Source organism: Aegilops tauschii, chromosome 3, assembly GCF_002575655.3.
Source record: "Aegilops tauschii subsp. strangulata cultivar AL8/78 chromosome 3, Aet v6.0, whole genome shotgun sequence".
NCBI lineage: Eukaryota > Viridiplantae > Streptophyta > Magnoliopsida > Poales > Poaceae > Aegilops > Aegilops tauschii.
In genome coordinates, this window is record NC_053037.3 from 33,430,617 (window position 1) to 33,502,705 (window position 72,089).

The 72,089-nt window shown below is 46.2% G+C and overlaps 2 protein-coding genes and 1 pseudogene across 2 annotated transcripts; 2 read left to right on the forward strand and 1 right to left on the reverse strand.

Moving 5' to 3' along the window:
• Positions 1-16,127: 16,127 nt before the first annotated feature.
• LOC109777301 (WAT1-related protein At5g64700-like) lies at positions 16,128-19,043 on the forward strand. The gene is made up of 5 exons (XM_073511536.1): positions 16,128-16,345; positions 16,481-16,540; positions 16,834-16,896; positions 17,936-18,564; positions 18,832-19,043. Exons 1-5 carry the CDS (start codon positions 16,128-16,130, stop codon positions 19,041-19,043), a joined length of 1,182 nt encoding a protein of 393 aa, XP_073367637.1.
• Positions 19,044-31,872: 12,829 nt separating this feature from the next.
• On the reverse strand, positions 31,873-37,732 carry LOC109777300 (uncharacterized). The gene is made up of 16 exons (XM_040401929.3): positions 37,604-37,732; positions 37,365-37,488; positions 36,830-36,970; positions 36,610-36,737; positions 36,197-36,472; positions 35,873-36,012; positions 34,600-34,670; positions 34,231-34,308; positions 34,091-34,159; positions 33,953-34,012; positions 33,723-33,842; positions 33,509-33,636; positions 33,146-33,421; positions 32,891-33,021; positions 32,328-32,363; positions 31,873-32,240 (listed from the first exon to the last, which is right to left on the reverse strand). Exons 2-16 carry the CDS (start codon positions 37,429-37,431, stop codon positions 32,132-32,134), a joined length of 1,830 nt encoding a protein of 609 aa, XP_040257863.2. The 5' UTR covers positions 37,432-37,488; positions 37,604-37,732; the 3' UTR covers positions 31,873-32,131.
• A 4,405-nt stretch (positions 37,733-42,137) lies between these two features.
• On the forward strand, positions 42,138-49,003 carry LOC109777302 (uncharacterized; annotated as a pseudogene).
• Positions 49,004-72,089: the final 23,086 nt, after the last annotated feature.

Consider the following 72,089-nt stretch of genomic DNA (forward strand, 5'->3'; position numbering starts at 1 on the left):
CGAGCGGGCACTGGGCAGCGGGCGAGCGCCCGAACGGATGCGTGCCCGAGGGGGCGTAGGGGTCTGCGCTCGCGGGGCCAGCGAGAACGGCGAGCGCCGGGCCGGCGGCGACAGCGGAGCCACGGGGAGGAGACCCCGGCCGTGAGCGCGTGCATGCATACGGGGACAGGGGAGAGAAGAGGAGGGGCGGAGGCTCACGGGGGGGCCGTAGGGTTCGGGGCAATGGGGCGTGGGGAGGGTGACGGGGACGAGGACGACGAGTCGGCGACGAGGCGAGGCCGATTGGCTCCGGCAAGCACGCACATGCGCCGACAGGCGCCGGCCACGGCCGTGCGCGGCCAAGGAAGGCGCGCAGCGAGGACGGCGCTGGCGGCATGGGCGGCCAGCAACGGTGAGGGTGCGGAGGACGACGCCGGCCGACGAGGGAGAGGCGGGGACGGCGAACGGCGTTGGCGTCCGGGAGCGGAGAAGAGGTCGAGGACGGGGAGCCGGGTTGAGGAGCCGGGCGCCGGCGACGACGGGGCAGCGCCGGGCGGTGTCGGGGTTCGACGACGAGGTCAGTGGTGGGCGGCGGGGCCGTGCCCGATCTGGATCGGGGGAAAAGGGAGGAGACGAGGGGGAAAGGGGAATCGGGGAGGAGTGGGGCGCGTGGGGGGTTAGGGTTCGGTCGCCCCAGGGGGTTGTAGGGGTTCGGCGGGCCGAGGGAGGGAGCTGGGCTGGCAGGGTGCGCGGCCAGTCGGGCCGTGGCCCAGTTGGGCTGGGGGGGGGGGGGGTGCCCCTTTTTTGTAGTTATTTTATTTCTTTTCTAGTACCTTTTTATTTAAGTGTTATAAAATATAAAAGCTCACCTAAATTAGTGCTAGTAAATAGGTCGCTGCCCCCAAATATTTTGGCACTTTAAATAAAGTATTTTGCATTTGTTTTTTTTTACTTTAAAAGCATTTTTGGTAATTGTTTAATCACTGTTTTAACTAATTTAGAGTATTAAAACATTTTATAAAAGTGGGGTTTCTTCACCACAATTACCCCTGCATTTTTTTGGCACAACTCGAACATTTTAGTTTTATAGTTTGAAAACTATTGTTGTTTGCCTTTAATTTAATTTTGAATTTGAATCGGTTTTGAACTAACCCGAGATTAACTCCAGTGGCAGAGGTGACGTGGCATCTTTAGCATGGAATTTCTGTAGTCTAATTATCCGGGCGTCACATGATGCGAATAGCTTTGGTCCGCATCCGTGTCCGTGGACTCCCCCCCACTAGTAGAAAAAGGGGCTTTTACCCCGGTTGGTAAGGGCCTTTTGTCCCGGTTTTCGAACCGGGACTAAAGGGTCGTTACTAATGCCCTAACCCTTTAGTCTCGGTTCGTACACGAACCAGGACAGAAGGTCCTCCACGTGGCCGCTGCTGCCAGCCTAGGCAGGGGGGCCTTTGGTCCCGGTTGGTGACACCAACCGGGACCATTAGGCAGGGCCTTTTGTCCCGGTTGGTGTCACCAACCGGGACCAATAGGCATCCACGCGTCAGCATTTCAGGGGTTGGGTTTTTTGTTTTTTTTGAAAGGGGGGAGGTTGGGGGGTTAATTTAGGTGTTTCATATATTGTGTTAGCTAGCTAATTAATAGAGAGAAGTGTCCTCTCTTATCTCCGTGCTTGGTCGACGCTACGTACTATATACGTATGGAGAGGACTAGACACGCTAGCTAGTAAGCAAATGAAGGAAACAGAAGATCGTCATGAACATATGCATACAGAGAGAAGTGATATCGACCACCTCTCCTTCTCCGAGAGATTGGTCGAACAACAAGTTCTCGTATATCTATCTGACACTACTGGCTACATATATACAATAATTATCTCTTACAATATAATCTCCTAATTAAATTGTAAGAACACGGGGTCCACATAGTATTCTCCGTTTTCAGCGATCACGTGGTCAAGGAAGAATGCCGCCAATTCCTCTTGAATTGCTCGCATACGATCTGGTGCTAGGAGTTCATCCCGCATCCGAAAGATCTAATTTGAAGAAGGGAGTCAATACATATATATATGAATAAATGAAACTCGACACAAATGATGGTAATAAAATAAAATTGTGAATATTATTTCTTACGCACTTCATATTGTTCGTCAGAGTAGCCCCGCTCACAGGTCGTGTGGCAGATAGACTCGCAAACGTAGTATCCATAGAAATCATTCCCTTGTTCCTGCCACAACCACTTTACAAGAAATAGAGGTTAATCTAACTGATAAGCAAGCATGCTAAGTGGTATTGATGAAACTAGCGCTTGAATCACTAGGAGATGTGCGGAACATGCTACTATAGTACTTACTTTCGGGTGTCTAAATTGCAGCTTCTTCGGCAGTCCCGGAGCTTTTGTGGTGAATTTTCTCCAAACCCTGCCAGACAAATGAACAAAGTTGCTAATATGGTGGATAATGATCGATTTAACTTACTTCTCGAGCATTTGAGTCATGTCCGCATAGTCCTGGGGATCTTTTCGTCTCGAGTCTAAGACGGTTACTACTCCCTGCTCAAGCTTAATCTCTAGGAGAATATAGTGGAAGCTGCGCATGCATGCATAAGTCATCAATTACATTACCATAACCTGGACTAATAAGGGAAACCGAATATGCACAAGACAGTAACACTCACTTGAAGTTGTAAGGAAAGAGTATTATATCTTTGTTTTGATTTAATACCAACGATCGTAGCAAGTTGGCCTCGGCTTCTTTGGCATGTTTTTAACCGTATATGCATCTATGAGATTTGTGTTAATGAACCCAATATCACCGATTTGTCTTTTCTTCAATTCGGCGATCTTCAATCTGCATAATATAGTGAGGATAATTATAAATACATGCAATGAAAGAGCTGACCTATATAGAGAGACTTAATGACAGAAGTAGTACTACTTACAGACAGTAGCAAGTGATCGTTGATTTATCGAGGGCCTTTTGATTGAAAAACTGGAAGAACTCCTCAAATGGAACATTCAGCAGTTCAATTCCAACGAGATCATGCTCCGGTTTAACTCTCAGCGTCAAAGTATTCATCCCATCAGACTCTCTGCAGGTTTTCATGTACCAATCATGTAATCTTCGCATCATCGTTGTTAGCGATCTTTCATCTTTGACGAGAGGCTTCCCGTAATGGTATTTGTGTTCGTCCACCTCCATGATTTCATAATGTACATCGTCGGGCAGGTAATCTCCAAGATTGCTATAACCGGCCACCATCCTCGGATCATTAGCGACGATGTCTTTAGACACCTTGAGCGGGGGGCACGATTGGTTCGCTTGTTCGCCGAGCTGGGCAATTTTTTTCCCAGCTCGTCGTTCTTTTAACCTTTGATCACTGACAGTACTTCCCGACCACTCCGCTTCGGCATATGTCTTTGCAAGAATGCGCTCATAGTTGCCTCTCGGCGGAGACTTTGGTGGTTTTGTCAGGGCAGCCAGAGTGCGCTTTGCTTTCACCGGATCTACCTTCTCCTCCGGAGGTGGATGTTTCTTTGCTTTCACCCCTTCAAAGAAGTTTGTCACTTCGGCTCGCACGATCTTCCTGGTTTCCTCCTCGGTCCTCTCGTATGGTAACTTCTCTGGAGTCTTCAGAGAAGGACCGAATCTGTATTGCCTCCCGCCTCTGGCAGCTGTACTGCTAGACGCCGGCAGAGCAGACGGAGCGGCTGTGGCTGTCTTCTTTCCTTGCTTACGAGGCGGAGGAGAAGGACTACGACGCGCCGGAGCAGCCGGAGCGGCGGTGGGTCTCTTCCACCCTGGCTGACGAGGCGGAGAAGGAGGAGGATGGCTGCTCTGGCGCGTCGGCGCAGGCGGAGAAGGAGGCGGAGTGCCGCCACGCGCCGGAGAAGGAGGCTGAGTGCCCTGATCACTCGCCGGAGGAGGAGGCGGAGTGCCGCCACGCGCCGGAGAAGGAGGCTGAGTGCCCTGATCACTCGCCGGAGGAGGAGGCGGAGGAGGAGGCGGAGTGCCGTTACTCGCCGGAGGCGTCCAGTTCGGAAGGTTGATGAGCTCCTTCCGCCATAGGCATGGAGTCTTCAGAGCAGAACCCAGCCGAGTCTCCCCTTCACCGGTAGGGTGGTCAAGCTGGAGGTCCTCAAGTCCCTCCGTTATTTCATCCACCATTACCCTAGCATATCCTTCTGGAATCAGCCGGCAGTGGTAGGTTGCACCGGGTTCAGGAGGTAAAACAGAGCCAACAGCCGCCTTGACTTTGAAGTTCTGCCATTGCGTCATAAGGTGGCAATGTTGAGACTCCATGATAGCATCCACGGGGTAGCTAGCAGGAGCCGTCAAGACATGCTGCGGCTGAAGCAGCTCGGTGGAAGCCACGCTGCTTCTCCGCTGAGATGGCGGGGTAGCTTCGGGGGTAGTTTCGGCATGTCGATTGCCGTCTTGTTCCTCTAGCGCTTGAACCCTTTCGTGCAGCTTCTGAATTTGGGTCTGCTCCACTTTTTTCCTCCTCTCCTGGCTTTTGTAACCGCCTGCGTCCGGAAAACCAGCCTTCCACGGAACGGAGCCTGGCGTGCCTCGTGTCCGTCCAGGGTGCTCAGGATTCCCGAGGGCCATTGTGAGCTCGTCATTCTCTCTGTCTGGAACGAACGTCCCTTCCTGCGCTGCATCGATATAGTGCTGAAGCCTCTTGACTGGTATTCTCAAAAGCTCGTCCATCCAAACGCACCTCCCTGATACAGGGTCCAATTTTCCACCAGCCCCGAAGAACCAAGTCCGGCAACGGTCTGGCCAGTTCATTGTCTGTGGTTCGATCCCTTTATCAAGCAGATCATTCTCAGCCTTGGCCCACTTAGGCCGGGCTTTGAGGTAGCCACCTGACCCCGTGCGATGGTGAAGCTTCTTCTTCGCAGCATTCTTCTTGTTTGTCGCTGACATCTTCTTACTCTTTCCCGATGTCTTGTGGGCCACAAATGCGGGCCAGTGATCTCTGATCTTCTCATACCGGCCGATGAATTCTGGTGTCTCTTCTTTGTCGACAAACGTTTTCAGCTCATTCTTCCACCTCCTGAATAGGTCTGCCATCTTCTTAAGAGCATGAGACTTGATTAATTGCTCTTTAACTGGCTTCTCCGGATCCTCCTCTAGCGGTAGGGTGAAATTTGCCTTCAGCTCAGCCCAAAGATCATCTTTCTGCATATCATTGACATAAGACACCTCAGGGTCTTCCTTCTTAGGCTTATACCATTGGTGGATGCTGATCGGGATCTTGTCCCTAACAAGAACCCCGCACTGAGCAACAAATGCATCCTTTGTCCGGATGGGTTCAATCGGTTGGCCGTCGCGCGCGATTGCCAGGGCCGGTCCTGAGATTTTGGGGGCCCGGGGCGGACCTAAAACTCAGGGCCCTTTTATATACTCCCTCCATTATAATGAATTTTTATCACTAGAATTTTTATCATTGAAAATTTCCTTTAAATAAGAATTAAATTATTTGCTTTTTATTACATATAACCCATATTTGGTTGGTGTAATTTATGGTTAAAATTAAATTTTAGGATGCATGTGCGCCTTATCCATTGGAGTGGAGAGAGTAAATAACATAGCATTAATATTTGATATCGTATCAAATGTAATCAAATGTTTTACAAATAATACGGAAATGTATCTAATATTTCACTTTCCTTTTTCCTATGGCAGACGCATATACTTTTTAATCGTCATGATAACACAAAGCGCTAAAAATTTGCATCAAAGATTAAACGGTGCAAGCTATATATGCATGATGTGTACAAAGATATATAAATTACTTAATTAGAATAGATGCAGGTTCCAAAAATCCACACCATATAGATTTTTGTGAGTGGTTTCACACGTGCGCAACAGGGTAAAGGCCAGTGCATGAATTATGGGGCTCTTCGACCTATGTTTGTGAATCTTACGAGATGCATCACGATCAACTGATGGAGCAAATCACATCACACAATGCAATCCATTATAAATCTATAGATAGATATATCATAGATATGCCGATATAACATCGGAAGTGATAAATTACCTCGGATCGGTGAGATCTCATCTCAATGATAATGCGATGTGAATTTGCATCTGGCTCCGGCCGGAGGCGCTCGTCGACGTGCCTGCGCGTCCAGCGCCTAGAAACCAGAGAGCGGGGCGGAGTTCGTCGGAGTACTGCACCCTGGCCCGCGGTTCTTCCAGCGCCGGCAACGCATATCGCGACTTGAAGCCTGGGCTAGGGATCGTTACGGCTCAGCTAAGGAAACTGACAATTTACAGCAAACTTCTCGCTATCATCGCGGACTCGCTGCATCTCAGCGCGTGTGTCCCCACATGGCTGCTAGGCCCTTCAGCCTTGATTCTGCGTACTTATCAATCGGGCCTAATACCTGAGTGTCTAGCGTCCCTGCTTCCCAAGCCCATAGGCTATGTGCGACCTCGGGGGCCCCCTGGACCTTGGGGCCTGGGGCGGCCGCCCCCCTGCCCCCCTCAGGGCCGGCCCTGACGATTGCTGTGATCTGAAACCTTTCATCCGAGCGCAACTTTCTCTTCGGGCCTCGTCTCTTTACCGAAGTTGTGCTCGATCCGGAGGGCTAGAAAAAAGAAGAAAGATGAGAGTTAATTAATATGTGTACATACCGAAACAATGAATGCATCAATTAGCTAGTCAGCACAGGCTTAACTAATATATTTACCTGGCCGGACTCTGTTCGGTCACCAGAGCCGTCACCACAGGCTCCTTCTTGCACCGGCATTGGGTCACCGGAGCCATCATAATCATGTCTTTCCTCCTCCACTCTTCGATCACCGTAGCCTGCTTCTTCACCCTGTTCTTCCAGACCATCATTGTCGTTAAGATATGACAAGATATCACCTCCGGCTAAGATTATGTCCCCCAACACCTCTTCTGCTTGTTCATCTCGTCCGTGCTCCATTGTTTCAGCAAATATTACAACATGGCAATTATTACACAAACATGACAGCAGGTGGATATATTAGTGCAAACGTAGACCTAGCTTATTCCGGGTTTGGGGTGGCCTCGGCAACGCTTCAAGGGTAGGGGCGCGGCAGGAGGGGGTAGGAGACCGACATCGTTTTTTTCTAGGGTTTGGGTGTCCTCGAGAGTTTTGGTCGAGCGAGAGGGCCGGGGGGGTGCTCCTGTGGTATAAGTTATCACGGTCGAGAGGGGGTATAAATATCGACCGCCCATCATGTCGAAGTTATCTGGGAGGGAGTTATATATATCGACAACGATGACATACATACATGGGAAAATAATGTTATCGGGGAGGGGGTATATCGACAACGACATACCCGATAAAAAATAAGAAGACGAAGAAGAAATAAAAAGAGGAGAAGAAGAAAGGAATAGAGGAGAAGATCGAAGAAAAAAAGAAGAAAAAGAAGAGGAGAAGAAGAAAGGAATAGAGGAGAAGAAGAAAAAATAGATATATCTATTTTTTCTTCTTCTCCTCTATTCCTTTCTTCTTCTCCTCTTCTTTTTCTTCTTTTTCCTCTTCTTGTTTATTTCTCCTCTTCTTCTCCTTTCTTCCTCTTCTTATTTTCTTTTTTCCTATCCTTCTTTTTCTTCTTCTTCCTAGCTAGATATATAAAACTTTTCTAAAAATGTAACTTTTGTATATATATAAAACTTTTTCTTCTTCTTCCTTGTTCCTTCTCTTCCTTCTTTTCCTAAATATATAAAACTTTTCTAAAAATGAAACTAACCTAAAATGGACTAAATCAGAGAACATATATAGATAAAACTTTTCTAAAAATCTATGTTTTGCATACATGAACATATATATACACAGAGAACATACATACATATATACATTTTTATAAAAATGCAAAAAACAAAAAATCTGAAAAGAGGATATATAATTAGATATACACACATACATATACTCACACATATACATATAATCTGGAAAAAACATCATATATATGTGAAAAAAAATAGGGAGGCAGGAGGCGGCGCCGGCCTGACCAAAGGAGAGGTGCGGCGTGGTCGGGGCGGGGGTAGAGGCACGGCGCGCGTCGGGGTAGAGGGCGGCGACGGCGGCGTGGTCAGGGCAGGGGCGACGGCGGCGTGGTCGATCAGGGTAGGGCGAGGCAGAGGCACAGTGAGGGCCCGTGGCGTGGTCGGGGCAGGGGCGCGCGGCGTGGTCGGGGCGGGCCGACAGCGGCGTGGTCGGGGCAGGGCGGCTGCGTCGACGAGGCAGAGGGCGGCGACGGCGTCGACGGGGCGAGCTCGGGCAGCCCGGCGGCGTCGTCGGGGCGGGGCAACTGCAGAGATGAATCTGAAAAACGCTAAGTGTTTTCTTATATACTCAGAGCATTGGTCCCGTTTCGTGGCACCAACCGGGACCAAAGGCCTCTTTTCAGCAGCCCAAAGGGCGGGAAGCGGCGGCCTTTGGTCCCGGCTCATGGCACCAACCGGGACTAAAGGGGGGGCATTGGTCCTGGTTGGTGCCACAAACCGGTACCCATGCCCCCCTTTAGTCCCGGTTGGTGGCACCAACCGGGACCAAAGGCCTTGTGCTGCCCCGCGTCAAAAGTTTAGTCCCACCTCGCTAGTTGAGAGAGCTCGAGAGTGGTTTATAAGCGCTGCTGCGCCCACCCTCTCGAGCTCCTCTCAACTGCAGGCTTTCGGGCCTAACCGTTCTCTTTGCCTGTGGGGCCTACTGGGCCTTCTGCGGGCCTGAATCCTGGCCCATGGATGGGTTTCAAGTCGTATTCAGGCCGTGGTGGCCCAGTAGATGGCACTTTTTTTCTTTATTGCTTTATTTTATTTTATTTTATTTTGTTTCTACTTACAACAAAATACTTACTGTTGCTATTTTTATTTATTTTATTAAAGTTTAGTTTTTTTAATTCTTTTTGTTTTTAGGTCACAAAAATTATAAACTTTCTGTCAATGCCATTAGTTTTCAAATTTGAATAGTTTAAATTTGAATTCTTTGAAATTTGTGTGAATCACTAGTTTGTGATTAACTTTACTATAAAAATAGATTTTGGAGTGATTGTTTTTCCTGCTATTTAATATTACTGTGTTTTATGATTCTATTCAAAAACAGATTTTGTTATTTTAGTTTCTAACAAAAAAATCTTTATGATAATGTTTTTTGCTATTAAAGTTTCTATCAAAAACATTCTTTATGAAAATTCCTTTTGCTATTGGAGTTTTATAAAAGCTTTTTAGTTGATTCTTTTGGCTATTGAAGAATATTATAGTTTTGTTTTAGTTGATCATAACAGCATATTTTAATTGATTATTTTTAGTTCATTCTTTTTGCTATTAGTTCATGAGCTATAAATGACCCTGAAATTGAAAAGCACTACAAATGAACTCTGAAAAGGTTGAAAGTTGCCATGGTGTCATCATTTCACCCACATAGCATGTGCTAAAAAGTTGAAAGGGTTACGACAAAAACTGGATGCACTTCGTGTACAAAATGGACAATCTCTTCCGAAGTATCAGGGTTTCGAACGAAAACTCATTAGGTACAAAGGGATTTCATTTTTTTTGAACTTATTTGAATTCCAAACTTTTTGTGTGTTCAAAATGCACCATTCAAAGCCACATCATCAATTTTCAACCCTTTCTGACTTCATTTGTTAATTTTCATGCATTTACTGATTTTCATGAGCTATATGACCGTGAAATTGAAAAGCACTACAAATGGACTCTGAAAAGGTTGAAAGTTGGCATGGTGTCATCATTTCACCCACATAGCATTCGGACGAAAACTCATCTGTTACAACAGGCATTTCAAATGAACTACAAAAAGGTTGAAAGTTGGCATGGTATCATCATAATAGTTGTGGAGAGAAAGTCTTCACTTTTTCTTCGCTTGTGTCATTTGCTTATTGCGCCGTAACCATGGATAATCTTCATCGTTTATCAGGATGCTTGGATCTGCCTTGACTTTGAAGGAGGAATTTCATGAAACTTTTCATAATCTTCAGACATGTCTGTCTTGCCCTCCACTCCCACGATGTCCGTTTTTCCTGAAAGAACGATGTGGTGCTTTGGCTCATCGTATGATGTATTCGCTTCCTTATCTTTTCTTTTTCTCGGTCTGGTAGACATGTCCTTCACATAGATAACCTGTGCCACATCATTGGCTAGGACGAATGGTTCGTCCGTGTACCCAAGATTGTTCAGATCCACTGTTGTCATTCCGTACTGTGGGTCTACATGTACCCCGCCTCCTCACAGATTGACCCATTTGCACTTAAACAAAGGGACCTTAAAATCATGTCTGTAGTCAAGTTCCCATATGTCCACTATGTAACCATAATATGTGTCCTTTCCCCTCTCGGTTCCTGCATCAAAGCGGACACCGCTGTTTTGGTTGGTGCTCTTTTGATCTTGGCCGATCGTGTAAAATGTATTCCCATTTATCTCGTATCCTTTGTAAGTCAATACAGTCAAAGATGGTCCCCTGGACAACGAGTACATCTCATCACAAACAGTGTTGTCACCTCTGAGACGTGTTTCCAACCAACTGCTGAAAGTCCTGATGTGTTCACATGTAATCCAGTCGTCGCACTGCTCCGGGTGTTTGGAGCGCAGACTGTTCTTGTGTTCATCGACATACGGGGTCACCAAGATAGAGTTCTGTAGAACTGTGTAGTGTGCTTGAGACCAAAATATCCATCCCTGCATATTATTGAGTCCCCTCCAAGCGTGCCTTTTCCAGTCAGTCTCCCCTCATACCGCGATTTAGGGAGACCTGTCTTCTTAAGGCCAGGAATGAAGTCAACACAAAACCCAATGACATCCTCTGTTTGATGGCCTATGGAGATGCTTCCTTCTGGCCTAGCGCGATTACGGACATATTTCTTTAGGACTCCCATGAACCTCTCAAAGGGGAACATATTGTGTAGAAATACGGGCCCCAGAATGACAATCTCGTCGACTAGATGAACTAGGACGTGCGTCATGATATTGAAGAAGGATGGTGGGAACACCAGCTCGAAACTGACAAGACATTGCGCCACATCACTCCTTAGCCTTGGTATGATTTCTGGATCGATCACCTTCTGAGAGATTGCATTGAGGAATGCACATAGCTTCACAATGGCTAATCGGACGTTTTCCGGTAGAAGCCCCCTCAATGCAACCGGAAGCAGTTGCGTCATAATCACGTGGCAGTCATGAGACTTTAGGTTCTGGAACTTTTTCTCTCGCATATTTATTATTCCCTTTATATTCGACGAGAAGCCAGTTGGGACCTTCATACTGAGCAGGCATTCAAAGAAGATTTCTTTCTCTTCTTTCGTAAGAGCGTAGCTGGCAGGACCTTCATACTGCTTCGGAGGCATGCCGTCTTTTTGTGCAAACGTTGCAGGTCCTCCCGTGCCTCAGGTGTATCTTTTGTCTTCCCATACACGCCCAAGAAGCCTAGCAGGTTCACGCAAAGGTTCTTCGTCATGTGCATCACGTCGATTGAAGAGCGGACCTCTAGCTCTTTCCAGTAGGGTAGGTCCCAAAATATAGATTTCTTCTTCCACATGGGTGCGTGTCCCTCAGCGTCATTCGGAACAGCTAGTCCGCCGGGACCCTTTCCAAAGATTTTGTGTAAATCATTGACCATAGCAAGTACGTGATCACCGGTACGCATGGCGGGCTTCTTCCGGTGATCTGCCTCACCTTTGAAATGCTTGCCTTTCTTTCGACATTGATGGTTGGTTGGAAGAAATCAACTATGGCCCAGGTACACATTCTTCCTGCATTTGTCCAGGTATATACTTTTAGTGTCATCTAAACAGTGCGTGCATGCGTGGTATCCCTTCTTTGTCTGTCCTGAAAGGTTACTGAGAGCGGGCCAATCGTTGATGGTTACAAACAGCAACGCCTGCAGGTTAAATTCCTCCTGTTTGTGCTCATCCCACGTACGTACACCGTTTCCATTCCACAGCTGTAAAAGTTCTTCAACTAATGGCCTTAGGTACACATCAATGTCGTTGCCGGGTTGCTTAGGGCCTTGGATGAGAACTAGCATCATAATGAACTTCCACTTCATGCACATCCAAGGAGGAAGGTTATACATACATAGAGTCACGGGCCAGGTGTTGTGATTGCTGCTCTGCTCCCCGAAAGGATTAATGCCATCCGCGCTTAAACCAAACCATACGTTCCTTGGGTCAGCTGCAAACTCAGCCCAGTACTTTCTCTCGATTTTTCTTCACTGCGACCCGTCAGCGGGTGCTCTCAACTTCCCGTCTTTCTTACGGTCCTCACTGTGCCATCACATCAACTTGGCATGCTCTTCGTTTCTGAACAGACGTTTCAACCGTGGTATTATAGGAGCATACCACATCACCTTCGCAGGAACCCTCTTCCTGGGGGGCTCACCATCAACATCACCAGGGCCATCTCGTCTGATCTTATACCGCAATGCACCGCATACCGGGCATGCGTTCAGATCCTTGTACGCACCGCGGTAGAGGATGCAGTCATTAGGGCTGCATGTATCTTCTGCACCTCCAATCCTAGAGGGCATACGACCTTCTTTGCTGCGTATGTACTGTCGGGCAATTCGTTATCCTTTGGAAGCTTCTTCTTCAATATTTTCAATAGCTTCTCAAATCCTTTGTCAGGCACAACATTCTATGCCTTCCACTGCAGCAATTCCAGTACGGTACCGAGCTTTGTGTTGCCATCTTCGCAATTGGGGTATAACCCTTTTTTGTGATCCTCTAACATGCGATCGAACTTCAGCTTCTCCTTTTGAGTTTCGCATTGCGTCCTTGCATCGACAATGATCCGGCGGAGATCATCATCATCGGGCACTGGTTCCTCTTGATCTTCAGCAGCTTCCCCCTTGCAGCATCATTGGGCACATCGTCTGGTTCCTCTTGATCTTCAGCAGCTTCCCCCGTTGCAGCATCACCGTATTGAGGGGGCACATAGTTGTCATCGTCCTCTTCTTCTTCGCCGTCTTCCATCATAACCCCTATTTCTCCGTGCCTCGTCCAAACATTATAGTGTGGCATGAAACCCTTGTAAAGCAGGTGGGTGTGAAGGATTTTCCGGTCAGAGTAAGACTTCGTATTCCCACATGTAGGGCATGGACAACACATAAAACCATTCTGCTTGTTTGCCTCAGCCACTTCGAGAAAATCATGCACACCCTTAATGTACTCGGAGGTGTGTCTATCACCGTACATCCATTGTCGGTTCATCTGCGTGCATTATATATAATTAAGTGTGTCAAAAACCATTACAGAACATCATGAATAGATAATTAAGTGACCAAATTAATAGAAGTTCATCATCACATTAAAACCAAAGTACATACATAGTTCTCATCTAACAACATATATATAGCTCTCCAGAGCATCTAATTAATTAAACCATACATTGAAACTATGTAAAACATTTCAATGCAAAAACAAATGCGATCATAATCGCAACCAAGTAACAATTGATCCAACGGCATAATGATACCAGGCCTCGGTATGAATGGCATATTTTCTAATCTTTCTAATCTTCAAGCACATTGCATCCATCTTGATCTTGTGATCATCGACGACATCCGCAACATGCAACTCCAATATCATCTTCTCCTCCTCAATTTTTTTTATTTTTTCCTTCAAGTAATTGTTTTCTTCTTCAACTAAATTTAACCTCTCGACAATAGGGTCGGTTGGAATTTCCGGTTCAACCACCTCCTAGATAAATAAAATATATGTCACGTTGGTCGGCATATTTGTCATAAACAATAAATGAACCAAATAGTTATAAAAAGATAATATATACCACATCTGAATCATAGACAGGACAAGGGCCGACGGGGGCGGATACCAAAACCATCACACTATGTAATAAGAAGGAATAATAAAAGTAACAAAATTAGACAAGTATCTATCTAAAGTAAGAATTTTTTCTTTCAGAAAGAAGATAAGAACAAGAGGCTCACCACGGTGGTGCTGGCGACGAGATCGGCGCGGGCGATCGACGGCGGTGAAGACGGGGACGGGACGTGACGGACCGCTAAACCTGGACAAATCTCGGGGAAAATGGAGCTCGGAGGTCGAGTTTCGAGAGTAGAAAGATTAACTAGTGTGGCTCAGACATTTCATCAAACACCTCATGTGCATAGGAGGTGAGCTAGAGCACCCAAATGCCCTCCCCTCGCCGGCCAGAAAAAACAGAGCACTGTGGAGTGCTCTGCTGTGGCGATGGGGTATATATAGGAAACTCATCGGTCCCGGTTTGTGGCACCAACCGGGACTAAAGGGGGGGGGCATTGGTCCCGGTTGGTGCCACGAACCGGTACGCATGCCCCCCTTTAGTCTCGGTTGGTGGCACCAACCGGGACCAAAGGCCTTGTGCTGCCCCGCGTCAAAATTTTAGTCCCACCTCGCTAGTTGAGAGAGCTCGAGAGTGGTTTATAAGCGCTGCTGCGCCCACCCTCTCGAGCTCCTCTCAACTGCAGGCTTTCGGGCCTAACCGTTCTCTTTGCCTGTGGGGCCTACTGGGCCTTCTGCGGGCCTGAATCCTGGCCCATGGATGGGTTTCAAGTCGTATTCAGGCCGTGGTGGCCCAGTAGGTGGCATAATTTTTTTCCTGTTTTTTGTTTTCTCTTTTGCTTTATTTATTTTGTCTTGTTTCTACTTACAACAAAAAACTTATTTATTTTATTCCATTTTGTTTCTAATTACTTATGTATTTTACTTTATTTATTTTATTTTTATTTATTTTATTGCTGCTATTTTTATTTATTTTATTAAGGTTTATTTATTTTATTTACTATAGTTTATTTTATTTTATTTTATTAAGGTTTATTTATTTTTATTTATTTTATTAAGGTTTATTTATTTTATTTACTATAAAAAAATGAACATAGATGCGCCTATAGAGAAAATTCAACCTAAATTCATAATAAATTTCTATGAAATTCAAAGAAATTTACTCTGAATTTAGGTCAAATTCCCTGTATAAGGGCATCTATTTTCAGTTTGAGAGGAGCTCAACGAGGCAGAGAGGGACGGGCTTATAAACCGGTGTGGGCGCCCTTCGGTTGGCGAGGTGGGACTAAACTCTGACCGCAACTAGGACCAACCCTTTAGTCCCGGTTTGTTGTATGAACCGGGACTAAAGGGTGAGCCTCTGGTCTCGGTTCAAGCCACCAACCGGAACCAATGGTGATGGGCCAGGAGCGAGGCCCATTGGTCCCGGTTTGTCCCACCAACCGGGACTAAAGGGGCCGGACGAACCGGGACCAATGCCCCCACGAGGCCCGGCAGGCCCCTGGCCGCACGAACCGGGACCAATGCTCACATTAGTCCCGGTTCGTGACTGAACCGGGACTAATGTGAATATTGCCCTGTGACCAAAGCCTATTTTTCTACTAGTGCCGGGTCCACGGACGGATGCGGAAGGATGCAACATCTAGATCGCCTGTGGTGAGTGCGTTTTTTTTGTACATGTCAAGGTAGTCCTGCAGCCTAAGCTCGGCGTGCCCTACTTTGCTCACTTCTGGCAAGGACAACCAAAGTAAGGTATACATAACGAAGATGGTAATTTCGGCACCCCAAGCAACGAGAGTGACTGGTTGTAAGAGTAATAGAAACTTTTTTTTCTTGCAGGGGAAGAGTAATAGAAACTTAGGTGTTGATTGGTGAAGTTCCCTTCTTTGCATTGGAAGTAGCTAAAATGATTGTGTGAATGCTGGTTGATTAATACAGGTAAGTGTTTTCAATAAAGAAAAGGAGTGGCTGGCCCTGATTATAGCATCAATATTAGCAGCCCCAGCTGGACTTTATGAATTATTAGCATGTATGTGCAAAATATTTCGTATTTAGTTTGGTTGATTTATTTCTTTGGAGGGAGGAGGTACGTACCTAGGTATCTGGATCGAATTTTGGAGCATTATGCGTGTGTGGAAATATAGTGAATATTCGATGTAATCAACCACTACCTTTTCTTTTTTGCGGGAATCAACCATTATACCAACCACACACAACGCAAGCCAACCATCATGTTATTGCCTTGTTCGTTTCGTACATATTGCAAGTTTGCAACCTCACTACGTAGCTAGCTCTCTCCCCATCCTCTCACTCTCTGGCATTGCGTTGCTCGTGTGTCCCAAGAAGTGAAGCTCGGGCCCTCACTTTGAGAATGGCAGCGGCAGAGGGCAGCAAGGAGGAGACGAGCAGGAGGAAGGCAGAGCGGGTGGCGCTGCCGGCGGGCATGATACTGGTGCAGGTGTTGACGGTGGTGACCATGCTATTGTCCAAGGCGGCGCTCAACGGCGGCATGCAACCCCTGGTCCTCCTCGTCTACGGCAACCTCGTCGCTGCTGCCACCGTTGCCCCCCTTGCCGTCGTTTTTGAGAGGTGCGTGTGTGATCGATTGAGCCATGGTGCGCAATATCAGTTAGTTTTAAACCATTGTATCCGTGTTCGGCGAAACACGTAGAGTACATCATTCATGAATGCATGCATGAAATGTCATTTGTTTTGCTTTGCTAGGTTGACTGACGGACAGCATGAACGCATAGGTATACACATGCCCGTATTTATAGCCGCCAGGTGTATGCTCATCGATCTGATCATTTGGGCACATGACAGTGCTAGACATGTCGCAACCGCCAGCTGTAGGCACGCTCGTCGATGATCTGATCGTTCACATGACAACATCTGCAGCCACGTCTGGATTCTGGAAGGAGTTTTTTTTTTTTCCTTTTAAGTACAGTTTTTTTTTTTTGAAAGGACAACATATTTCCCTAACATGCATGCATTTTTCCATTTGATTCTCTGCATTTGCATCATCTGTTCTTATTTCATTAATATAGCTACCGCGCCACTGTCGTTGATTATTGCAGGGAAATATTGAAGAAAGTGAACATGGTTGTTTTGGGCTGGATCTTCATCAACGCTACTTTCGGGTTCGCATCCAACTATAGTATACTGCAGCCTGTAATGCAATGCGCTTGCATGCTTCTACATTTGTTCATGTCCTCAGTTTATTGCGATGTGATTTCTGATCTGTACGAAATTATAACTCTGTTCATAATCTCGATCCTTGATGTTTTTTCTTTATCCTTGATGTTAAAAACAGGGAAAGCTTATTAGCATTAGGCTAGGCTAATCCACGCTACTAATATGGTAAACGTCTATGTTACGTTTTGAAGATTTTTGTTGTCCTTCCACTTGTCAAATTATAGTAATGTGGTTATCAGTATATATTGAAGTAATGTGCTTATCAGTATCTAAATTTTACCACGATAACAATGTATGATTACTGTGCTAAATATGTATGATTGCCAGGTAAATATTTATTAGGGATAGTAGCATTGCTGTGAATGGCCAGGGTGAGTATTAAAATGTTACTCTAAATAAGTAAAAGATGAGGTGAGGCTGTAAAACTACTACTCCTTCGTCTCATATTAATTGTCGCTCAAACGAATGTATCTAGCGCTAAAATGACAACCAGGGAGTATCATGGAAGTCCTACAATTGATCGAGAGTAGCGTTATGTAACCTGATAACCATGTTCTTTTCTTTTGGTTGTAACGAATTAAGTTACTATCACCTCCATCGCAACCAAATGGCTGTACATGCATGTAGCCCGACAACTAAATGGCTATAATTTTGCAATTACCAATGAAAAATTATGAAACATGTCAACATGGGACTAAGTTTGGAAATCTCGTCATAGTGAAGCAGCCATCAGTGAAAACGTGTGGTTAATCGGTTTAACGGTTGGTGAAATAAGAGTTTTTGGAAGTTTTCAAAACCATTTTTTTTCGTAATGTTATGTTTGCATGTCTACTCTCTTTATTTGCATGCATGTGTGAGAAAGTGGCACAAAAATAACAGACATCGAAATTACGTCAGGCTATTGTGTTGGATTCTCAGTTATTTAATATGTATTCAGTACAGTCTTGCATCCAATAAATTTTGAATTATGCGTGGATGATGCAGAGTTTTGCTGGCGACGGGGCTGTACTACTGCGCCCTACGGACCACCAGCGCCGCCTATACCGTCAACTTCTTCAACCTCATTCCCGTTGTCACCTTCCTCATCGCCGTCGTGCTCCAGGCCGAGCGCATCTCCCTCGGCACCTGGCCCGGCAGGATGAAGCTGGTCGGCACGGCCGTTGGTGTCGCCGGCACCATGGTGGTCAGCCTATGCAAGGGCCCTCATCTCCCGCTGCCGCACCTCCGGCTGTCCAATGCCCACGCCCACGCCAGCGCACCGGCACCGGCGTCGGTGATCCAAGGTGGCCACGACATGGCCGTCGGCACGCTGTTCATGTGTGGGAGCTGCGTGAGCTATGCACTATGGTTCGTGGTGCAGGCTAGGGTTGCCAAGGTGTTCCCGTCCCGATACTGGTCCACTGCGCTCACGTGCGCGGCGGGCAGTCTGCAGTCAGCCGCGGCTGCCGCGGCGGCGACCGTCCTAGCACCCCGCGAGGGCTGGGCGGCGGAGTGGAGGATGGGGTGGGACCTGCGCCTGGTCACAGTGGTGTACTCCGGGGTCTTCAACACCGGCGTCACGTTCGTGCTCGTGTCGTGGGCGGTGGCGCGCCGCGGGCCCGTGTACCCTCCCATGTTCAACCATAGATTAAAATAACCCGCGAAATAGCCGCGATAGCTGCGCTATAGCTGTCCGGGAGCCTCGCCGCTAAGCTATGGCTGCTGCCGCGAAATCCTCTACATATCCTCTAAATAGCTAAAAAAAATCAGCAAAACCCTCCAAAATCATCTCTCCCACCAGAAAAATTTCCGCTATTTGCCGCGATTGCCCGCTATGGCGGCCGCAATAGCTGCTGGGAGAGGCCGCCGCGAAATCGTTTCTCCCGCGATCTTAATCTATGTGTTCAACTCCCTGTCGCTCATTGCCACGACTGCGGTTGACGCCGGCATGCTCGGCACCGACCTCTACCTCGGCGGTGTTCTCGGGGCGGGCCTTGTCGTCATGGGGCTCTACGCGTTCCTCTGGGGCAAAGGCAAGGAGCTCGCTGCCGCCAAGGCGGGCAACGGCGAGCAGAAGCTGCAGTGTGTACACGCCGATGATGGCATTGCCTAGCGGTTTGGTCTAGCAAGCCAGAGCAGTCCATACGGAATTAACTGAACTATTAGTCCTAACTTGAAATTGTCTGCGAATCAACCTGTGGTTGGATGGTTAGAGGGACTGTGGTATCCCCAGCCCACTAGGGTTCAAATCCTGGTGCTCGCAGTTATTCCTGGATTTATTTCAGGATTTCCGGCGATGCGCACTCAGTGGGAGGAGACGTTCCTGTCGACGACGAGGTGCCTACGGTGACTTCGTAAATTTCAAGATGATATGCCGGCTCAGTCTTTCGGAGGTGCTCATAGGGGTAGGGTGTGCGTGTGTGCATTCATAAGGGTGAGTGTATGCGCGTGTATATGAGCGCTTGTGTCTGTATTGATGTACAAAAGAAACTTGAAATTGTCCTTGACAAACACTACTACATGAGGATTTTTCTTTTCTCTTTCTAAAACAGTATTGTGCTGACGTGGCTAGTGCATGGCAAATTGAATGTTTTTCATGGCAATTCATATTGCCACGAGGATGGCAAATCTTCACCAAGCACGACAAATCCTATGATAAGAAAAGAATGCTAAAGAAAATTACAATCCTCAGACAATATAAATTGCCATAAAAACCGTTTGATTTGCCATGCCCTCCAGCAAACATTTGCTGCTATCAAAATCCTTTTTTATACAAGATCCCTTCTTTGTTATTGATGATCTAATAATGATTGTTATAATTAGCCAGTCCATGTGCACTCTTGTACTAGTAGAATAAAGAAGGGATTAGTCAGTCACCGAACCTACTCAAAAAAAGAAAATAAGAATCACCGAACCTACTCAGATGCTAATTGCTGCTATATGTACGAAAATGCTCTCGTGAGCTCGAGCTCACATGAACCCTTGCTACAGTATAATTTTAAAAATATATTTTTTTAAGAAAAAAACTGAAGTTTTTGGCCAACAAACATTGTTGTGTTTTTCACATGCGTGCAAACTTTCGTGACAAAATGGCATTCATGCAGGTCATGGCAAAACAACAAAATCGATGCTCCAAAGTGCTTCCAAAACAGTTTTTTTAGCATGATTTTGCATTTTTGCCCAGACCTCCACACATGTCATTCCATCACCAAAATTGGCCCGCATGTGAAACACACATCAATGTTTGTTGCAAAAAAGTTTTAATTTTACTGTAGCAAATGGTGCATGTGAGCTCGAGCTCACATACTCCATGCCCAGGTACATACACATACACAACTGTATATACCTTCTAGAGTTGTAATCGCACTAGAAATAAATAAAGTAAACAATAGCCACACATGCCCGTGTTTTTTTTCTTCGAAAAAGTGTCGTGAGCTTTGTCATTTCTATTAGGAGGAGTGAGAAATTGTACATAATCAGACTACAGATACACTAGGCCTTGCCTAGGGTTATGTGCTATCTAACAGAGGAACAACGCCCATCATCTTGAACAACTCTGTGAAAGGCCATTGCTCTCTCCCTCATAAGTTCCCTGATCATATAGAGCGTACGTTGTTGCCACTGTCCTATATTCATTCCTAAAAATCCTATCATTCTGTTTGTTCCATATTTGTCAGGCGCTGTAAAACCTGACCACATCGAGCCTCCTGTCTAATTTCGGTGCGTCTTCATGTCGATCGACCACCAATCTGCATACTTGTCCGGAACTGGAGCGGTTGTGGGGGCTGGCTGAATCTCTTGGAAGCCCGAGGAGGATGCCATTCCTACAAATTTGCGTAGTAGCAAAGTTGCAGGCTATAAAGAGATGGACAACAGACTCGCCAGCCGAGGCACATATCAGACAAATGGCGCTCCCTTTCCAGCCGAGACGTAGTAGTTTGTCGGTTGTGAGCAGTCCACCATGCGCTAGAAGGAAAATCCTGTTGTCAGTAACTTGCTAGGAGGGGTCGCCTATACCACTACCATGGTTAGCATGGAACCGTCTTCTCAAAAGTTTATCAAATACCAATTGGCTTACTTGAGCATGTGAGAACTAACCATTATGTAGGATATGAAACCGTTCGTCCAATAATTTACTCAAACTTTAAAAAGAAAAAGTGATATCTCTAGGCTTTCAGGTTCATGAGAAGATGGAGATATGAAGAAGTTGTTCCCTCTATCTTTGGAGGGCAAAGCATTGAAATTCTTTAGTCTCCTGGATGATCCTTATGAAATGGAATTGATTGATTTAGCAAGTACGTGAGGATAGGAATTGTATTTATAATTTTTTTGCCACATTCCGAAGAACGTATGACTTAGGCTTAGGGAAGACTTTTTTTTTGAAAAGGGGGACTCCCCGACCTCTGCATCAGAATGATGCATACGGCCATCTTATTAAAGCAAATAGATAGGTTCCAACAAGGTCTCAAAGTCTCCAAATGAAAAGTAAAAAGTAGCTCACACAGAGCCAAAAAGGGCTAGAAAAAACAGACTAGCTAAATAAAGGACGCCACAACCGGCTGGCAAAAAAGAGATAGGTAAATTAATTGTCTATCCTATTACATGACCGTCATCCAAACCGGTTGAAGATATCCCGAGCTACCATCTCCCAGCGGATAGATCCAGTAACCAAACGCTCCCTGGCCTCCATCGGAGTGAGTAGTGACCACGAACGGATAAACGCCGTGGCTCTGAAAATAACCTGCAAAAAATGAATGCGTGTTGTCCTGTTAAAAACCAAATCATTTCTGCAATTTCAGAGCGCCCACAACAAGGCACAGACTCCTACTCGAATATGTCTCGCTAACTCGGACTCTATCCCGTTAAGCCACGTTCCAAATAACGTGTTGACAGAACTCGGTGGAGTAATATTAAAAGCAATATGGACCGTCCTCCATAAAACTTTGGCTAGCGGGCAATCAAGAAAAAGGTGCTTGATCGTCTCATCCCGATCACAGAAACTACACCTAGTAGGTCCTGTCCAATTACGCTTTGTCAAGTTGTCCTTGGTTAAAATAACTTGTTTATGGACAAACCACATAAACACTTTGATTTTCAAAGGGACTTTGACAGCCCAAGCATGTTTGGAATTAGGAATCGAGCTTGAATTGATAACATCAACATACATTGATTTAACTGTAAATACTCCAGACCTAGTAAGCTTCCAGCGTAATTCATCAGGTTGTTGGGAAAGCTGAACCTCCATCAGTCTACTTACTAGATGTAGCCATTCTTCCCAACGATTACCCACTAACGCCCTTCTGAACTGAATATTAAGGGGGATAGATTGAAGTACCGTTGCAACAAAAATCTCACGTCGTTGAACAATACGATACAAAGACGGGTATTGGATGGCTAAGGGTGCCTCTCCGAGCCAAGTATCCTCCCAGAATCGCGTACTAGCGCCGTTACCAACAATAAACTTTGTCCTATTAAACAGGGAAAGTTTGAATTTCATAAGCCCTTTCCAAAAAGGTGAATCAGTCGGTCTTACTGTCACCTGAGACAAAGTTTTGGTTTGAAGATACTTGCTACGGAGGATTTGCGCCCAAGTGGCGTCAGTCCCACTTGATAACTCAACCACTTGCTGAGAAGACATCTGTTCTTAACTTCAAGATTCTCAATACCAAGACCCCCTTGGTCTTTCGGTCTACAGATGATATCCCATTTGGCTAAACGGTATTTTCTTTTTAGCTCATCACCCTGCCAAAAGAATCGCGATCGATGAAAGTCCAGTCTTTTCCTAACTCCAACTGGGACTGCGAAGAATGACAAAAGAAACATAGGCATACTCGTGAGAACCGAATTAATCAGAATTAATCGGCCTCCGTATGACATGAGCTTGCCCTTCCAGCAACTCAGTTTCTTTTCAAATCGGTCCTCGATGCACTTCCATTCTCTGTTTGTCAGCTTACGATGGTGGATTGGTATTCCTAAGTAGGTGAAAGGTAAAGCCCCCAAATCGCACCCAAACACTTGCCTATATGCCTCTTGTTCGTCATTGGCTCTACCAAAGCAGAACAACTCGCTTTTGTGTAAGTTAATCTTTAACCCGGTCAATTGTTCAAATAAGCATAACACCAGCTTCATATTTCTCGCCTTGGCCAAGTCATGCTCCATAAAGATGATTGTATCATCGGCGTACTGGAGGATGGACACACCTCCGTCAACGAGATGAGGTACCAGGCCACCCACTTGACCAGCCTCCTTAGCCCTTCCTATCATAATTGCCAACCTATCAACTACAATGTTGAACAGGATAGGGGACATCGGATCCCCTTGTCTCAGGCCCTTATGTGTCTGGAAATAATGACGTATCTCGTTATTCACTTTAATTCCAACACTCCCTTTTTGCGTATATGATTCAACCTGGCGGCGCCAGACTTCATCAAAACCTTTCATACGCAACGCCTGTTGTAGGAATGGCCATTTTACTTTATCGTACGCTTTCTCGAAATCCACCTTAAAGACAACTCCATCCAATTTTTTCGAGTGAATTTCATGGAGCGTTTCATGCAGGACCACCACCCCTTCCAGGATGTTTCTGTCCGGCATGAAAGCAGTTTGGGAATGCTGCACCATAGAATGCGCAATCTGTGTGAGCCGATTAGTCCCAACCTTGGTGAAAATTTTGAAACTAACATTGAGAAGGAAGATCAGCCTGAACTGCTCGATTCTCACAGCATCCGTTTTCTTAGGAAGCAGTGTTATTGTTCCAAAATTTAAGTGAAATAACTGAAGTTGTCCAGAGAAAAGATCATGGAACATTGGTAGTAAATCCCCCTTAATAATATGCCAACACTTTTTGTAAAACTCCGCCGGGAATCCATTAGGCCCGGGAGCCTTATTGTTTTTCATCTGCGCTATAGCATCAAACACCTCCTTCTCCGAGAATGGGGCAACCAAAATATCATTATCATTAGCAGTTAGTTGAGGCACATCCTCAATCCTGGATTCATCGAGGGATACACAACTATCCTCCGGAGGTCCAAATAACTGCTTATAATACTCGGTGATGTAAAGTTTCAGGTTGTCCTGCCCTACAATAGTTCCTTCATCTTGTTCAAGCTGAAAGATTCTCTTCTTTCTGTGCTTGCCATTAGCAATCAAGTGAAAGAATTGAGTGTTTGCGTCCCCCTGGACCACTCTGCGGACCTTAGCCCGCAACGCCCACTTCAATTCTTCTTCGCGGAGAAGTTCTTTCAACCTCATCTCCGCATCTAGCTTAATCTGGAGCTCTGCGGTTTGCAAAATCGTGGATTCGGCTTTGATATCTAGGGACTGAATCAGAGAAAGGAGCCTTTCCTTTTCAATCTTATAAATCCCACTAAGGTGTTTAGCCCATCCCCGTAGGAAACTTCTCAAATGCCTAATCTTATTCTGCCAACGCTCGACAGAAGTCGTACCTCCTGCATCCTTAGCCCATTCCCTGGCAATCAGATCCAATAAACCTTCTCGTTCAAACCATGCCAGCTCGAAAGAAAAGGTGTTTTTGTTTCCCACGTGGTTTGGCTCACCTGAGTCCACGAATAAAGGTGTATGATCCAAGATTCCGCGCGAGAGAGCCTAAACCGTTACGAGAGGGAACTTCTGTTCCCACTCGACACTCGCGAGGACTCGATCCAGCTTCTCATACGTCGGGTTTGGCAAAGCATTAGCCCAGGTAAATTTTCTACCGGAAAGCTCTATCTCTCTCAGATCCAAGCTTTCAATAATGGTATTGAACATAAACGACCATCTGTTGTGAAAATTATCATTATTCTTTTCCTCTCTCCTCCTAATGATGTTGAAGTCACCCCCAACTAAAATTGGGAGCTGCTCGGATCCGCAGATTCGAACAAGGTCCGCCAAAAACTCCGGTTTAGGCTCGGGTTGTGCGGCACCATAAACCGCCACCAGTGCCCAGTTAAACCCATCAGCTTTGGACCTGACCCGAAATTTAACCGCGAAGTCACCCATCACTACACTTCGGACTTCCAGTGAATCGCATCTCACTCCAAGCAAGATCCCACCCGATCTTCCTCGCGGAGGAAGGCAATGCGAATCAAAATCGACACCACCCGATAAAGTGTTGAGAAACTGGGGCGCAAAATTATCCCTACCAGTTTCGGAGAGAGCAATGAAATCTAATCTATGCTCAAGAGACGCCTCAGCAAGAAACCTTCTTTTAGCCAAGTCCTTCAGACCTCTGCTATTCCAAAAGATACCTTTCATATGTCATCATGAAATTTTTTGGCAGTCCGAATCCTAGCACTCCTACGAACCGCGGAAGCGGGATAAACCTTCCGCTTCCACTTACGTTTGGGTTTACTATGGTCCTCCATCCGGTCCTCATAACTGGGCTCAGTTGGTCTAGCTACTGCATCCTCTAGAATTACATCCTCTTCCTCAGATTCAGGAGTGGATGGTGCAAGATCCGCACAAAGATTATCGAGCACTCTGACCCCCAACGCGTCAATCTCTGCATCATTCATGGGTTTACCGCTGCTAGGTTTTGAATTGTTTCTAAAGCACGTTCCGCTTCCAAATCTAGGAGATCATTAACCGAGTTGGAAATTTCACTATTAGTACTCCCTAGCAAAACTCCTAATTGGTTGGCATTATTTATAATCTCCTCATTAGAAAAATGCAATATAGAATTAGACATGTTGACAGACATACCAGTAGTGACATCAATGTCACGAAGCTTGGCCGCCCTCATAGCGCACCTCTGCTGCATGTCATCAACCTCCGGGTGGTCCTGGAGACGAGAACTCATCCGTCGCCCCGCAGAGACCGGGTCGGGGATCCCACCAAATGCAATGTCCTCCTCCCGACTAATACCTCGCGCTGAAGAATCAGCCAAAGTTACCGGAGGAGGCGGTGGTGGGCTCCCAAGCCCCACGGATGGTACGCCAGGAGAGGGAAGCGCGGGCGCCGCCTGCCCGAACACTCCCCCCGCCCCAACCCTCTGGCCAGAGGGCAACGCCGTCCTGACTGCCGAAAGAGAAGGGGGGGTCGAGGCCACCTGCCCCAAACCCCCACCCAGCGCCACTGGAGATGTGGCCGCTCTAGCTGCCACCGGAGAAGAGGGAACCGGGGTCACCTGACCCAGACGGTCTCCCCCATGGCCGGCCGTCGTTGGCATCGCCGGCGCCAGGATAGGAGGGGAAGAAGTCGAGGCCACCTGCCCCGGACTCCCCCCCCCAGGCACAACCTCCGAAGCAGACGACATCTCCCGGAACGCGACCACTGGGGGAGCGGGGGAAAGCGAAGCCACCTGAGGCTCCACCTCCCCTCCCCCATCCAAGGTCGTCGCCGAGTGCGTCCTCACCAAGCCTCCCACCACGGGACTATCAGCAGCATCAAACTCCAACACCGGAAGCGTGCACTCAAAAACATCATCAGATTCCACCCGGTCGCTCAGGGCAGAAGCTAGCTCAAACGACCCAAACCGCAGAGAACTCATCGGCACCGATGGAGCTGGTGCCGGCTCTACCTCGGGCCCGTCCACGGGCAACTGAGCAACAGGTCCCGATCCGTTGGACCTCTCTCGTCCAGCCTCATCAGTCGGTTCCCCACTAGCACCCGCGCTGTCATCACCCTCGTGCATATCCACATCAGTCCCATTGACCGCCTCAGCAAACAGATCTGCATCCTCAAACTCAATCTCAAGAGGAAACACCTCTCCCCTATAAGTCCAGTTGACCACATCCGGGACGAACTCAATGTCCAGAACGCTCACTAGAAGTCGGGCCACCCCATGGGCACGGGTGAAGGCCATATCCACTTTCTCAGTTTTTCCAACCATAATACCTAGACTAGCCACAATTCGAGCATCCTTCAAAGGCTCAGAGGGAGTCCCGGAAAACCGCAACCACACCTGAGTGAGGGGCTTTCCCTTAGGCTCCACCTTCTTCCACTCGTGAAATTCCAGAATGCATTTAGTGCCAGGACCTCTGCACAACCCAAAGCTCAACAATCTCTGCAAATCCTCCTCTGTTGGGAAGTCAACCCTGAACACATTGTCCTCAATATGGACAAGCTCCCACTGAAAATCACCTGGAGCCAGTTCCTGAAGTCTCCGCACAATCTGAGCCTCAGAAACCGCTCCCTGGGTAGCTTTCACAATTCCAGTGGTCAAACTCTGCGACTCCACCGGAATCTCTCTCGCCGCTGGGGACTCAAAGAACATCAGCTCAGCACAATATACTCCATACATTGTAAGAGCCGGAACCTGATCACGCAGAAGCGGGCAATCCCCCGTGGCATGTGCTGGCTTACCACACGAATCGCACAACTCCGCCAGCACTCAGCAATGAAGTGACCCTTCTCACCACATCGATAGCATAACATCTTCTCCTTCTTACGCGCCCACTTGGACGCTCTCTCAGAATCAGTCCTGTCGCCTGCCTCAGCTGAAACTCCAGTCCCAGGAACCTCCGCGTTAGCCAGTGCCGTCACGACCTCCATCGCCTGGCTAGGCAGTTCAGTCGACTGAACGGGATCGGCTGCCACGACAGAAGCCTCAAGGTCAACAACGGCCGGTGGCGGAGGCTGTCTGCGGTACAGACCACGACCACCACCCCGACCACCACGGTGACCACGGTAGCCACCTCTCTGCCGGTAGTCCGGGCCTGAAGCTCCCTCGACAAAACCACCAGGAGGGCTGAGAAAAGGTCTCTCAGCAGAACCATCACTCTGCCAGGCATAACCACGTCCACCTCCCGTAGATGACGATCCACGGTGTTGGCCATCCCCATAAGCATCATAGCCATCGTTCCCCCACTGTCCCCGGGGCGGATCATAAGACTCTCCAGCAACTGCGTTCTGCCTCGTCTGCGTTGGGCCCGAGCGTTTTTGCGTCGGCCTCGCGACGTAGTGAGGCGGCGGCGCGGCACGAGGCTGCGGCAGAGCAGCACCACGCCCCACAGCCGCAGTTGTCGGTGGCCTCGGCGGAGCAACCGCCGCGCCCCACATCGAAGGCAACGCGGAAACCGGCGCCGGTGGCCGGAGTCCCTGAGCGCCACGTCCAACAGTCGGCGACGCCCCCACCGCCAGCGCAGGTCGCGGGCCTGGCGGGGTTCCACGTCCTAGAATCACACCCGGGCCCTGAGGCGGCGGCCGAGGACCAAGGCCAGACCCGCCCCAACCCGTGGCGGCGGCAGCAGCCGGAGGCAGCATCGGTGGTCTCTGGCCATTCACACCTCCACCTCGACCCGCGACGGGAAGGTTTGCACCAGCCAGCGCTGGCGGTCGCGGCGCAGCCGGCACCGCAGCCCCACGTTCGACCCCAGGCGCCGATAGCGTGGCACCGGCACGCGCGACGGGATCCGCTGCCGGCTGCTTCTTCCCAGGCGGCACGCCCGCACCTCGGCCTGCCATAGCCCTGAGTGGAGGAATACGCGCCGCTCGCCCCGGACCACACGACGGGAACCCCGGTTTCGCCCAGCGCCGAGGAACCCTAGCTCTACGTGATGGCGAACGAGACGAGCAGAGAAAGATCGAAGACGTGCGCGTGTCGGCGCCGCTCAGTTGGGTTGGCACCGGTTTAGCCTGGGCCTCATACCCAGCTAACCCCGGCCCAACCGAACTCGGCCCATGCACACTTAGAAACGGCCCAACTGGGCCTAGCAGGGAATTCAAACGCAGCGCTCGGGCTGCAGCGATCCCGGCGGCCGGAATTGCGGGCGTGACCGGCGCGCACGCCGCCGGCGCCGGTCTAGCCCCCGTCCTGCGGGCATTCTTCTTTCTCTTTACTACAATCCACGATTCCGGCGGAATTAAATCAAAAACGGTAAGGTTAGGAAGACTAACCTTCGGGAGAGGACCTCTCCAAGGCCTGACCGCCGTCGCCGCCGTTCTCCGATGAACCACCCGGCGAACCATCTCCTTCTTCTCTCCCGCGTGCAGCCCTATCCTGGCCGGATCATCAATGGGCAAAACGTTGTCAATAGTCGTCACCACTTCATCTTCGGTGTATCCGGCATGGAAGAAGTCACAGATTTGGTCAAAGGCCGTCGGTGACGGCAGAGATGGCGGAGTCGCGTCCGCATCCACGTCCACATCGTCCTTGTCGGCGTCCGCAAGCGCCCAAAACCGGCCGCCCACACGCCGTCGATCGCTGGAGGAAGGGGGCGGCGCACCCGCTGGTCGCCCCCCCAGTCGCCTCTCGTGTCATCCCTATGCCCCCCCCCCCCCCCCCCCCCGCGGCTTAGGGAAGACTTAAATCATCAATACTCAAATGCCGCAATAATGAGTTTTCCAAAGAGATGATCATTATAAATTTCTAAGCAAGACTTCCTCAACATGATAAAGAAGCGCTTGATAGTTCTTTTGGTTGTTTAAGTTATGTGTAAAAGCATGTGGACAAAATTACTAGGACATACATTTTCAGTTTTTTCATCATTGATGATATGAATAAAACATTCATAGTCAGGCCTTAAGGTTCTCAATCTAGCGTTAATGCACGAAATTCTATTCTAATATGCATGGTAAAATAATGTACAAATTTATACCGCAATAACAATGAGTCATCCACAAGATGCTTAGCAAACTCCAAATTTGAACACTAATAGAAAGGGATAGAGCTCTCAAATTTGAACAATAATAGAAAGGAATAGAGCTCACCATCGTGGCCCCACCGCGGCCGAAGAATGAGGAAGCACATGTCGGGTCTATGACCGCGCACACATGCATGGTAGACCCGGCGTCCGACGGCCGGGCGGAATGCAACTTTTGGATCAGACAGAGTCCACACGTTGCCATAGCCGATGGGACAAAACGACGGTGTTCATGAAGGAGTAAAGGTGCGGTGGCACTAGATTGTCGATCCGCTTCTTCCCGACGCACGATGTCGGCCGCGGCGTCAGATTCTCTCCGAGCGACGGCGCCGGAACAGAGGGGAGGTACAAGAGGAAGGAATGCGGGTGGATGGAAACTGTGAAGGAAGGGGGAGAGGTGCTGCTGGGAACGGCGAAAAGAGAGTGGCACCAGGGACGGTTAGTGAGAGTTTTGATTGTGGGGCAGCAGTGTATGACTAATTTTAATAGGCCGCGAAAACGGATACTTCTGTTCTCTCTGCCGAAGAAACTTGGAGACCTCAACTCACCTTTTCTGGGAATGCCCGGTTTCTAGAGCAATTTGGAGACAAATAGCAACCTGGACTGACTGCAACAAGCTTGCACTCATTTCCGAGAGCATAGATGACACCTCCCCCTCCGCCCAAAGGATACGCAACATCCTCCAACAGGCAAGGCCGAGGCTCAGAGAGAAACTCAAAACGACAATCTTCCTAGCTGCATGGCACATCTGGAAGGAAAGAAACAATCGCACCTTCAGGCATCAGGCAAGCCAACTCTGCAATGTGGTTGCTGCGATCAGGAGAGATGCTGAAGGCTAGAAGTTGGCAGGAGCTAAATGCCTTGAGACACCGCTGGGTGATCCAAGCTAGAGTCATCTCTTTTCCCAGTTATAACGGAGGCAACTTGTGCCTAACTCTTGTAATCAACCATGATCACTTGATCATGAACATATTTTCCGCCATCTCTCTGCTTAATATATGAACGCCGGTGATACACCGGTTCTTTAAAAAAAAATTAATAGGCCGCGAACAAACCAGCACTGACCAGATGGAAAACTGAAGGGTCAAATATAGAAGACAGTTAGTTGAAACGTTTGGTTCATTTTGGTCAGCGGAGCACGTTATCACAGATCGACCATTTTTGTACCCATCTGTGATATGCATTTAGCAGAGCCAAATAAACATTTTCACTGATGCCTCCGGAGTGGCCAGTTAGTGCTAATGCTCTTTACTGCCGTATCGTGTGGTCACGGGATGGTCAGTGATGAGAGGTTAGTGCTATTCGGATCTGTAGGGCATATGGAGGAGATCGAGTCAACCAAAGAGTGAGGTCTTTTCTATAGATGGCCGGACTAGGAGGCGAAGAAGGTCTTTGGCATGGACAGCTGGATAGGCAACTTTGGGGATTGCCTCAATGTAAAAACTTATTGAACATCCGATGCTTTTTTATTGTGATTGCATATGCTTACAACTATTAAAAGTATGTTTAAATTGTTATTGATCTTGGTATGCATGTCAAATGGAGGAGGCCGGAGCAGGGGCGGACATTTGATGCCTGCGGTTGGACGGCCTTCGCTGCCCTAAAACTGTTCATGAATACATCCAGATTTCCAGACATGTTTGCAGACATCTCTCTGCATTCTGCAAGCGAACATCCCTTAGTCGACGGAGGAGGAGCTGCTGGAGTTCTACCTCAAGCAGCAGATCAGTAGCAACAATAAGAATCAGCAGCTTAAGGCGTGACGACTGACGAGCGCTGGATTTCACTCTGCATGCAACACAAAGGAGTTAGCATGAGCACCGCTGAAGCTCTGCTTCTGATCGGTGGATCTTCAAGGCATGTACATGGTCGGCTTTCGTGCCGTTGGAGATGGCGTGCTTGGCGAACTCAATGGCTCTTGATGAACAGTAAAAGAAAAATCTGCAATGCTTTGTGGCAAACTTTGACAAACGCTTTGTGTGTTTGCCAAAATTTGTCAGAAAATGACATTTGGAAAAAACTCAGACGCTCCAAAAATGCTATTTTAGAAAGCATTTAGGAGTGCTGATATTGCTTTTTTTTGCCATGACCTCCACAAATATCATTTCTGCTAAAATCTGTCAAGCACACAACATTTATCAAAGTTTGCCAAGATAAATTCAGAAATTATGATTTGTTTTGGATTTACTGTTCATCCTGAGCAGAAAAGGACTTCGATGCTGATGAAACCTTTTTGGACCCATCTTGAGCACAGCAGAATGGAGCTACCTTCTGCTGCTACTCAACTTGCCCTCCAAAGAATCTGATTGCCAAGAGATGCAGGTCACCAACCTAGTCGTTGGGGCCAGACTTGTACCGATGTTTCTTAGGACAACTGTTCATCACTGTGCCTTAAAATCACAACCGTAGCTGCAAACAAACTTACAGTACCGAAAAATATGACAGTCTCCCGAACCATTCTTGCTAGACACGAGGGTACGTTCTTAAGCTAGTATTTCAGGGTTCAGATTAGGGAAGTTACAAACACTTCATACTTGCTAGACACGATCAGCTTGTGCTTCAACTGGATCAGCAGCTTGAGGACAAGATACACACATGCATCGAGATACACTTTATCAGGTTAGAATTGTTGCCACTGCCGCAGATATATAATTTCTTCTTCCACATCTATTCCTTCCTCAAGCTCGTGCCATTTGGGATAGCACCAAAATGGCTTAGGCACGGGCCATCTGTCCAGAGCAAAACATAAATAAGCTGCTAAAATAATATACATCTCTAGCCAGCAGTGTTAATGAACATGTAGTAAATAAACATACCTGTTTGGGCTATCATCATCGTCTCTAGCAACAGTCCTGCAAACAGGCCGAAAATAGTTTTACGTACAACAACAAACACGCGTGTGAGGACAAGACCAAAATCACGCAACATCAGTTACTACTTCGTATGTCTGAACAATAAGAGGCGAAATGGCTCAACCGCAAAAGCAAGTTGGGATTTAAGAACTAGCATGAGTTCCAAATAAAAAGTAACCTGAAAATAACAACCAAAACCAACCCATATTTACCATTACAATTCCAGGTTAGAGTGATGCCATGAGACATACGATAGGATACTTCCATAATCACAAATGTACGTACAATCAGACATGCTCAACTGTCGGCCACAACAACAGGACGGTCTTTGTCGTACCACTGGCGTATGTTATTTATCATATGCACAGCAGTTCTATTCAAGCTTCTAATTAATGTGCTCAGCATAAGAAGATCAAAATGGCGACAAATGTCCTATCGAGGCTACTAAACTTCCTCAAGATTGCATATTATGCACACGCAAGACACCTGCATACTCACAAAAAATTACATAAATATAGAGAGCATACCCTGGTGCATCAAAATTCTTCAAGACTTTTAGAATTATATTCACTGGTATGTATGGAGTCTCTTCCAAGCCATAGAAGTTCATGCCAATAAAATTTCCATCAAAATCAATAAGAGGTCCTCCAATCCCAGCCTAGCACACAAAAGTAATGAATAGGAAAAGACAGTATTTGTAAGCCATACAGATGTGAAGATGGATTTAATTACTCATTCTGACGCAACTATTTATTTCCACCACACGAAAAGACACAGCGTACCTTGGTGATTTTACAGGTGGAAATCTTAAGCTCTTTGCAACCAAGCTTACTTGGTTTGTCAGTCACGATCCCACTTGTGGCCATTAATTTGCCTGATTGGTAGACGCGCCCTATAGCTACTACCTCCTTCTGAGGTTTAATTAGCATCTGGTTATCGATTTGTGCTGTCTGAGTACAGCAGAAATTCTTGATGTGGACTACGGCAATGTTATAATGTAGACTGTAATGTTGCAATGTCCCTCTGGTATGACGATTATCTGGAAGGCACACTACAATCTGCAATTAATGATATGGTAAGACTAAACCAGTGATATCATGAATAAGTGGAAGGGGCAATTAAACAATTATTAGCAGAGTAACAACCTTAAGGTTATCAGCAACCTTGTTTTCATTGTCAGAAGTTCTAACCAAACTTGCCGAGGTCAGAACTCTTGTGGTGGACCCATTGCAGTCTATGAATACGCCAGTGCAAGCAAAACACCTTGTTTTTCCTACAAGAGTAATGACTCCGATAATTTAGTGAAGAAATTGGAAAAAGAATATTGAAAGTAAACGAGCTTATAATGAATATAATTACCACTGAATGAAGCCAATGCAACAACACTTTGAGACATATTTGAAGCAACGTTTCTTTCGAGTTTACTCCAGATATCTTCACTAAATTTCTCTTCAAAATTGTTAAGCAAACGCATGCCCGCTGGCAAAAGCAATAAAGATTCAGTAGTGGAGGGGAGCTGGAGAGACCAGTCAGATGACAGATGTTCCAACAGAAAAGAGTAAATATCAAAAGGACACGAATGAACTCACCATTCTGCCAAACTGGGAGGGGATAACCATTGGACCTCAGCTCCTTTTTTGTAGGAACGCCTAAATTTTGCAACATAGTTAAGTGATTGATGACCCCATGTATAATGATGGTCAGGAAAACTGCAAGCAACAACTCACCAAAACAAGGATAACTCGGCCGCCCAGAACATAAAGACTTCCGCTCTAATAATAATCTATCCATGAGTCCTGGTGCCACAGGGGTGAAACAATTAATGACTGTGACCAATGATCAATAGTTAACATTAAAAGTGACCAACCTGGTTGACATTCTGGATCACAGAGAGTACATATGGAAGGTTTCTGATCCTTAAGTTTCTCTCCCTTCCTTGAGCTGACTAAAATAGAGAAGGGAAATAAGCAGAATTTAGAACACTGAAAAGCAGTATGAAGGAAAGGAGTATATTCTCATATTCATATACTACACTGAAGTACTTAGAATGAACTAATTAATTAGCATATCAAATATGTTATGCTAGCATGATAATAGGTGCAACCATAAAACTAAGTATGTACCCAGATTCTACAAATGATTGTTGAAAATTAACATTGGCGGTGACTCTGGCGAGGAATTGCCTGATGATGTGATGATTGCGCACAATTTAACAATATTAAGGTGCTTTTCTCACCTTCTGAATCAGGCTTACAAGGTCTAGGAAATCTTTCAATTTTACTACCAGGTCCTTTCTTATTTGGAGCCCTGCAGCAGAATGCGATAAACTCATTGGAGTAATACAGAAATCCACAAAAGTAAACATGGATGATATGTATGCATGGATACCAAACAATACAAACTTCAATGTTTAAAAGGGGCAAATCAGGAAAATTGTTGATTGGGGTCAGGCACTAAACAACAATACAATGGGGAAAACCCTAAAACCTAAATATTTATTGTGTTTGATTATTGTATAGACGAAAATATTTATTAAATATAAGTAGCTTAATATAGTGGAAAACTTTTCCCATGCATGTTGTGGTGAGTGACAAAAAAAAAATGGAGATGATATTATACCAAACCTACCAGGGAACCTTCACTACCTTATCACTTGAACAAGTATTAATAGCTTAAACATGGACACCAGAGCCCCAATTGAGTACAGGGCAACTGCGAGATATCATGACAAAACAGGTGGTATGGATTGTCAAGGTCACACTGCAGCTTATCCAGCCCCAGATGTCACAAACAACTAATTTGTTATCAAGGGAGATGTTCTCAAATGCAGATCAGTTAGCAGATGCAAGTATTACAAAAACATCAAAACAAGGCATTTCAGAAACTCTTTGGCATTCAGCATGAATGGTAGTACCACCAAACCTCGGCTACTGATGAGCGGAATTATTCTTATGTACTTAGTTCATTCATTTTGTATGCCTACTGATGTGTGGTCAGCTTCCTGGAAATTCCAGGTTGAATAATAAATTCGCAAGAAGCGGAACAGATGGCCTGTGGTCATCCAGGAATGTTTCAGTGCATGGCACTAATTCATCTGCTAAATAGTTCTCACTCGCTCGGTATTACAGTAATTGAGCATGTTGCTCCTCACTACATACCAAGTTGTGATCATCCTTTAACTGTTCTTAGCCTTGTACAACACATGCAGTAATTTAAACAATGTGATTTCATATTCTAAGTAAAATGCCTGCACATTCTTTTAGAATGCATGAATTGTTAACACAATGTTTCGTCAACAAATTTTCCAACAACGCTAGAGATTTATATAATGTGTGTTGTTAGCTGCAGTATGATGTCATAAGAAGCCACTATTGTATTAAGTGCACTCTTGATTAAGCTTTCCACCATTATTTATTTTCCTAAGCATGTGTGACCCATGTGCACAAAAACTAATAAGTGAGTATGGAGGACAAGAGTAGAAAAGCAATGAGTGAGTATGGAGGACATACATCCACTGAATTGTTTCCCTGAACTGTGACAGGAGTTCAAGAATTTTAATCCTTGGTAGGAATGGAGTCTCTTTCTCAGCATAAAAGTTCATCCCAATGAAGTCCCCATTAAAATCAACAAGGGGCCCTCCCACTCCAGTCTAGGAAAAGAATAAAGTGACAGTGAGCCAAGCATAAAGATTTAGCGATGCTGAACAAAGTTTGTATAATTGAAAAAAAGGAGTATTTTTACCCACCCCCACCCCAAAAAAGTCCAGTACATATCATGACACAGTTATTTATTTATTTTTACTATGTATAGAAAGCGAGAAATTAACACTGCACCATAGTAATTTCACATGTGGAGATGGCAAGCTCCTCCCGGTAAGCTCCTTGTGGATTGTCGGTCAACATCCCAGCTGTGGCCATTAGTTTTCCTGAGTTGAAGCAACGCCCTACGGCAACTACTTTACTGTGAGACTCAAATTGCCGCTGATGATCTAGACATGTTACTTGAAGAGAACGGTAGTGACCGATGTTGATAACCGCAACATTGTATTTCAAATCGTAGGATTCCAACCATCCCAGTTCAAGTTTATTATCCGGAAGGCGCACTTCAATCTGCATCAATAAAGCAATGCAGCAAGTATATAGCCTGGTTAGCAGAATGATTAACATGATATTAAATAAGCAAGCAATAGTGTACAAAAAGAAAGTTTTTTTCAGGGTACTACAAAAAGAAAGTTGGCAGTACCAACCGTCATATCATGAAGGATCTTGGTGTCATCATCAATAGATCTAACCAAACTTAATGAAGTCAGAAAACTTGTAAAAGTAGGCTTGTTTACGATAATTATGCCGGTGCATGCAAAAAACACGGCGTTTCCTGCACAAGATGGTATTTCCAAATTCTCAATCATGAAGTATACAAACAAATAGACATAGATAAAATTTTGCAAAGCTAGTGTTTATAATCACCATCAGCAAATGAAGCAAGCGATACAACAGTGCCCGCTAAGTTTGAGGCGACTTCTTCACTGAGTTCCGTCCAGACACCTTGGCCAGAATCACTTAAGCTGCCAAATTCCTCTTCAAAAGGATTGTCCGGATGCGAATTTCCTAGTTAGGGAAGCATCATCATGTTCATGTCATACAACACAGTTCTGATCGTAAGTTGCAGAAGAAGGAACAAGCAGCGGGACTGAAACCAGACCATGGTTTTCAATTTCAGTTTCAGAAAAATTTCAGCACCAACCGAAATCACCGAAATTCAGTGAATTTCAGTGATTTCAGTTTTCATTTCAGCCAAATGACTGAAATATTCACTCAAATTCAATTAAAAATTTGAAAATTTGAAAAAATGTTTTGAAAAATATTTGAACTCCTGTGTTGTACTGAAACTGCTGAAATATTTTGGCTGAAACGTAATATTTCAGTGTCTACTGAAATTCAGTGAATTTCATTGGAATCTCACTGAAAGTGAAAACCATGAACCAGACAGCCAGTGGCTCACCTCGCCAAGCTGTCCAAACTTTTTGTCTCTTGGTCTGGCTTCTCGTGCAAACCCCTTCTCGCTTCATGTTTCCAGCCTGGAGTGGAAATAGGCTCTAGCAAACGCGGATCTAGAGTATGGTAAACTGCGAACGCCATTGGGGTTTAGCAAATCGTTTAGCCGCAAGGGAGGAAATCAAATTGATCGGGACAGAAGAGGGGAGGGGGTTCAGCTAATCACTGGATGAAAGAAGCTCGTACCGCAAAAATCAAAAGCCCCAGAAATCGCAGCCGGGTGGAGACAGCAGGGAGGAACGGCGATGGCGATGGCGATGGAGTGGAGGATCAACCCTAGTGCAGGCGGCGGTGGGTCGGGTCGGGTTGGTATGTCACGGCTCGGGAGAAGAGCAGGAAAAGATGGAACAGGACGGGACGGGACGGAGACGGAGACGAGATCAATTTTCACCGTGGACAGGGAGAGCGGATCAATTTTCTTTATTTGTTTTCTTTACAGATTTTTGTACATGACACGGACGATATTTCAGATCGTTTAACTGATAAAAATAATTAAAAAAACCCTATAGGAGGCTAACATCTAGCGTACGACGACCTCCTACATGTGGCCACTGTGGCCGCCCGCACCGCTGTCGCCGTCTGCATCATCATTGTCATCCTTCCGGCGGTGGAAAATCGCAGGAACGCGGCAGCCTTGCCCGGCCGCCGCCTGGCACTCGCGAAGGAGCTGTTTTGCTTCCTCCTGTGCCGCGCGGAGGGCCGCTGCGGCCAATGCCTAAGTAGGCCTCGGTGCTCTGGCGGTGGCATTGACCCTGCCAGCATTGGCGGAGGTCTTGCTTAATGACCATTCCTAGCCAATCTTGGAGAGCTCCCCGTGGGGATGGTGGCGCGGTCGCGCTGGTCGAGTGCTCAGGCCGCCGCCAGGTCAGAGTCGTTGCGGGCCTAGCCTGGCGCATCGTCCGACTAAGTGAATGTTAAGCGGCGTGCCGCGTTGTGCCGCCTGCCTCGCCACCCTGTCCTCGGCGGACATGATGGATATGAAGAGGAATTGCCGCCAACGTGGTAGTGGCGAGGAGGAGGACCATGACTTAGGCATGGTGTGGTGAGGTGAGGAGGAGGAGTTTAGAGAAGAGGCTGAGCGCGGAAGTGTGGATGTGGACATCACCTGAGCATGGAATATATAGGTGCGGCCAGGCCAAGCGGCTAGCCCGCTTCAATCCAGCGAAGTGGTCGAAGTTGGTTTCTCGGGACAATACGTTTGCATTGAAGCGCCGACGCCCGTCTATCAACGTCGCGCTCCCTTCCGATCACATCGCACGACATCAATGTCGGCCACTACGGCTTTGGACCCGCATGAATTCGGCGCGGGGTGCATGCACTGGAGAGAAAGAGAGGGAAAGCTTTTGGGTGGGTCTGGGGTCTCGGACGCGTGCGTGGCAGCGGTACAGACACCCACAAAGCCCTCCCGGTTTGTTTCCGACTTTCGAGTAAACGGACGTTCGGACTGGTCCGCGGACGGATGCGGACCGAGTTGGCTGGCAAAACAAGTTTGAACCGCACGGTCCGGACGAATGCGGGGGTTTGAGGGTCAGTGTTGGAGATGCCCTAAATGCAAATACACCCGCCCCCCAGGAATGCACGCACACACCCTGTCCCTATGAGCACCTCTGAGAGACTAAGCCGGCACATTATCTTGATGATTGACGAAGTCACCACGGGAGTCTTATAGTCCACGAGAATGTCTCCTCCCAGCGAACGAACATCGCCGGAAAGCCTAAAATTTCCCAGGAAATGCAAGCACCATTGCTAAGTTTAGGACTTCAACCCTAGTGAGATGATTTCACCACAAGAGACTTAATCAGCCGAGTTGCACTCAGTTCACTCTCTTTTCTATTCTTATGATGGTGGTGAGTGACGATGTCTCGGCTAGGTGGTCTCTCACCAGAGTCCGGGGCATGTGCCGGTTGCAGGCTTCACCATGGCGCATGCATGTGCGGACACACTTTGACGCGGTCATGGCGGCCTTTGCCGCCGGTCTCCATGTTCCAGATGTTGTAGGAAGAGCAGTGGTAGAACCTACAGTTCCTCGAGCAGCATTGGCTCGCGAAGGGACAGATCACGGACAACAAGGCGAACAAGGAGGTCGTTGTGGCCATGGTCGCGGAAAATCAGGCCTTCGTGGATGAGCAGCGGGTGATGTACAAACCCATGCGCTGCACCCGCGCCATCCGTCGTCTACCTTGCGCGGATACTTCAGAAAGCACGTGTATCCAGCCGGATATTGCCCCGATACTCAGATACTGTCCTGATACGGCCTGATACGTATCCCGTAAGTATCCCTCAATTTTTTTATTTTTAAAAAAGAAAATAATATTTGATACTCCTAGGATACTTCGGCGATACGTTTTGGATACCTGAAACCCCTCGTTCGACATGAAATCCCCTCTATAGTAAAGGTACACGTTATGAAGATTCCCAACATGGACGTGAGTTCGTGTCAAAACATGTCAGTCAATGTTCTTCTTCAATTGAAAGGTGAGCAAGAGAGTCGATCGATGCACTGATTGGAACAGAAAACCTAGGGAAATCCCACTCCCAATTAATGGAAGTGGACCAAGTTTAAGAAAAGAAAGGGGTAACCCTATTGAGGCATGTTTTGACCTAGAAGCTCCTTATTTTTTTCATATTTTTAATAATTAATATATGTAATATCTATATATAAAGGTATTCCCTTATCCATGTTTTTAGAAAATTGGCGTATCAGGCGTGTCCCCTATCACGTATCCGATATGTATCCAAGTATCCGTGCAACGTAGTCCGCCGTGAGCGGTGGTGGTTGCACATCATGAGGCGTAGGCGATGCAGGCGTTCACGGATGAGAATGTTGCGGACGTCGGCAGCTGCGCATCGTTTGCGTCGCTCACGCCGTTCATGAGGTCGGGCCATCCACGTTTATCATGGACTTCACCTCGGCCGGCAACGTCCTCGACTAGATGGTGAACTCCGATAAGGGAAAGTAGGACATGAAAGATTGATGTGCTCATGTCCGTCGAAGAGAAGGACATGGACCGCAGACGTGTCCATGGCCAACGAGGATTTAGATTTGGTGCTTAAATGAAAATCGTCTGGTTTGTATAAACCTTTTTATCTTTGGGAAACCTTTCCACATGGCGCACCGGCCGAATCGTCGGGCCGGTCGCACCGCTTGCTTTCTCTGCAAGTAGGCCCACCACCGAACGACCATCTCCGGTATTACCTTATCTCTTTAGGGACAACACCATCCACTCATTCTTCGCTCGTGCATCTCTACCGCAACCTCCTCCGCTCGCCCCTTTTCTTCCTCTCTGTAGATGCTTGCGCCTTCCCCACCGGCGACCGGCTGTGCCACCAGCCATGGCCACCGCGCCTCCCCCACCATGGCTGCCCCCACCTCGCCCCCTCACCCCCCAACCAGCGACTAGCACTGCAAACCAACACCCACCGGTGCTGCCGATGGCGGCGAGAAGTGATGGAGAGCCGCGGCGGCCGGCGTTGAGGCGTTGCAACCACGGCGACAAGTGATGGAGATCCAGCATTTTCTTTTCTTGGAAGCAGCCCCAATTTTTGCTGCCAACGCCCTTGATTTTTGATGGAACCAGTGTAAGATTTTGCTACAACCATGTTCTTTTTTATGGAACCAACTCAAACTTTTGCTGCCATGTCATTTGCTTTTTGGTACAACCGGTTTTCAATTTTGCTACCACCATCTTCAGTTCTTGCTGGAACCAATCAATTTTTTTGGTACCACCATGTTCGTTTCTTTTTCATGGAACCAACCCAAATTTTTGCTACCATGTCATTTGTTTTTGGTACAACCACTGTACATTTTTGCTACAACCAACCTCGGTTTTTGTTGGAACCAATCAAATATTTTGCTACCATGTGTTTTTTGGGGGGAACCAGTGCATCAATTTCTTTGCTACCACCGTTTGAGTTTTTGCTACAACCAATGTTCTCAATTGCTACATCCAACATGCATTAGTGTCATGTAATTTGCTGGAATCAGCAAACATTCTTGCTCAAAGCGGCATGATTTTTTGTTGGAACCGGTGTTTCTTTTTGCTGGAACTAGCTAATTTTTTTGCTACAAATCTACTACCGAAGTTTTTGTGCTGTTGAGATTTTTGCTGAAACCATCATTATTTTTTGCTGGAACCGGCACTGGAGGTTTTTGTTGCTTTTTTTGCTAGACATGGCGGTGCAAGTTCACAATAGGGGCGAGCCGGAGACGGGGACGCCGGGGATGCTCCAACCATGAATGACAGCGCGCTGGAACCCTCCTGTGTTCGAGTTGCAACCATGACGAGCAGGGAGCCAAGGCAAGTGCCAGACACGACTGTCAGGCAAGCGGCAGGCGAGCGCGGGTGACGGGCGCGGTGTCGCGGTGGCAAGCAAGATCGTAGGCGGCCGGTGAGCCAACTGATCCGGCATGTGCGCACGCTGTCCTTTTTTCCTTGTTTCCTGTGCGTGTTTTTTCTGTGTGTTTGACTTTTAAAACAAAGCAATCAGACGGTTGGGAACGGATGTATCGAGCGGCACCGGCGCCTATAAGTGTCCTTTATCTTTTCCGCTCAGTATATGACATTTAAAATAGGGACGAATATTCCATATATGTTGTTGGACGACCGGCTTTCGTATATGTGTCCGCATCCGGTCCGGACGCGTGCCAAGACGGATACTGCGTACCATTCGTGGCACCGCTTTTATCAACATCGTGGAGGAAAGAAAATGATCGTCGTCTCCAACCGTCCCGTCCCGTTTTTCTTTTCCTCCTCTTCCTCTCCCGAGCGGGCGATCGAGCCCTCGCTTCAACCCGACCCAGCACCGCGTGCCCTAGGCTGACGCCTCTGTTCCCCACCCCAACGCGCGCCGCCATCGCCGTTCCTCATCGCTGTCTTCACCCGGCCGCGATTTCTGGACATTTGATTTTTCGGTACGACCTTCTTTCACCCGGTGATTAACTGAACCCCCTGCCTCCCATCTTTTTCGCTGTCGATCGATTGCGTCGCGGTGAAATTATTTGCCTTCACAAATTCTGAAGTTAGGCTCGGCCACGCTCCACCTTTTTTTATTTTCTTTATTATTGCGCTGGGTGATTTTAACCAAAACTCTGCTTTGACACCCCCCGATTTCTTTTGGTGATTCACTGTCTGAATTTAATTCTTTCCGCTCTAGGCCGGAGATATGAAGCGAGAAGGCGTCCGCACCAGAAGCCAGACCAAAAAACAAAAGGCTTCCACAAGTAGCCAAGGTGAGCCACTGGTTGTCTCAGTCTCGCTACTTATTCATTCTTCTGCTCGTACGATTTGTGTAGATCCATTTCAGAACTGTGTTGTATGATACGATGATGCTTCCCTAACTAGGTAATTCACTTCCGGAGAATCCTTTTGAAGAGGAATTTGGCAGCTTAAGTGATTCTGGTCAAGGTGTGTGGACGGAACTCAGTAAAGAAGTCGCCTCGAACTTAGAGGGAACTGTTGTATCTATTGCTTCATTCGATGACGGTGACTATGAACATTAGCTTCACATCTTTTTATCTTTACCTATTCGTTAGTAGTTCATGATTCAGAATTTAGAAATACAATCTTGTGCAGGAAATAATACACTGTTTTTCGCATGCACGGGCATAACTACCGTGAACAATCCGAAAACTACAAGCTTTCTGACTTCATTAAGTTTGGTTAGATCAATCGATGACGACTGCAAGATCTTTCACGATATGAGGGTTGGTACTGCCAATTTGTTTTTGTTTATTTAACATCAGCGGCAAACTATTGCTTGCTTATTTAACATCATGGTAACCATTCTGCTAACCTGGGTGAATACTTGTTGTCTTGCTTTATCATTGCAGATTGAAGTGCGCCTTCCAGATAACAAAATCGAATTGGGATGGTTGCAATTCTATGATTTGAAACACACTGTCGCTGTTATCAACATCATTCGCTATCATTCCCTTCAAGTAGCATGTCTAGATCATCAGCGGCAAATTGAGTCTCAGAGTAAAGTAGTTGCTGTAGGGCGTTGCTTCAACTCAGGAAAATTAATGGCCACAGCTGGGATGTTGACTGACAATCCAGGAGGAGCTTACCACGAGGAGCTTGGCATCTCCACATGTGAAATTACTATGGTGCACTGTTGATTCCTCACTTTCTATACATAGCGGAAATAAATAAATGAAATTGTGTCATTATATGGGTGGTTTAATTTTGTCATATATGCACTTGAACAATTTTTTGAGGGCACAAAAAATTAGTCCTGGTTTTCAATTATACAAACTTTGTTCAGCATCCCTAAATTCTTGTGCTTGGCTGAGTGTCACTTTATTCTTTTCATAAACTGGAGTTGGAGGGCCCCTTGTTGATTTTAATGGGGATTTCATTGGGATGAACTTTTATGCTGAGAAAGAGACTCCATTCCTACCGAGGAACACAATTCGTGAACTCCTGCTGCAGTTCAGCAAAATAATTCCATGGTGGTATGTCCTCCATACTTATGAGCCAAAGATTCTCTGTCTGGTTTATATATCTCTTCCTCTTTTTTACCTATGTTTACTCTCTCCTGCTTGATCTTATTAGTTTTTGTGCACATGGGTTACTCATTGTTAGGAAAAGTAATAATGGTGGAAAGCTTAACCAATATTGCACTTAATACAATAGCGGCTTCTTATGACGTCATACTGCAGCTAACAACAGGCATTATACAAATTTCTCATGTCGTTGAGCCGTTAATTTGTTTATTGAGAAAGCATTGTTTAAGGTTATTTGCATTCTCAAAAAATGTGCAGGCATTTTGCATTGACTATGAAATCACAGTGTTTAATTTACAACATGTGTTGTACAAGGCTAAGAGCAGTTAAAGCATGATCACAAATTGGTATGTAGTGAGGAGTCTAACATGCTCAATCACTGTAATACTGAGCGAATGAGAACTATTAGCAGAGAAATTAGTGCTATACACTAAACGCCTGGCCTGATTTGCCAATAAACTTCGCTGAGCACATTCTATTCTGGATAATGATTAACAACAAACAACTAGTCTCAAAGGACAGACACAGTGCTAGAAGCTCCCACACTAGGGAGTACTCACTACTGCACCAGGCCTGTCCTTCGGCAAACAACTAGTCTAACTGAAACAATTCCTGGATGACCGTAGGCCATCTGTTCCACTTGTTGTGAATCTATTGTTCAACCTGGAATTTCAAGGAAGCTGACCACACATCATCAGTAGAGATACAAAATGAATGAAAAGTACCTACAACAATTCCGTACATCAGTAGCCGAGGTTGGGTGTGGTAGCATATTTGAAACTGAAACATGAGTTTACTACCAATCATGTTGAATGTCAAACCATTTTTTAAATGCGTTAGCTTGTGCCAGTCATGAGTTGTTTTGATGTTTTTGTAGCTTCTAGAGTATACTTGCATCTCGTAGTTGGCCTGCATTTGAGAACATCCCCCTTGATAACAAATTGGTTGTTTCTGACATCTGTGGCTGGATTAAGTTGCAGCGTGACCTTGACACATATCCATACCACATGTCTTGTCAGCATGTCTGGCAGTTGCCCTGTACTCAATTGGGACTCTGGTGTCCATGTTAAAGCTATTGTACTTGTTTAAATGATAAGGTAGTCAAAGTTCCTGGTAGGTCAGGGTGGACACGGTCCGGGCCGGTCCGGTCCCTGACCGAGCCGTCACTTGGACCGGCCGCCGGCGGACCGAGCCGGACCGGACCGACCAGTCTGGCGGTCCTGTTTCTAGGGACCGGACCGGCGGCGGCAAAGCCCGGGCCGGACCGAGAGGACCGAGAGGACCGGCCAGTACACAAGCCAGAGCGCGCACTCGAGCTCCGACGGCGGCTGCTCCGGCTAGAGGAAGCGCAGCTCATCGACGAGATGTCTGCAAGCTACAGAAGAACCAATGGAAGCTAGAGTAACCAAGAACATCACCAATGGCAGCCCAACGGCGACGGACGGCCAGTGAACTGAGACGAAAGGGACGATGATCGATGCGGCGACGTAGGACCTCCCACGTCGATTTCTTTGGCTGAGACGACTAACCAGACTCTGGCGCATCCAATGGACAAGGTCACCGGGGCCAGAGAGTCCAGTGGCCGCGCGGACGACAGCCCCGCGGTGGCGGACGTAGACGACGGTAGTTTTCTTGCGCCCCCGCCACCTCTGGGTCGCCACGCACCCGCCACAGCCCCGCCACGCCCTCGCCACAGCCCCGCCATGCCCCACCCAAGCCCCAGCCACGCCCCACTCGGTGCTTACCGTGCTCCCGCCGCACTCCCGCCACGCCGATGCATCGGTTTGTCGGTCCTGCGAGCTGGCTCGGTGAAAGCCCGGACCGGACCGACGAATTTTCGGGCCGGAATCTGCAGCTCGGACCGGCTGTGTTTTTAGTCGGGCTAGGACCGAGCCGGCCTGGACCGAGCGGGCTACGAGCCGGTCTGAAGGACCGCTCGTTTCGTCCACCCTGACTGGTAGGTATGGTATAATATTTTCTCCATTTTATGGTTTCTTCATCGAAATATTTAGGCTTTAGGATTTTTCCCACTGTGTTGTTATTTAGTGCAATCTGACTCCAATCCCTAATTTGCCCCCTTTTGACATTTAAGTGCATGTAGTTGTTTGATATTCATGCATACATATCATCCATGTTTTACTTTTGCGGATTTCTCTATTACTCTGATGAGTTTATCACATTCTGCTGCAGGGCTACAAGTAAAAAAAGACCTGATAGTACAATAAGGAAATTTTCCAGACCTCACAAGTCTGATTCACAAGGTGAGAAAAGAACTTCACTCCTTCAGGTTGCTAAATTGTGCACAGTCATCACTTCGTCGGGCAATTCATCACTACCATGCTATATGAGAACAGTCTTGCTAAGCCTCAATCGACCGAGAGATAATGAAGTCTCAATCGATACTATATTTGTGAGATCTTACATTGAGATTTGTGCAATATTTTCTTTTTAGTTTTTTTCCTTTTCTCTCTTGCATGTTATGTCACTTTTTCTGAACCAACATGTTATGTCACTTGACTGAGACTTGGTTAAATCTTAGTCGACTGAGACCTAGCCACACCCATATGAGAATATACTCCCCTTCATACTGCTTTTCGGTTTTCTAACCTCAGCTTATTTCCCTTCCCTAATCTTCTCCATTTTAGACAGCTCAAAGGGAGGAGAGAAAACTAAGGATCGAAAACCTTCCATATGTACTCTCTGTGATCCAGAATGTCATCCAGGTTGGGTCACTTTCAGTGTTAATTATTGATCATTGGTCACAGTCATTAATTGTTTCACCCCTGTGGTACCAGGACTCGTGGATAGATTATCAAAGTGGGCGTTCTTATGTACTCGGTGGCCGAGATATCTTGATTCTGGTGAGTCATTGCTTTCAGTTTTCCTGATCATCATTATACATGGGGTCATCAATCACTTTACTATGTTGCAAAATTCAGCTGATGCTACAAAAAAAGAGATGAGGTCCAGTGGTTATCCATTCCCGGTTTGGGACGATAGTGAGTTCATTTGTGTCTTTTTTATATTTATTACTCATTCTGTTGAACACCTCTCAACTACTGAACCTTTATTGTTGTGGTCAGCGGGCATGCGGTTGCTTAATAATTTTGAAGAGGAATTTAGTGAAGATATCTGGAGCGAACTTGAAAGAAGCGTTAATTCAAATATGTCTCAAAGTGTTGTCACATTGGCTTCATTCATTGGTAATTTTATTTTGTTCACTATAAGATCGTTTACTTTTGGCATTCTCTTCCCAATTTCATCACTAAATTGTGTGAATCATTACTCTTGTAGGACGAAAAAGGTGTTTTGCTTGCACAGGCGTATTCATAGACTGCAATGGGTCCACCACAAGAGTTCTAACCTCTGCAAGTTTGGTTAGGACTTCTGACGATGAAAACACTGTTGCTGATAACTTGAAGGTTGTTACTCTACTAATAATTGTTTAATTACCCCCTTTCTTTATTCATTATAACACTGGTTTAGTCCTACCGTATCATTTATTGCAGATTGTAGTGTGCCTTCCAGATAATCGACGTACCACAGGGACATTGCAACATTACAGTCTACATTATAACATTGCTGTCGTCCACATCATGGGTTTCTGCTGTTCTCGGACAGCACAAATCAACGATCAGATGCAAATGAAACCTCAGATGAAGGTAGTAGCTGTAGGGCGTGGCTACAAATCGGGTAAATTCTTGGCCACAAGTGGGATACTGATCGACAAACCAAGTAAGCTTAATTGCAAAGAGCTTAAGACCTCCACTTGTAAAATCACCAAGGTACGCTGTGTTTTTCGTATGGTGGAAATAAGTAGTTGCATCAAAATGAGTAATTAAATCCATCACCCCATCTGTATGGCTTACAAATACCGTCTTTTCCTCTTTGTTACTTATGTGTTTGTGCTAGGCTGGGATTGGAGGGCCTCTTATTGATTTGATGTAAATTTTATTGGCATGAACTTCTATGGCTTGGAAGAAACTCCATACGTACCAGTGAATATAATTTCAGAAGTCTTGAAGAATTTTGATGCACAAGGGTATGCTTCCTGTATTTATGTAATTTTGTGTACAATATGTTCATCTGCATAATATTCAAGCTTGAAAGTTTACTTTCCTCGATAGGACATCTGTTACCTTTTTGATCTTCTATAACTGATCACATTAACTAGAATCTGGAATAGTACTCTTGTGCATATGATAAATAACATACGGTAAGACCATCCTATGGTTGTGTCTGACTGTTGAGCATGTCAAATCGTAGATATGCAATATATGAAAGTATTGTATCGTATATCTCGTAGCATCACCCTAACCTGGAATTATAATGACAAAATCTGGATTAATTTTGGTTTTTGTTTTGAGGTTATTTTTTATTTTGAACTCGTGCCAGCTTTCAAGTCTAATCTTCTTTTACGGTTGAACCATTTTGCCTCTTAATGTTCAGACATATGTAGCAGTAAACTGATGTTGCAATGGTTTTGATCTTCTCTCTCGCGCGCGCGTGTGTGTTTGTTTAGCTATTTAAAATGTTCTTGTATGTTAAAACTATTTTTGGTCTGTTTGTAGGTCTGTTGCTGTCAGCGATAATCATAGCCCAAACAGGTATTGTTTATTTATTACGCATTCAATAAGACCTTTTGCTGGATATATACTCCAAACAAGGAGTATTATTTAGCAGCTTATTCATGTTTTACTCTTAACAGATGGCCTGTGCCCAAGCCATTTTGGTGCTATCCGACATGGCATGAGCTTGAGGAAGAAGTAGATCTGGAGAAAGAACTTAAATACCAGCAGGAACTCTACTAATGTGATGAACTGTATATCGACGAATGCGTGCCTATCTTGCCCTCAAGCTGCTGATCCTGTGTAGCAAGTATGAAGTGTTCTGTAACTTAATTGTAACCCTGAAATACTAGTGTACGCACGCCTCTTTATGTGATGGACTTGTACCAAGGCTAAACTAGGTCTATTAAGAGATGGGTTCAGTTCAGGCTGGTAAAACCGTGTTTTGTGTGTGCGCTGAGTTTGAAGCTGTGGTTATTTGAAATTAAATTCATGATCACTTTTCATAAGAAACGTCGGTACAATTCTGACCCAAAGACTGGAACGTAGCGCTTCTTCTGGCAATGTCCTGGAAGTAGTTCCATTCTGCTTTGATCAACATAGATTCAAATAGGCTCCATCCATCGGCACTGACTTTAAGAACTTTGGCACAAACTCAAAAATAAATCTTCCACATTGGGTGACCAGTGCCTCCTGAATTTCATGCGGCACCCAATCGATCAAAGTGATCTACGGCATCAGTTTCCATGTTGATGCCTAGATCCCGCAACATGTCAAATGTGACGTGGTCTTCAGTACATAAACGAGAAGGTTGGTTAACTCTGTCAAACATACAACGTATCAGGCCACATCAGGAGATATTCACTTGTAGTTAGGAGATAGATAGGCGCATCTGTTTATCTTATATTTGGTTGTAACTAGCTCCTTTATCTCCTGTCTTTCTTCCTCTTTAAGTTGTATCTCCAACAACCTTGTACGCGTGATTAGGCTTCGCACACCTGCCTATATAACACGCAACACGTCGCCCACGATAGGGTAAGACGTTTCCGCTCTCGCACATGGTATACAGAGCCTTCATCTTTCAATCATCAAACCTAGCTCATCTCCAATAGTGCCCTAGCCATGTCTTCCTCCGGTTCCTCCCACCCAAACCTCAATCAGTAGGTCACGGAGAAGCTCACCCGCACCAACTACGTCCTGTGGCGCGCCCAGATCGTGCCGTAGATGCGAGGTGCCGATGTCTTTGGGTATGCCGATGGCACCACACCGGAGCCGCCCTGCTTCCTCGTCAGCAAGGACAAAGACGGGAAGGAATCATCAGCGCCCAACCCTCTCCACCCCATCTGGGTCCGGGAGGACCAACAGGTACTAGGCTACTTGCTGAATAACCCGTCCAAAGAAGTGCTCGTGCAGGTGACCGCGATCACCATGTCGCACGCGCTCTGGGTAGCTCTGGCGGGCATGTTCTCGTCCCAATCTCTGAGCCGGGTGAATAACATCCGCACAACTCTCATCAACGCGCAGAAGGGGAAGCAGTCCGTCGCCACCTTCTTCGCCCACATGCGCGGCATGGCGGACGAACTTGCCGCGGCCGGCAAGCCTCTCCAAGACGATGAGCTCGTCTCCTACATCCTCCATGGGCTGGACATGTACTACCAGCCCCTGGTGTCCGCCCTCGACGCCCGCATCATGCTGGTCTCCATCGATGAACTCTTCTCCATGATGAGTAACTTCGATCAGCGCGTGGTGCTCTTTCAGTCCTCGAGCGGGTTCAAGTCGTCTGCCAACGCCGCTTTTCGTGGCCGCGGTGGTGGCTCCTCTCGTCAGCGCGGGTCGCCTCGTCCCAGGGGCAAGCACTCTGGTGGGGGAAACAGCGGCAACAGCAACTCCCGCGGAGGCCGGCCCTCCTTCACCAACAACAGGGGTCGCCGCGGCGGTTCCACCAGAGCGCGTCCAGATGCACCTCGCTGCTAGATCTATGGCAAGCCAGGGCACATGGCCAAGGACTGCTGGTACCGGTATGAGGACGATGATGACTCCTCCCAAGATGAGGACAAAGTTGCTGCTGCTGTGGATGGCTCCTATGGGATCGACACCAACTGGTACGTCGACAGCGGCGCCACCAACCACATCACCATTGAACTTGAAAAGGTGACCATGAAGGAAAAATACCGCGACAAAGATCAAATCCACACTGCTAGTGGAGAAGGTATGAGGATAAACCACATTGGTCACTCAACTTTTAATACCCCTAGTCGTAAAATTCATCTTAGGAAAATCTTGCATGTTCCTAGTGCCAACAAAAGTCTTCTCTCTGTTCATAGAATTGCTCTTGACAATAATGTCTTCCTTGAATTTCATCCCTATTTCTTTTTGATCAAGGATCAGGCAACGGGAAGAATCCTATATCGCGGTAGATGTGTTCGAGGGCTCTACCCGTTGATTCCGAAGCGCACAAGATTCAATAAACGAGCTTTTGGTGTTGTCAAACTCTCGTCAACACGGTGGCACGATCGATTAGGACATGCTTCTTTTTCTTTAGTTGAAAATTTGCTTAGGAAAATAAGCTCCCGCATGTTGGTGAGCGCAATGTTGAAACTATTTGTGATTCTTGTCAGCGAGCTAAAAGTCATCAATTACCTTATCCAATTTCCACCAGTGTTTCTACCAAACCATTGCAATTGATCTTTTCTGATGTGTGGGGCCCTGCTCCTAGTTCTGTTGGTAGACACACCTATTATGTGAGTTTTATTGATGACTACAGTAAGTTTTCTTGGATCTATCTTTTTAAGAAAAGATCCGATGTTTTTCAAGTGTTCCAAAATTTTCAAGCACTTGTTGAGCGCAAGTTCGACTCTAAAATCATTGCTGTCCAGTCTGACTGGGGAGGGGAATATAAGAAGTTGAACTCCTTCTTCCAAACTCTTGGCGTCTCACATCTTGTGTCATGCCCTCACGCTCACTAACAAAATGACTCAGCTGAACGCAAGCATCACCACATTGTTGAAGTTGGCCTCGCTCTATTAGCCCATGCCTCCATGCCCCTCAAGTTTTGGGACGAAGCATTTCTTACTGTTGTCCACATTATTAACATACTTTCTAGCCATGTCACAAATAATGAAACTCCAGTAGAACGCCTCCTTCACACCAAACCAGACTACACTACACTTCATGTCTTCGGCTGTGCATGCTGGCCAAATCTACGTCCCTACAACAAACGCAAACTAATGTTTCGTTCCAAGCAATGTCCTTTTCTTGGATATAGCGCACAACACAAGGGTGTAAAGTGCCTTGACATATCCACGGGTCGTGTCTATATCTCATGTGACGTCGTCTACGATAAGACCAAGTTTCCTTTTTCAGATCTTCACCCAAATGCTGGTGCCCTCCTTCAGAAAAAAATTCTTTTGCTAACCTCTAATCTCCTTAGCTATGATCAAGGGGGCATTAACAATTGTGATGATCATATGTTGGCTAACCCTCTAAACAATGCGCATGAGTCTTTTGTTGATGTTCCAGGGGCGCCAAACAGTGAAAACGGCGATGAAAATGGTGAAGAAATCGTCCCAACGATCTATATCGCGTGTGCCGCGGCATGGGGAACATATCCTCCTCAGGATCTCTGCTGCAGAGAACAAGGTAATCATCTCCGGGATCTGCGCCAGGTGACAACCGCGAATCTGCGGCGGACGAGCCAGACGCGCCAGCCGCGGTCGGCCGCACGCGCGCCATCGACCCGCTGCTTGACTGGCGGCCACCTCCGACCGGGCGAGGCGCGCCCTCCGGCCCGCGCCAATCGCCAGTTGCCATGCGGCAGTCCGAGGATGGCCAGGACCGCACACATTTTGCGGCCTAGCCCGTGTGCTACAAGCGGCGTTCCCTCGTTCGCCAGGCGGGCGTGGAGACAGCCCCTGACTCCAGCGGGCCCGCGTCATCACAGGCTCATGATGAGCCCATCAGCCCCCTGGATCTTTTGCGGCTCCCACCGCACCAGCGCCTCGGCACGTTGCCACAGAAGATCAGGTCCGCTCCGAACCGGCTGTTGCAGGCGGATCGTCCTCGGGGGCCGTCGCTGTCCTATCTCCAGAAAGGGCTACAGGATCCTTTGCGACCGCAAACTCTCCTGCACCTCAACGTCGCAGAAGGCTGCAACAAGGGGTAATCCAACCTTTAAATTACAAAAATATAACCAAATATGGTTTAGTTTGCTCTACAGGTGAACCAGGAGAGCCCAGCACTCTTGAAGAGGCTCTTAGTAACGAAAAATGGAACAGGGCAATGTGTGAAGAATACAAAGCTCTAGAGAAAAACAAGACATGGCACTTGGTTCCTCCACAACAAGGTAAAAACCTTATTGATTGCAAGTGGGTGTTCAGAATTAAGAGGAAATATGATGGAACTATTGATCGTTATAAAGCTAGACTCATTTCAAAAGGCTTCAAACAACGGTATGGTATAGATTATGAGGACACCTTTAGTCCAGTTGTTAAAGCTTCTACCATCCGTCTTGTCTTGTCTATTGCCGTTTCCAGAGGCTGGAGTATCAGACAATTAGATGTACAGAACGCGTTTCTTCACGGTGTTCTAGAAGAGAAAGTGTACATGAAACAACCTCCTGGGTTTGAAAGCAAAAGTGCTCCCTCTCATGTTTGCAAACTTGACAAAGCACTGTATGAACTAAAGCAAGCTCCAAGGGCATGGTATTCCCGTCTCTGCCATAAGATGCAGGCACTTGGCTTTATTCCATCTAAGTCTAACACCTCATTGTTTATTTACAACAAGTCCAACACATGCATATTTGTTCTCATATATGTTGATGACATTATTGTGACAAGCTCATCTGATGAAGCAATCATAGGATTGTTAAAGGACTTGGGTGCAGATTTTGCTTTGAAGGATCTTGGAAACTTGCATTTCTTCCTTAGAATTGAGGTGAAGAGACACAAGGGTGGGCTTCATCTCTCCCAGGAAAAGTATGCAACTGATCTGGTGAAAAAGGCTGGTCTGCAAGGATGTAAACCCTCACCCACTCCTTTATCGTTCAGAAAAATGATCTCTCACAGAAGGGCACTCTTGAATCAAGAGGACAGCGCAAGATACAGAAGTTTGGTAGGGGCATTGCAGTATCTCACCCTCACTAGGCCTGACATTTCCTTTACTGTTAACAAAGTATGTCAGTTCTTGCATGCAACTACTACTGTTCACTTGACAGCTGCAAAACGTATAGTCAGATACGTCAGAAACACATTGAGCATTGGTCTAAATTTTAGCAAGTCACCCTCTACTCTTGTCAATGCTTTCTCTGACTCTGATTGGGCAGGATGCCTAGATGACAGAAGATCAACTGATGGGTTTGCAGTGTTTTTTGGACCTAACTTAATCTCATGGTGTCCACGAAAAATAGGCTACTGTCTCTAGATCAAGTACAGAGGCAGAATATAAAGCATTAGCAAATGCTACAACAGGGATCATATGGGTTCAAGCCATGCTGAAGGAGCTTGGTGTGAAAACTACACAAGCCCCGTGTCTGTGGTGTGATAACATTGGTGCCACCTATCTTTCTGCAAATCCAGTCTTTCATGCCAGAACAAAGCACAAATTGATTTCCATTTTGTCAAAGAAAGAGTTGCTCAGAAGCAACTTGACACTCGGTTTGTGCATTCCAGAGATCAAGTTGTAGATGGATTCACAAAGGCCTTACCTGTAAGAAGCTTTGAAGATTTCAAGCATTATCTCAACTTGACCAAGTTGTGATTAAGGAGGGTGTCAAACATACAACATATCAGGCCACATCAGGAGATATTCACTTGTAGTTAGGAGATAGATAGGAGCATCTGTTTATCTTATATTCAGTTGTAACTAGCTCCTTTATCTCCTGTCTTTCTTCCTCTTCAAGTTGTATCTCCAACAACCTTGTACGCGTGATCAGGCTTCGCAAACCTGCCTATATAACACGCAACACGTCGCCCACGATAGGGTAAGACATTTCTGCTCTCGCACAAACTCTGCCTAGATCCTACAGAGGAGCCGACCGCTTCACATAAAGAGTGGTCCCTGTAGAAAACTGAAGAGAGAGAAGAAAAGTGCAGATGCCCAGTTTTCTTTTTATGTACTCCCATTTGGAGGAGTATTTGACAAAAAAAAACTACCACATTAGGCGTTGCCGTCTCACTGAACTACCACATTCAAAAAAGTGACTGATAACTACCAAAAATTTCTAATGTTGTGACTAAAAACTACCACTTTTGAAAAACGGCCAATTTAGATGATTTAAACACGTTTATGACATGCGGGACCCACCCGTCAGGGCTGACGTGGCGGCAAAGTCAACTCCGTTTATTTTGACCGCTAAGTTGACCATTATGATAGGTGGGGCCCACATGTCATTCTTCTTCCTCCTCTCTCTATCTTTCTTTGGCATTTTACCAAACACCTCCTGTGCATGGGAGGGAAGCAGGTCAACTCCGATGACGCGCCCGTCGTGAAGACGCCCTCGCTTCTCCTGACCGAGGAAGATGGTCCACAGGACGACCCATCCTCGCGCACCCAGGACGACAGCGAGGTGCGCGCCTCACCTGCTCGAGGTGCTTCGCCAAGGTGCTCGCGCCGCAGGAGCTGCTCACCGTGGTGCTCGCGCACTACGGCCGAGCCTTGTGGAAGGCGGGAGCCTCGATGTCATGCTCCAGCAGAAGGGGAGGAGGGTGTTGCGCAGCTCCGGCTCACCCGCGGTCGTCGCAGGAGATGAAAGCGAGGCCGGAGCCGGGTGCTGCTGCTTGCGGCCGCTGCTACTGCTACTATGCTGGAGGATGTCATGGTGGACTTTTTGGAGGTGGCAGCGAAGGACATGGCTCCGACGACCGTAAACACGGCAGTGGCCTGCAATGGAGTGCGGCCTGCAGCTCGGTGGCGTGGGCTCGGAGTTCGAGGAGCGACTCCGGGAATATGCCGTGCGCGTCGGAGAGATGTAGGAAGCCGTCGAGGAGGCAGTCGATGGTGTTTGACCCGCTGTGTAGTGCGGCAAGGGCTTCGGGATGAGCAGGAGCTCGGCGAGCGCGGAGTGGGTCGCGTCAAGGTGTGCGAGGCCCGTGGTGCTATTGCTTGCAGCCGCTGCTGCTGCTCCTTGCCATTGACCATGAGCTCCAGCTCGAAGGGAGGCCAACGAGGGCGGTGATACGTCTCCAACATATCTATAATTTTTGATTGTTCCATACTATTATATTATCTGTTTTGGATGTTTAATGGGCTTTATTATACACTTTTATACTATTTTTGGGACTAACCTATTAACCAGAGGCCCAGTCCAAATTGCTGTTTTTTTGCCTATTTCAGTGTTTCGCAGAAAAGGAATATCAAATGGAGTCCAAACGGAATGAAACCTTAGGGAGAGTCATTTTTGGAACAAACGCAATCTAGGAGACTTGGAGTGGATGTCAAGGAAGGAACATGGCAGCCACGAGGCAGGGAGGCGCGCCCAGGGGGGTAGGCGCGCCCTCCACCCTCGTGGGCCCCTCTTGGCTCCCCTGACCGACTTCTTTCGCCTATAAATACTCATATACCCTGAAAACATCCGAGAGCACCACAAAATCCTATTTCCACCGCAGCAACCTTCTGTACCCGTGAGATCCCATCTTGGGGCCTTTTTCGGCACTCCGCCGGAGGGGGAATCGATCATGGAGGGCTTCTACATAAACACCATAGCCTCTCCGATGAAGTGTGAGTAGTTTACCTCAGACCTTCGGGTCCATAGTTATTAGCTAGATGGCTTCTAATCTCTCTTTTTGGATCTCAATACAAAGTTCTCCTCGATCTTCTTGGAGATCTATTCGATGTAATACTTTTTGCGGTGTGTTTGTCGAGATCCGATGAATTGTGGGTTTATGATCAAGATTATCTATGAACAATATTTGAATCTCCACTGAATTCTTTTGTGTATGATTTGTTATCTTTGCAAGTCTCTTTGAATTATCAGTTTGGTTTGGCCTACTAGATTGATCTTTCTTGCAATGGGAGAAGTGCTTAGCTTTGGGTTCAATCTTGCAGTGTCCTTTCCCAGTGACAGCAGGGGCAGCAAGGCACGTATTGTATTGTTGCCATCAAGGATAAAAAGATGGGGTTTATATCATATTGCTTGAGTTTATCCCTCTACATCATGTCATCTTGCCTAATGTGTTACTCTGTTCTTATGAACTTAATACTCTAGATGCATGCTGGATAGCGGTCGATGTGTGGAGTAATAGTAGTAGATGCAGAATCGTTTCGATCTACTTGTCGCGGACGTGATGCCTATATACATGATCATGCCTAGATATTCTCATAACTATGCACTTTTCTATCAATTGCTCGACAGTAATTTGTTCACCCACCGTAATACTTATGCTATCTTGAGAGAAGCCACTAGTGAAACCTATGGCCCCCGGGTCTATTTTCCATCATATAAGTTTCTGATCTATTTTATTTTGCAATCTTTACTTTCCAATCTATATCATAAAAATACCAAAAATATTTATCTTATTATCTCTACCAGATCTCACTTTTGCAAGTGGCCGTGAAGGGATTGACAACCGCTTTATGGCGTTGGTTGCAAGGTTCTTATTTGTTTGTGCAGGTACAAGGGATTTGATTGTAGCCTCCTACTGGATTGATACCTTGGTTCTCAAAAACTGAGGGAAATACTTACGCTACTTTGCTGCATCACCCTTTCCTCTTCAAGGGAAAACCAACGCATGCTCAAGAGGTAGCAACACTAGTAGAAAAAGGGGCTTTTGTCCAGGTTGGTAAGGCCCTTTAGTCCCGGTTTTTGAACCGGGACTAAAGGGTCATTACTAATGCCTCTCCCCTTTAGTCCCGGTTCTTACACGAACCGGGAGTAAAGGCCGCGGCCACGTGGAGCTCCACCTTTAGTCCCGGTTGGTAACACCAACCGGGACTAAAGGAAATTTTATGAATTTTTTTTAAATTTTTTTTGAATTTTTTTTATTTTCAAATTTCTGAATTATTTTAACCTCTAATCTCTAATCATCACCCCTCATCACTGCTCAATTTATCCTCTAATCTCTAATCACCCCTCATCATTCCAAATCATCTAACTTCCCGAACGGTCACCCATCCTCCCACTCCCCCAGCCTGAGCACGCTTAACTTCCGGGTTCTATTCTCCCTTGTTTCCAAGTCTGCACTTGTTGTTTTCCTGACAATAGTAAGATGTCAATCCTATTAACCCTCAGGAATTTTGCTTGAGCATGAAGTGACACATTTCACTGTTTGAGTTTGAAACTATTGTTTTAAAAAACAATAATTATTTAGTAACACTAATATTTCTTGAATAATTAGTTTGACCATTGTTTGACCACAGTTTGACCAGATTTGACCAAAATTCAAAATAACTGAAATAATTATTTAGTAACACTAATATTCTAAAATAATTAGTTTGACCACAGTTTGAAATTTTTTTGATTTTTTCCACTCTAGATCTTAAAAGCCCCGTAACTTTTTTTTCTGTTAGGTTTTTGAGGATTTTGAAAATTTTTAACGAGGTTATCCCAGTTAAATTCGGATGTAACTTTTCGAGTAGATGATTTTTCATATAATTTTTTTATCTGAGTTCGTATGCAAAAGTTATGCCCATTTTACAAATTCCTGAGAGATTATTCAAATAAAGTCGAAATTCATATTTGTTAATTTTCCCAACAACTAGACCACATATCACATGGGAAACTTATTTTATTTTATTTTTTTTGACATTTCCATCATTTTCTTTTGTTTTTTTCTAAAACTGAAAAGGCGGTCCACGGGTGGGGGGGGGGGGTAGAGTTTGAAAATGGGACCTTTAGTACCGGTTCGTGCCATGAACCGGTACTAATGCCTCAAAGCCCATTAGTACCGGTTGGTGGCACCAACCGGGACTAAAGGTCTAACCTTTAGTCCCGGTTGGTGCCACCAACCGGTACTAATGGGCATCGCACCCTTTAGTCCCGGTTTGTGGCACCAACCGGGACTAAAGGGCCCAGGTGAACCGGGACTAATGCCTTAGCCGCACGAACCGGGACGAATGCTCACATTAGTCCCGGTTCGTGACTGGGGACTAATGTGAATACTCCCCTGTGACCAAAGCCCTGTTTTCTACTAGTGCAAGAAGGATTTCTGGCGCCGTTGCTGGGGAGTCTACGCACAAGTCAAGACATACCAAGTACCCATCACAAACTCTTATCCCTCGCATTACATTATTTGCCATTTGCCTCTCGTTTTCCTCTCCCCCACTTCTAAAACAATTTTTGAAAACCTTGGCCTTTTCTTCGCATTCTTCCCGTATGTCTTTTTGTTTGTGTTTCCATGTGCCTTCTATTTGCTTGCATCTTTGCTTGCTAAAAATCTATTGATGTGGATCCACTTAAAGTGTTCTACTTGGATCATCTTCGATCTATTTGTGCTCGTGCTGAAACCCCAACTAGTTTAGTTGAGGGAAGATCTTTAGATGAGCATGCTCATTTTGTGCACCATTGTTTGTCTGAAAAGGGGAAGCTCTTAAGGTATCAAATAAATAGTTTGCTATGCTATGCTTAGAATCTTTGTGAAATTTATGATTTTACTTGTTGCTCTAAGAACCCTAAAAAACACCTTCCCTACCTATGTGAGTTTAATGATAATGAAATCTTATCTTGTTATGGAAAGGGTGTTTATAGTTACTATGATATCGAACAAATTAAAGAATTTGTCGTTTTTAAGGGTGCTCATGAAGTTGCTTCTTTGATTGAAAAGTATGATATTACTCTCTACAAATCTGAAAATTCCGACATACTTAAATATTGCTATGAAAACTATACTCATAATGTCTATGTCAAAGAATTTATTGAGAGGATAACCGTTGCTTTGGAAGAAAATAATGATATGCATGAATCTATAGATAATGATGATTCCGATGATTTGATTGAAATATCCCTTTATGAACATGATGCTTGCTATTCTTGTGGCCAAGATGCCAATATTTTTGAAGATGAATTTGCTATAGTTCCTTATGTTAAACATGATTTCACCCATACTTGGTAGTTCCTTCGATGAATAGCATGATTGCAATGATGTTATTATAAATTCTCTTGGTGTCAATTGTGCTAATAATATGCAAAATCCTAAGATTGGGGATGCTAGTTTTGCTATGTCTACTACTTGTTGCAATGATCATGATTGGGGTGATTCTTCTTATGATCTTGAAAATTTATTTAAGCCCCATGATGAATATGAGATTGATAATAATGTTTGCAATAATATTAAAAGTGGGTTTGGAGAGGTCATGACTTTAGTTAATGTTAATCCCACTATTTTGGAAGAGTGTCAACTTTGCATACATGTGGACCGTGTTAAGAATATGTTTTGTGAAAGCTATATTGTTGAATTTGCTTATGATCCTACATGTAATTATTATGAGAGAGGAAAATATGGTTGTAGAAATTTTCATGGTACTAAATTACCTCTTGTTATGTTGAGATTGCTATTGTTTCTCTCTTCTTCCTTGCATATGGTAGTTTTTGCTTGCCTTGATAATTTGTTTGCTTATAAAATGCCTATGAATAGGAAGTATGTTAGACTTAAATGTGTTTGTCACATGTTTCATGATGCTCTCTTTGTGTTTCAATTATTATCTTTCGTGTGAGCATCGTTGAAATCTTATGCCTAGCTAGGGGCGTTAAACGATAGCGCTTGTTGGGAGGCAACCCAATTTTATTTTTGTTCTTTGCTTTTTGTTCCTGTTTAGTAATAAATAATTCATATAGCCTCTGGTTAGATGTGGTTTTATGTTTTAATTAGTGTTTGTGCCAAGTAAAACCTTTAGGATAACCTACGGTGATAGTTAATTTGATCTTGCCGAAAAACAGAAACTTTTGCACGCACGAGAATAATTTTCATAAATCACAGAAACGTGATTTTTAGTTGATTCTTTTTGAAGAAGATTAATAAACAAATTACCCAGGACTTCCTAATTTGGTAGAATATTTGGGGTTCCAGAAGTATTCGAGAGTTACAGATTGCTACAGACTGTTCTAGTTTTGACAGATTCTGCTTTTCGTGTGTTGTTTGCTTATTTTGATGAATCTATGTCTAGTATCGGGGGGTATGAACCATAGAGAAGTTGGAATACAGTAGGTTTAACACCAATATAAATAAAGAATGAGTTCGTTACAGTACCTTAAAGTGGTGGTTTGTTTTCTTGCACTAACGGAGCTCATGAGATTTTCTGTTGAGTTTTGTGTTGTGATGTTTTCAAGTTTTGGGTAAAGATTTGATGGATTTTGGAATAAGGAGTGGCAAGAGCCTAAGCTTGGGGATGCCCAAGGCACCCCAAGGTAAAATTAAAGGACAACTAAAAGCCTAAGCTTGGGGATGCCCCAGAAGGCATCCCCTCTTTCATCTTCGTCCATCAGTAACTTTACTTGAGGCTATATTTTTATTCACCACATGATATGTGTTTTGCTTGGAGCGTCTTGTATGATTTGAGTCTTTGCTTTTTAGTTTATCAGAATCATCCTTGCTGTACACACCTTTTGGAGAGACACACATGAATCGGAATTTATTAGAATACTCTATGTGCTTCACTTATATCTTTTGAGCTAGACAATTTTGCTCTAGTGCTTCACTTATACCTGTTTAGAGCACGGTGGTGGTTTTATTTTGCAGAAATTATTGATCTCTCATGCTTCACTTATATTATTTTGAGAGTCTTTTAGAACAGCATGGTAATTTGCGTTGGTTATAAAATTAGTCCTAATATGATGGGCATCCAAGTTGGGTAAAATAAAAACTTTCATATGGAGTGCATTAAACACTATGATAAATTTGATACTTGATAATTGTTTTGAGATATAAAGGTGGTAATGTTAGATTCATGCTAGTTGGGTAATTATGAAATTGAGAAATACTTGTGTTAAAGTTGGAAGGTCCCGTAGCATGCACGTATGGTGAACATTGTGTGACAAATTGGAAGCATGGGGTGTTGTTTGATTGCCTTCCTTATGAGTGGAGGTCGGGATCACGTGATGGTTAACTCCTACCAACCCTTCCCCTAGGAGCATGCGTAGTAGTACTTTGCTTCGAGGGCTAATAAACTTTTGCAATAAGTATATGAGTTCTTTATGACTAATTTGAGTCCATGGATTATACGCACTCTTACCCTTCCGCAATTTGCTAGCCTCTACGGTACCGTGCATTGCCCTTTCTCACCATGAGAGTTGGTGCAAACTTCGCCGGTGCATGATAACCCACAAGTATAGGGGATCGCAACAGTTTTCGAGGGTAGAGTATTCAACCCAAATTTATTGATTCGACACAAGGGGAGCCAAAGAATATTCTCAAGTATTAGCAGTTGAGTTGTCAATTCAACCACACCTGGATAACTTAGTATCTGCAGCAAAGTATTTAGTAGCAAAGTAGTATGGAAGTAATGGTAATAGTGGCAAAAGTAACAGTAGCAGTTTTGTAGTAGTTGTAACAGCAGCAATAGTAAAGTAAATAAGCAAAGAGCAATATGTGAAAAGCTCATAGGCATTGGATCAGTGATGGATAATTATGTCGGATGTGGTTCATCATGTAACAGTTATAACATAGGGTGACACAGAACTAGCTCCAGTTCATCAATGTAATGTAGGCATGTATTCCGAATATAGTCATACGTGCTTATGGAAAAGAACTTGCATGACATCTTTTGTCCTACCCTCCCGGGGCAGCGGGGTCCTATTGGAAACTAAGGGATATTAAGGCCTCCTTTTAATAGAGTACCGGATCAAAGCATTAGCACTTAGTAAATACATGAACTCCTCAAACTACGGTCATCACTGGTAAGTATCCCGATTATTGTCACTTTGGGGGTTAACGGATCATAACACATAATAGGTGACTATAGACTTGCAAGATAGGATCAAGAACTCACATATATTCATGAAAACATAATAAGTTCAGATCTGAAATCATGGCACTCGGGCCCTAGTGACAAGCATTAAGCATAGCAAAGTCATAGCAACATATCTCTCAGAACATAGTGGATACTAGGGATCAAACCCTAACAAAACTAACTCGATTACATGGTAAATCGCATCCAACCCATCACCGTCCAGCAAGCCTACGATGGAATTACTCACGCACGGCGGTGAGCATCATGAAATTGGTGATGGAGGATGGTTGGTGATGACGACGACGCCGAATCCCCCTCTCCGGAGCCCCGAACGTACTCCAGATCAGCCCTCCCGAGAGAGTTTAGGGCTTGGCGGCGGCTCCGTATCATAAAACGCGATGAATCTTTCTCTCTGATTTTTTTCTCCGTGAACGTGAATATATGGAGTTGGAGTTGAGGTCGGTGGAGGTCCACGAGGCCCATGAGGCAGGGGGCGCGCCCCCCACCCTCGTGGACAGGGTGTGGGCCCCCTGGTGCTGATTCTTTTGCCAGTATTTTTTATTAATTCCAAAAATTTGCTCCGTGGATTTTTAGGTCATTCCGAGAACTTTTCTTTCTGCACAAAAATAACACCATGGCAATTCTGCTGAAAACAGCGTCAGTCCGGGTTAGTTCCATTCAAATCATGCAAGTTAGAGTCCAAAACAAGGGCAAAAGTGTTTGGAAAAGTAGATACGACGGAGACGTATCAACTCCCCCAAGCTTAAACCTTTGCTTGTCCTCAAGCAATTTAGTTGACAAACTGAAAGTGATAAAGAAAAACTTTTACAAACTCTGTTTGCTCTTGTTGTTGCAAATATGTAAAGCCAGCATTCAAGTTTTCAGCAAAGATTATGAACTAAACATATTCACAATAACACTTAGGTCTCATGTTTACTCATGTCAATGGCATAATCAACTAGCGAGCAATAATAATAAAACTCGGATGACAAGACTTTCTCAAAACAATCATAATATGATATAACAAGATGGTATCTCGCTAGCCCTTTCTGAGACCGCAAAACATAAATGCAGAGCACCTTTAAAGATCAAGGACTGACTAAACATTGTAATTGATGGTAAAAGAGATCCAGTCATAGTCATACCCAATATAAATTAATAGTAATGGATGCAAATGACAGCGGTGCTCTCCAGCAGGTGTTTTTTAATAAGAGGGTAATGACTCAACATAAAAGTAAATAGATAGGCCCTTCGCAGAGGGAAGCAGGGATTTGTAGAGGTGCCAGAGCTCGATTTTGAAATAGAGATAAATAACATTTTGAGCGGTATACTTTCATTATCAACATAACAACTGAGAGATCTCGATATCTTCCATGCTACACACATTATAGGCGGTTCCCAAACAGAATGGTAAAGTTTATGCTCCCCCACCACCGACAAACATCAATCCATGGCTTGCCCGAAACAACGGGTGCCTCCAACTAACAACAATCCTGGGGGAGTTTTGTTTGCAATTATTTTTGATTTGATTTGAGCATGGGACTGGGCATCCTAGTGACCAGCCATTTTCTCGTGAATGAGGAGTGGAGTGCACTCCTCTTGAGAATAACCCACCTAGCATGGAAGATACAGACAACCTAGTTGATACATGAGCTGTTCGAGCATACAAAACAGAATTTCATTTGAAGGTTTGGAGTTCGACACATACAAATTTACTTGGAACGGCAGGTAGATACCGCATATAGGAAGGTATGGTGGACTCATATGGAATAACTTTGGGGTTTATGGAGTTTGGATGCACAAGCAGTATTCCCGCTTAGTACAAGTGAAGGCTAGAAAGAGACTGGGAAGCGACCAACTAGAGAGCGACAACAGTCACATGCATTAAAATTAATCAACACTGAGTGCAAGCATGAGTAGGATATAATCCACCATGAACATAAATATTGTGAAGGCTATGTTGATTTTGTTTCAACTACATGCGTGAACATGTGCCAAGTCAAGTCACTCGAATCATTCAAAGGAGGATACCACCCTATCACTATTGGAATCCAGTTATTTGCCGTCTGCCAGTTCTTTGCCGTCCGCTTGCACAAAATGGATGGCAAAGAGCTGGCTGATGGCAAAGAAGGTCTTTGCCATCAGCCAGTTCTTTGCCGTCAGCTGGCGGACGGCAAAGAGGGAGGTGGGCCCCACTAACGAGCAGCTAAAAAAAACTAACGGCCTCCTCTTTGCCGTCCGCTAGCGGATGGCAAAGAGCAAAAAAGCGGACGGCAAAGCGGGCGGACAGCAAAGGGATTAACCTAACTAACGGCTACCCCCACCCCGCCCCTCCCTCTCTCTCTCTTTCTGTCCGCCTCTCCCCGACGAGACCACCGCCGCCCCTCGCCCCGTCGCCCCGACCAGCCGCCGCCCCCTTGCCCTGTCGCCCCACCACCCGCCGCCGCCCCCTCGCCCCTCGCCCCGTCGCCCCACCACCCGCCGCCGCCGCCCCTCGCCCCGTTGCCCCACCACCCGCCGCCCCTCGCCCGGTCGCCCCACCTGCCGTCGCCGCCCCCTCGCCCCTCGCCCCCTCGCTCCGTTGCCCCACCACCCGCCGCGGCCGCCCCCTCCATCGGGCCGCCGTCGCCCCCAGCCGCTGCGGTCCCCCTCCACCGGGCCACCGCCGCCCCCACCCGCCGCGGCCTTCCCCTCCACGGGTCGTCGCTGCCCCCACTCGCCGCGGCCTCCCCCTCCATCGGGCCGCCGCCTCCCCCTCCACCGGCCACCCCGACCCACCGGTGAGTAATCTTTCCCCCCTTTTTTTAGTTTAGTTTATTTTAGATTTTTTAGTTTATTTAGTTTTTGTTTTAGTTATAGTTTTACTTTAGTTTTGGTTTTAGTTTAGTTTTAGTTTAGTTTATTTTAGATTAGTTTTAGTTTAGAAGAAGAAGAAGAGTAGAAGGAGGAGGAGGAGGGAGGAAGAGGAGGAGGGAGAAGAAGAAAGAAAAGAAGAAGAAGAAAGAAGAAGAAGAAGAAGAAGAAGAAGAAGAAGAAGAAGAAGAAGAAAGAAGAGGAATATGAGGAGGAGGAGGGAGGAAGAGGAGGAGAAGAAGAAGAAGAAGAAAAGAAGAAGAAGAGGAAAGAGGAGAAGAAGAAAAAGAAAAAGACACCCCGACACCGACACCCTGACACTCCGACCCCGACACGCCACCCCGACACCCCGGCACGACACCCCGACCCCCGACACCCTGACACCACACCCCGACCCCGACCCCGACACCCCGACCCACACCCCGACCCCGACACCCTGACACTCCGACCCCGACACGCCACCCTGACACCCCGGCACGACACCCCGACCCCGACCCCCTGAGACCACACCCCGACCCCGACACCCTGACACCACACCCCGACCCACACCCCGACTCCGACCCCGACAACCTGACACTCCGACCCCGACACGCCACCCCGACACCCCGACTCCCGACCCCCGACACCCTGACACCACACCCCGACCCCGACCCCGACTCCCCGACACCCCGACCCCGAAACAGCACCCCGACCCCGAAACAACACCCCGACCCCGACACGGCACCCCGACCCCGACACGACACCCACGACACCAGAGGCCGACGGGGTCATATATTTGTGAATTATGAGTTAGGTCATATATTTTTCGATTTTGTTATGAAAAACATCATATATAATTGTGTTGATCGGGTAGATTTAAATGTGCAGTTGTTTCATCGTTGCGAGGTCTGGTGTTCGACGACCTCCCCGTGCGTTTGACGAGCTCTGCCCCTTCGTTCGTGGGTGAGCACAAATGACATGTCCTCCTCCCCCCTTAATTATTTGCTCTATTCCGGTGTTCATGCCGATGAAACTTGCTAGCTAGCTATATATGTGTCTTGAATCATCAGTATGCGTAACCAATATGTGTCTCCCGTTCGAAGGGTTATAGTTATAAATATGCATGCATTTGCATATTTATAACCGTGATTCTTTCGAATTGTCCAACGCTATCCATGGACAGCCCGAGTATGTGTAGATTGGGTTCGTTTTCCCATATGCTTTGCTCCGGATCCAACGCATAAATTTCGTCAGTGCCTCCCCTGTTGTTCTCTGGGTACACATCCTCTTTGTTTATTGCAGAGACGTGTATCAGGAGAACAGCGGGGAGGTGCTGCCAAAATTTTGTGTCGGACCCAGAGCATAGCATGGGAAAATGAACCCAATCTACACATACTCGGGTGGGATTAGGACCTATCATTACCTATTAGAGTGTAGGTTGCATGGACGTAATAAAATTGACAAACTAGATCAACTGATGAATATATACATGGTGAATTATATATATATATATTGTGTGTGTCCAGTAGCTCTGAAAGTCAAGATGAGTGATCGTGCGTGGATGTACACCGGTCACACTGGTCAGAACAAATGGAGCACTGAATGGTTCACAAAAACCAAGGGGTTTGTGCAAGCCACATTTGCAAATGGCCACAGGAAAACCTGCTGCCCCTGTTTCTGGTGCGGCAATTGGGAAAAGAGGACAGAGGCTGAAATGGGCAAACACCTGCAGAAGAGTGGTTTTACGCCCGATTATACGGTGTGGACATTTCATGGTGAGTCTGCCCAACGTGACCGAGCTGAGGTGGATCGTCGTTGCACCGACGAGCATGGTACCGGGATGGAAAACATGGTGCAAGAATTGGATGATGCTCGGGATTCGGATGAGGAGATGGAGGAATCTGCAAAGGCCTTCAATGAAATGTTGGAGTCTTCAAAACGTGCGCTCCACGAGCACACTGAGCTTTGTCAGTTGGATGCCATCTCACAAGTAATGGCTCTGAAGGCTCAGTTCAACTTGGGCAGAGAATGCTACGACGCAATGGTGACAGTATTTGGACGCTTTCTACCCAAAGGCCATGTAATGCCTGCAAACCTGTACCAGTCGGACAAAATCCTCCGTGCACTGAAGATTCCCTATGAGAAGATACATGCCTGTGAGAAAGGATGTGCCTTATTTAGGCTTGACTATGCGGACTTGAACTATTGTCCCATTTGCAAGTCTTCCAGGTATGTTGTGGTAGACAACGGTATGGGTGAGAAGACGCAGACCAAAATCCCCGTTAGTGTTCTTCGGTATATGCCAATCGTACCAAGACTTCAACGTCTTTTCATGGTCAAAGAGACGGCCAGACAGATGACATGGCACAAAACGGGCAAAAGAACCAAACTAGATGCAAATGGGAATCTGATGATGGTATACACATCGGATGGTGTTGCGTGGAAAAAGTTTGATGAATTACATGCTAACAAAGCGGCAGATCCGAGGCATCCTCGAGTCGGCATCAGCACGGATGGGTTCAGTGTGTTTGGTCTGACGGCAGCCCAATACAGTTGTTGGCCCGTGCCGTTTATGAAGTGCAGCCACGTGCTAGAATATCTCCCCCAAAGGAAGAGGATTATGAACCTCACATTAACCCAGACACAGGAAGGAGAATTCTTCCAAGAGACACGTCTTTCCAAAAAGCGTTTCAAGAACCGCTATACTTCACCCCAAAACATTGAAGTAGACAGCGACAGTAAATCCGACATCACCCCAGAGGAGGAACAAGAAGAGCCGGAACAATAAGAGGTTACTGCTGCGGATGACCTGTCAATGCTTGACCGATTACGTCAAGGTGGCCTTCCACATGTTGATGCCACTGAACCCTATGAGCCTGTCATTGATTATAGTGATGATGATGATTATGCATTTATTGATGATAGTGATCGAGATTATTAGTAGTTTGTGTCAGGTATTCAATTTTTTTATGTTGTACTTGATGATGATACACTTAAGTGATATACATATTATTATTCATGTCGGTATTTTTTTATGTTGTACTACTTTCGTTTACTCTTTGTCATGGCAGGTGTTGAAAGATGGTGGGCGCTGGTCGGGAGCGCTCCGAGGCCCCTTCTTCGTCGGCGCGTGGTGGGCGGTCTTCCATTCCACACGCACCTCTCCGCTGAGCGTTGCTGGACAGTATGGCGACACCGCCAGGCCCTTCTTCGTCGACCGCGTTGCCCAGCAGGGGACAAGGTAAGGGAGGGAAGAAGAGAGGAGTTGGAGCATGTGGTCGCGGGAGAGGAGATAGGGTGACTGCTAGGGCGCCTTCCTCGCCGCCACCCCCAGCTGTTTCACTCGAGCACGTGACTGCTAGGGTGGACTCGTCCGAGGAGGAGGCTACACGGACTCTGATCCACAAGCCTACGGTCCATGGGCCTTCGGACCACGAGCCTCGGGTCGACGGGCCTTTGGCCCACGAGAGTTTGGCCCACGAGACCCCGGACGAGCACACGTCTGGATGGGGTACCTGGCTGGATCAGCCTGAGGGGCCGAGTGGCCATGCTGATGATGGCGGGGAGCCGACTGATATTGAGGAGGAGGGGGCACCGTCTACCAATGTGGTTGTACACGACTCCCGTCCGTGCCGGCGACCCGCGAGCAGAGGTGGTTGATTTTCCCTGATGGGGAGAGGTAAGTGCATTTAATCCTTTTGTACCTTCTGCATTCATGTTTCTTCAAATATCTAATGCGTTGGCCTTGTCATGCTGCAGGGGTTGGGACCACCATCATAGTGTCCGCCGGCCCAACTCCGTCCTTGGAGTTCTTTGTCGGCAAAACTTCCCGGGGTTTGTCACGTTGCCTGGTGAGGGTTGGCTTCCAGGGCTTGGATTGAGCTGGGAGCACTACTTGGCTGCCTCGGCCCCGCTGGGTGAGATTATCGACGGTGTCTTGTGCAAGACGAGGCAGACGTGGTGATCAGAAAGTTCTGGGTAATTTCTCCTTTACACAATTAAAAATCTTCAACTAGCTAGTTATTAATTGTACTAATCAATATTGTCTCATTTGATTGCAGACATTCTATAGGTGTGAGGAGGGATAGGAGGAGGACGCGGCAAATGTTATCGATAACGTCTGCAAGCGCCTACTACAGAACTTACGACACGAGGCTCGGGTGCAGGATGTTCGAGACTACTACGCCTTGCATGGTATCAAGAAGACCAAGCCGGCGTGCCGCGAGAAGTTCCTGAGTAAGGAGGAGTACATGAAGGTAATTCTTAAGGTCTTGCACTTACTTCCTTCATTTAGTAATTCATAGCCGTAGCGCTCAAGTTTCTATTTGCTAACTTAGGCGCCTCCGAAATGGTGTGCGGATCGGATGGATTGTTGGGAGGTGTTGGTCAATGAGTGGTGCTCAAAAGAATGGCTAGCCCTCCACAACGAGGCCAAGGACAAACGTGCCCAAATGGAAGGTGTGCCACACCATCAAGGCAGCTCCAACTTATACCAGTTCGGGCGGAACTGGGTATGTGGTTTGCTTCATGATTCATGCAATTCATTCATCATGCTAGCTTGAGCCCTTTAATTACTAATTTACTTTGTTTATCTCTTTCAGGCACGCTACAATAAGGCGGACAAGGTGCTAGAGGTGTACGACCTGTATGCCATGGCCCACACTGCCTCTTACAAGAAAGTCAAGGCATTCTCTCCGTCTGACCTCGATGATCCAAACAACTTCACCAACATCTCCTCCCACGACAAGCTTGTGAAATATAGAGATTAGGGGAAGGCGAGGAAAGGGGAGGACTTTAACCCGAGCCAGGGTCCCATTGATCGAGAGCTTGTGATGATATCTGGTGGCGGGAGGTCCCATGGCTCCATAGCCATTGGAGATGGACTTATCCGTTGTCCTAGCACTCTCCCGGAGATCAAGGCGCGCCAGTCGAGCTCCGCTCCTGAGATAAGGCCTCGTGAACGGCCAGTCCAACTCGCCTTCAAGGTTAGTTATACGTACTCAGCTATCTTTCTCCATTACATTGTGTGCGCTTCCATCAATGATTACAAATGGTAACGAGGAGTGGTGTTGCAGGCTGCTATACAGAGTGAGCGAGATAGAACGGAGAAACTTCTGGCGGAGGCGGCGGAGAGGCAGCGGGAGTTGGAGGAGAGGACAACAAAGATGTTGGAGGAGGAGAGGGCACGGAATGACATGCAGGCAAGGGCCATGTACGAGCTCCTTGTGGTAAGTTTCTTCCGCAGATTAGCCAAAACATTCATGTAGTGTTTGTCTCATTACTAACTAGTATGACCGAGTCGTCAAAACCAAATGTGCAGTCTGTGTGCGAGAAGTCCGGTCAGACCGCTCCGCCGATGCCAGAGATTGCTCCTGGGACCACGGTGAGTTTAAGTTGAATGAACATTACTTGCTAGTCTTAACATTTGAGTGTCATCATGCTAACGAGACATTGGAAATGATCTTTGTGCAGTGTAACTCCAAACAAGCATCGCACGATCCTTCTCCAGCTACCGGCACGAGTCAGCCCGCTCCTACACCTCCCTGATCATGGTAAGTTTCTCTAGTGTTTTGCTTAACAAATGCATAAAGACCTAGACTTAGCTTTATTTCCTCCAATATGCTTACCATAATGACCTAAAGTTATCTTCTTTTCCTCCAAAATGACTTAATAAGCTTACTAACCTCCAAAACCATCCATTTTACCTAAGTTAGCTCTAAAACGATCTATACTTAGCTTTGTTTCCTCCAAAATGACCTAAGTTAGCTCTAATATGCTTAGTTAACTAGGTTTGCTCAATAATGACATGTACTTAGCTTACTTATCTCAAAAATGGCATAATTAGCTTAGTTAGCTCATAAACGATCCATTTTACCTAAGTTAGCTCTAAAATGACCCATTTTACCTTAGTTAGCTCATAAATGATCCATTTTACCCAAGTTAGCTCTAAAATGACCCATTTTACCTAGATTAGCTCCAAAATGATCCATTTTACCTACGTTAGCTCTAAAATGACCCATTTTACCTAGGTTAGCTCCAAAATGACCCATCTTACCTAGGTTAGCTCTAAAATGATGCATTTTACCTAAGTTAGCTCATAAACGATCCATTTCACCTAGGTTGGCTCATAAACGATCCATTTCACCTAAGTTAGCTCAAAAACGATCCATTTGACCTAGGTTAGCTCCAAAATGACCCATCTTACCTAGGTTAGCTCTAAAATGATGCATTATACCTAAGTTAGCTCATAAACGATCCATTTCACCTAGGTTAGCTCATAAACGATCCATTTCACCTAAGTTAGCTAAAAAACGATCCATTTGACCTAGGTTAGCTCCAAAATGACCCATCTTACCTAGGTTAGCTATAAAATGATGCATTATACCTAAGTTAGCTCATAAACGATCCATTTCACCTAGGTTACCTCATAAACGATCCATTTCACCTAAGTTAGCTAAAAAACGATCCATTTCACCTAAATTAGCGCATAAACGATCCATTTCACCTAAGTTAGCTCATAAACGATCCATTTCACCTAAGTTAGCTCATAAATGATCCATTTCACCTTAGTTAGCTCATAAACGATCCATTTCAACTAAGTTAGCTCATAAACGATCCATTTCAACTAAGTTAGCTGATAAATGATCCATTTCACCTAAGTTAGCTCATAAATGACATATACTTCTTCTTCTAGTCTTCTTCTTCTAGTCACCTTTTTCTAACTTTCTTATTTGTCATTTTGCAGATTTCATTCACTTCATGGAAGCTAGCTTGCTATGATGGAGTGCTTGTTTTTTCTTTCATTCTCTTCTAGTATTCTTCTAGCTTGCTACGATGGAACTTGCTATCTTGATGAAACTTTGCATTGTAATATGTATGGATGGAACAATGT

What these genes read in the sequence shown, in the direction of transcription:
- LOC109777301 (XM_073511536.1), top strand. Translation starts at nt 16,128, where the DNA reads ATGGCAGCGGCAGAGGGCAGCAAGGAGGAGACGAGCAGGAGGAAGGCA. An exon ending in TTCATCAACGCTACTTTCGG is followed by an intron (nt 16,897 to 17,935) that starts GTTCGCATCCAA and finishes TGGATGATGCAG; the next exon opens with AGTTTTGCTGGCGACGGGGC. An exon ending in CGGGCCCGTGTACCCTCCCA is followed by an intron (nt 18,565 to 18,831) that starts TGTTCAACCATA and finishes TCTTAATCTATG; the next exon opens with TGTTCAACTCCCTGTCGCTC.
- LOC109777300 (XM_040401929.3), bottom strand. Translation starts at nt 37,431, where the DNA reads ATGAAGCGAGAAGGGGTTTGCACGAGAAGCCAGACCAAGAGACAAAAA. An exon ending in TGCATTGGCTTCATTCAGTG is followed by an intron (nt 33,637 to 33,722) that starts GTAATTATATTC and finishes TTACTCTTGTAG; the next exon opens with GAAAAACAAGGTGTTTTGCT. An exon ending in GATGATGATAGCCCAAACAG is followed by an intron (nt 32,241 to 32,327) that starts GTATGTTTATTT and finishes TGCTCTGGACAG; the next exon opens with ATGGCCCGTGCCTAAGCCAT.